The sequence below is a fragment of the Alosa alosa genome, chromosome 3, assembly GCF_017589495.1.
Source record: "Alosa alosa isolate M-15738 ecotype Scorff River chromosome 3, AALO_Geno_1.1, whole genome shotgun sequence".
Classification (NCBI taxonomy): Eukaryota; Metazoa; Chordata; class Actinopteri; order Clupeiformes; family Clupeidae; genus Alosa; species Alosa alosa.
Window position 1 is genome coordinate 12,870,139 of NC_063191.1, and position 67,500 is coordinate 12,937,638.

General features: G+C 41.6%; 3 protein-coding genes across 4 annotated transcripts; all 3 read right to left on the reverse strand.

The window, feature by feature from the left end:
* Positions 1 to 20,761: 20,761 nt before the first annotated feature.
* upf3a (UPF3A regulator of nonsense mediated mRNA decay) lies at positions 20,762 to 26,521 on the reverse strand. Of its 2 annotated transcripts, XM_048239146.1 has the most exons (11): positions 26,306 to 26,520; positions 25,606 to 25,712; positions 25,411 to 25,517; positions 25,161 to 25,259; positions 24,957 to 25,067; positions 24,781 to 24,836; positions 24,351 to 24,509; positions 24,114 to 24,247; positions 23,709 to 24,000; positions 22,884 to 22,961; positions 20,762 to 22,196 (listed from the first exon to the last, which is right to left on the reverse strand). In XM_048239146.1, exons 1-11 carry the CDS (start codon positions 26,444 to 26,446, stop codon positions 22,029 to 22,031), a joined length of 1,452 nt encoding a protein of 483 aa, XP_048095103.1. In that variant the 5' UTR covers positions 26,447 to 26,520; the 3' UTR covers positions 20,762 to 22,028. The 2 variants fall into 2 exon arrangements, with proteins under 2 accessions (XP_048095103.1, XP_048095104.1); XM_048239147.1 differs by lacking the exon at positions 22,884 to 22,961 and having other exon boundaries at positions 26,306 to 26,521.
* Positions 26,522 to 27,801: 1,280 nt separating this feature from the next.
* cdc16 (cell division cycle 16 homolog (S. cerevisiae)) lies at positions 27,802 to 42,642 on the reverse strand. Its single transcript, XM_048239148.1, has 18 exons — positions 42,409 to 42,642; positions 41,535 to 41,589; positions 41,246 to 41,343; positions 41,081 to 41,119; positions 40,754 to 40,894; positions 39,219 to 39,378; positions 38,664 to 38,758; positions 38,203 to 38,336; positions 37,993 to 38,072; positions 37,650 to 37,699; positions 37,430 to 37,503; positions 37,109 to 37,234; positions 35,814 to 35,966; positions 35,493 to 35,556; positions 35,330 to 35,391; positions 33,651 to 33,786; positions 30,616 to 30,706; positions 27,802 to 28,409 (listed from the first exon to the last, which is right to left on the reverse strand). The coding sequence occupies exons 1-18, from the start codon at positions 42,454 to 42,456 to the stop codon at positions 28,153 to 28,155; spliced, it is 1,863 nt and encodes a 620-aa protein (XP_048095105.1). The 5' UTR covers positions 42,457 to 42,642; the 3' UTR covers positions 27,802 to 28,152.
* A 1,058-nt stretch (positions 42,643 to 43,700) lies between these two features.
* cfap97d2 (CFAP97 domain containing 2) lies at positions 43,701 to 45,352 on the reverse strand. Its single transcript, XM_048239149.1, has 5 exons — positions 45,155 to 45,352; positions 44,652 to 44,732; positions 44,338 to 44,456; positions 44,082 to 44,262; positions 43,701 to 43,967 (listed from the first exon to the last, which is right to left on the reverse strand). The coding sequence occupies exons 1-5, from the start codon at positions 45,248 to 45,250 to the stop codon at positions 43,755 to 43,757; spliced, it is 690 nt and encodes a 229-aa protein (XP_048095106.1). The 5' UTR covers positions 45,251 to 45,352; the 3' UTR covers positions 43,701 to 43,754.
* Positions 45,353 to 67,500: the final 22,148 nt, after the last annotated feature.

The following is a 67,500-nucleotide window of genomic DNA, read 5'->3' on the forward strand; positions in this document are numbered from 1 at the left end:
CCACCAACGAGGAACAACAGATGAGAAAAGTTTGGATTGGCCTGAGCGTATCTGTTGCAATATCTGTGTGCATTCCTACATTAGGTCTATTTCTTTGATAGCCAACATCATTTGCTACCACATAACGAATACCAAATAACAATACAAAAGTTTCTTACAAACTTTCCTGCATACTTCTTAAAATGTGCTGCAGTCAGATGGGTGCCCTAAAGACATAACTAGATCTTTGAGCATCTATTACCAGTGTTGAATGAGCAGTTTTTGCAGTGATCACTACTGGACATTCCACATTGCTAGACAGCACTTGAGTGAGGATGACTTATTTCCACTTCACAAATAACCATAAGCTATCTGCAATAGCTACAGTACAGGGACATTAATCAGTTCATAGCTGAGGATTTGTCCTAGGTCCACTTCCCTTTCAGCATCATATGCAGTAATGATGCACTTGAGAATGTTTCTTTTTGTTGCATTATAAAGGATATCTTGTCTAAATTTGTTGCAAATAATGCAATATCCATAGCACTCTTCAGCAACCCTCAAACATGCACACTCTTCCATTTTTTTGCATGGCTGGGATTTGAATGATAGGAAAGAGCACCAGTGAGATGTTTTAACTAGGCAAGCACAGTCGCCTTTAAAGTAAAAAAAAATACAGTGTAAATCCTCTGTAAAGACTGACAACTGTTCATAATAGTTAGTGACAAAATACTTTCTACAAAAAATGAGCAGTCACCTACTATTCTATCAATTTATTATCAAGGAATCTATTTTGCTTCTAAACGTCATACTGAATTTTAGCTATTATTTTAATTTATATTTTAATTTTAGCTTATTTTTATTTGCTACTTGAGGGTCATTGGGGTAATTCCTGTCCTGTCCCACAACATATCTGATACATAAAGAGTATATTAATGCCTTATTTTTTGCAATTCCTATGATATCTGATGGCAAAACCAAAAAGTATGTGAATTATGCTAATTATGCTAATTAGCAAGCTTAAAACTCAAAATTGAGCTTGGTAAACAAAATATTTGAATTCAGCACCCTCAGATTGTGTGAAATAGCCCCTTTACCGACTTTTCCTCAAATTTGCCAATAGGACTTTTTCTGAACGTTTGTAAGCTATCTGCTCTCCCTCTATACAGTATGAACACACAAACACATACGCACACACACACAGAAACAGAGAAACGTGCGCATGCACGCACGCACACACGAACACACACACACACACGCACACACACACACACCTCCCCCAACCTTTCACTGTCATCTTCTGTTTGTGTGAGGCTATCAGGTGTGGTGTTACCAAAGAACCACAAGTTCATCCTCATGATGCCTCTTTGTATTGCGTGGTAGTTTCATTCAAGGACATTTCACTCATATTTGTATTCACTTTCGCCAAGTCATTACTGCTTTAGGAGGGGAGAGAACCACATGCAGAGGAGCTCCGAGTGGTATTTATATTAGGGCTTCTTGGTAAACACAAAACACATGATCTGAAGTTGTTTTGTTGAACTTGCCACATGCAAGTCACATCTGTGAGTTCCTGTTAACCTTTATGTGACCAGCAGTGCAATGCATCAAAACACTTCATGCACAATACAGTGTACATATGTCTAACAGTGTGCAGAAGAAGAAATTGACATATCAGGCACCTGTGACACCTCAAAAATCCCTGTCCAAATCATTCTTCATTTCAGGGTTTTCATTAAATTGTTTTTAAATTAATTATATACGAGGAACAACACAGGATTCTGGCACTGTGCTCACTCACTGAACTAACCATTTCAAGAAATAGTCATGGGAAATAGTCAAGGAGAAGTATTATGGACCTACACAAGTCATGTTTTTCTCTCTTAACTTGTGCTAAGCATGAGGTTCACGAGATCTGTGCAATGGTTTCCTGTTGATAGAAGAGGTTCTGCTTTTGGGTCGCACTACAGACAGCACTGGTATTTGGCAGAGAATTATAACAGAGATGTCACTGTCACTATGACTCTTGATGATAGTAGGAAGACTGATTCAGAAAAAAGTGCACATTGCCACTCTAAAAGATTACAGGCCCTAATATAACTATAGTGGGCAAAGTGCAACGTCTATCTGATCAACAACTGTGTGATATTTATAGCATTGAGCTGACTTATCAATGTTTGTGACTAAGGTGTGGCCCTTGGTGTTAAATTAGCAAATTGATTTGGCTTATAAAATTAGCTCTATAGTCACACATAAGACTTTGCCCATAATTCAAATAAAGGCCCGTTCAAATTATGTGAGAACTTCAACATCTCATCGCTTCAACATCACTTCAAAACAAGGGCGTAGGTTTGGTCTGAGCTTTGGTGGGGACACCACTATTACACCTGTGACGGATATTGGCAGGTCTTAGACCCCGCCCTGTTTGGTGTGCCTGTGCTCTCTAATTCCCTCTTTCTCTGTTCCTGTTGAGTAGGTGTTGGTGCTCAGGTGTGCCTGATTGGCAGGATTATAAATCGCCTGCATCCACAACAGCGAGCCTGGCTTTCGTTGTCTTTTGGCTGTTAAACCCCTAGACTGATTTTGCATGATACTTTGGTTTCCCTTCCATTATACTGACTTTGCACTACACCACGCTATCATTTAGTCCTGTTAAATTTACTTTATTTAATAAATTATCTTTAAAATACGAATCAGAAGGTGGTCTCCCCATTCATGTTTCATGCATTGAGCCGGCATGTCACATATGGGGATCCCCTCCGGATTTTTCCGAATTTGGTAAAGGTGATTTTCCTCCTCGTGAAGCACACTGTTTTGAATTGGCCTTTACTGGCTTTTTCGAAATTGCCCGTAGTTAATTGTAAATTGGGGAGACTCGCCACCGAAATTGTTTCTATATTTTTTTCAATTGATAAGTTAGCATTTGGTAATTTACCGAGATTTCGGTTACGCATCTAATTGATTGAGGTTTTGTTGTTTGGTTTGGCCGTAGGAGAGCCATTTTAGGGCTGCTTGCAGCTGCTATTTTCGCTGCAGGCAAGACGGCAGGCTGTGGTAATTTGGCACAGGTGTAGTTTAGTTGCTAATTGGGGGATGGTAGGTTAGAGCCTACCTGAGTGAAACCCCCGCCAAGAAGGTGAAGAGCTTTACCGCTGGGTGCGCTATTGTGTACGTGTTTGTTGTGTTTGGTGTGTCGAACGCTGGGGTTGCTTGGTAACCTAATTGCATGAGGGCACAATTGAAGACTAGGCAGTGGAAATATTCAGGGCTGTTTTCAGTTAGATGCGGGGCAGCTCTAGTCTTGTGGGTTATTGGGGTGGTAATCTGCACCTGTGTTCGTGTCGTACCACCTAACAATGCAGATTCGGAACCTCTCTGAGACACAACCACCACACTGAATAAATGTACAGTTATTTATTACAAGGGCAGCAGCAAGCATACATGCAGAGCCGGGCAGAAGATGTTAAGTAATACAGTGTCAGGCCCGAGCCCACCCCTCTGTTAAAGTCCAGGATATCACCCACACAGTGCCCGCGATACCAGTTTAAGCCACTAGAAGCCTAACTCTGAGCAACAAGAAGAACATCATAGGACCTCTTTAAGATAAAATAGCCCACACACTCAATCAATGCAAAGGGAATAGCATTACCAACACACACAGGCTAGCACTAGTAGAAATAATATATTCACAGCACTCCAGAATACCATTCAGAATTGCTTAGCAACACGCTTAACACCAATAAAGCCACATAGGAATAAGCACAAATAAAATCACTTCAGTCCAGTTTGTTTTTAATTGCCACACAGGTAGACAATTGTGCAATAGGCCCAAGTAGTTATATGAGGGAGGGCTCACCATGACACAGTCCACGCCCGGGCTGTCGCAAGCATTGCTGGCCCCCAATCAGAAATAACATTGGTCGGCGCACCCTCCTCAAATACACCAAGAAAAACAACAAATCCCACAATGCACTGGGTGGTGTAGCAGCTGTCTCCGCGGAGTCCGGGCCCTGCAGCCAGTGACGCAGGGGCGACGCTTCAGACTGCTGTCCAAAATGCGCAGAAGACTTCCCTTTGTCGGCAGGCTCGCTTCCACACAGCACCGGGCGCCTCGAGAGAACAATGTTTTAATACTGTGAACCTTGAGCTGGCCCATCCACACTCAAGACAGAATGATTGTTTTACTTTCCTTTAGCAGACGCACGATCGCGCATATCAGCTGAGCTGGCCATTTTATTTCGCATGTGAAACGAGGTTCGACTACTCCAACATTTTTACTGGCCACTCTATTGAGGCGCATGTTGCAGGCTTTATTAAAACCTGTCATATTTTGCCAAAAATAGCTGGTAAGGCAAACCAGTCTATTAATTCTTCGCCACTGCATCCAATAGCAGCAGTGGGTCAGCCTTTCAACATCTCCCTCATAGATTGTGTTGGTCCATTCCCCATCGAATCTGGCTCTAGTTACTTGTTAACAGTCATGTGTCAAACTACTAGATATCCCGCAGCATTCCCTTGGAGAAGCATCACTACAAAGTCTATAGTAAAAGCTCTGTTACAGTTTATTTCAGTCTTTGGCATTCCCAAAGTAATTCAGTCTGATCGAGGGAGTAATTTCACCAAGATGTTTATGACATTTTGAAACAACTTCGGGTAAAGCATTAACTTAAGTAGCTTTACCATCCGCGAGAGCCAAGGTGCTTTAGAGCCGATTCCATCTAACCTAAAGTCTTTGCTGGGCGGCTTATTGTTGTGAATTACAGCGATTGGGAGGAAGGCCTCCCGTGGTTACTGCTGGCAGCTCGGAAGTCTCGCAGGATAGTCTGGGTTTCAGTCCCAATGAATTAGTATTTGCACATAAGGTTCAGCGGTCCACTGTCCGCTTTAAAAGATGGTTTGCAGGAATCGACCCTCCAGTTAACCCCATTGATTACGCACGGTTTTTCGCCGCAGGTTGTTTTGTCTGGGCAGTGTGCAAAACTAACCCCTCATAAAATCCCCAGGCACGATGAAAAAGGTTTTCAATCGACATGCAGAGGTACAACTGTTCACTCGGGATCAGGTATTACGCTGTTGCCAATCCCTGGTTCACCGCTTCGCACGGCTTTTCGGCCCTTGCGCGCGTGGTTCGCCAAGTCACTGAGCAGGATTATTTAATTGCTACACCAAATCGAAAGAAATCGCCTCAGCTGTGTCATATCAATTTATTAAAACGGTATTACACTCCATTGTTCAAAATGATCGAGATGATGTTAAGACTGCTGCTCTGGCAGTCGGGTAATGGGCTTCTCCTCCCCTGAGGGTGGCAGCCGAGGGGGAGGAGGAGGGTGGCCCTGACGACTGGAGGGTGGCCCTGACGCCCTGAAGCCACGTCTGAAAAATTCAGAAATGTTGAAAAATCTTGATGGCCTGTTGGGTCATATGTCTGATGAACAGAGGGTGAATTGAATTCTGATTTTATCCTATTCATCATTATTTTCTCCGATGTAAAATCCCACATGCACTAATGCTATTGAGCACGAGCATATAGACGTTGGTGGGGCTGATCCAATTAGGGCAGCGGTTTTACCGCTGCTCCACCAGCCAAACAGAAAATTCTGGAGAGTGAGGTCCAGTATTTACTTGAGAATGGTCTGGCAAAACCGGCGTGATTCTAGTTGGGCTGCCACCATGCTTGCTGGTAGCAAAACCAGATAGTACTTTTTAGATTCTGTACAGATTATCGCAGTGAACATGGTAACGGCCCGACTCTCTTCCACTTCCTCGATAGAGGACTGCTTAGACCGTAGGTTCCGCAAAATTTGTTACAAGTGTGACCTTCAAAGGTTATTATCAAATCCCATTAATGCTGCTGGCTTAGGAGATCTCTGTTTGGCCAATTGCCGGGCCTGTACTCATACAACCTTATGAGTTTGGATTATTTAACGCCTCAAGTTTCCAGCTTTATGAACCGTAATATCGGGGGTGAGGGTTGCGCCGTTTATTTAGACGACGCTTGACAGTGAGATACCTGGCCTTCACATTTGTCTAGATTGGCGCATTTGAGAGATTCTTGGCGCGCCAACCTACCAGAATTTAGCGAATGTGAATTTGGCGAGGCTACGTGGTTTATCTGGGGAAGGTGGTGGGGCAGGGAGAGGTACGACCGGGTACGGGCCAAAGTGATTGCCATATTGACAGTTTCCCCACCCTCCTTCAACAAAAAAAAAGAGTTGATGCGATTTTTAGGCATGGTCGATATTATCGGAGTTTTTGTTCAAATTTTTCCACAGTGGTTGCACCCCTCACCAATTTGTTAAAGGGTAAGGTTCAATTTTTGTTGACTGATGAGTGCCAACGCCGCTTTTGATAATGCCAACCAGTTGCTCACCACCGGGCGCCTCGTCCTGGTTGCTCCCCGCTTGACTGTCCGCTTAAAATCCATGTGATGCCAGCCAGGTTGGGGCAGGTGCAGTGCTGTTACAATCAGATGCTAATGGTATAGACCGCCCAGTTTGTTACTTTTCAAAAAAGTTTAATGGCTACCAACTCAACTATTCGACACCGAGAAAAGAAGCTTGGCCTTGGTGTGGGCTCTTCAGCACTTTGATGTGTATGTGGGTGGGGGAGTTCATCCCAGTGGTCGTTTTCAGATCACAATCCACTGACCTTTCTACATTCACTACAGAATCCTAATCAACGCTTGGATGCATTGGGTGTTGCTTTGCAACCGTGAGGACTTACAGATTCACCATATTCGGGGATAACGTGATTGGCAGATCGTTGTCCCGCCCTGGGTGTGGTGGGATAGGTTGATTGTCTGTTTCACTCATTTCTCCCTCTCCTGCATCTCTGCTCCTGTCCCGCAGATTACTTTTCCAGGCTCGAATTGGGTGGGTCAGGAGGTTTGGTGGCTGGTGAGCGTGAGGAGTGGTGAGAGTATGCATGGTGGGGTTTACATCTGACCCTAGTAGTGAGTGTCGAGTGGATGTGACCACGGTGTTGGGTGAGTGGGTTGTGTATGTCCTGGTATTTGGGATGGTCTATGTGTTTTGTGAAAGGGATGTTTTATGTTATAGTATTTACAGAATCCCATTTAGGTGGGCTTCTGTCTTAAGGGGGGGGATATGTGACGGATTTTGGCAGGTCTTAGACCCCGCCCTGTTTGGTGTGCCTGTGCTCTCTACCCCTCTTTCTCTGTTCCTGTTGAGTAGGTGTTGGTGCTCAGGTGTGCCTGATTGGCAGGATTATAAATCGCCATCCACACAGCGAGCCCGCTTCCTCCTCCTGGCATTTGGCTTCGTTGTCTTTTTGGCTGTTAAACCCCTATAGACTGATTTTGCATGATACTTTTGGTTTCCTTCCATTATACTGACTTGCACTACACCAATGCTATCATTTAGTCTCTGTTAAATTTACCTTTCTTTAATAAATTATCTTTTAATATTACGGAATCAGCGTGGGTCTCCCCATTCATGTTTCATGCATTGAGGCACGTCACCCCCAAAAAGCCACTTAAAGGAGAATTCCGGTGTGATATTGACCTAAAGTGTATTGAAACATGATACCGAAAGTGTGAACGCATGTCTCATAGCCTATCTCGGCTTGTCCCCTGCACTCCAAAATCTGGCTTAGTTAGCCCGATGCTACCAACAGCTTTTTCAATAGTGGTGCTTCGCATCGGGCTAGCCATGCAAATAAATCACTGTTTTACACCCATTTACGAGGCTCAATGTATCTCCACACTTCATTGGTAGACTTCCGAGGACCCTGACATTTAAAACGAGACATTGAGAACTTTGAAAAGCACTGGTAGTTTACTTACAAGGCGATTTATACAGACGAGTATCTTCAATGGTTTAGCTGTTTACAGCCATCTTGAATTTAGTCACGATAAGTTGAGCAACGCAGTAAGAATGAACAGGTATGATAAGGGATCGAATTCCAAAAATAATTCAGTGGAATGCATGGATTCCAGTTGCTGCTACTGGAAGAAACTGGAATCCATGCATTTCCACTGAATTATTTTTTTGAATCTGATCCCTATCATATCTGTTTTAAGAAATGCTTAAAGCCCGGAAGACCATGTTGAATTTTGCTACAATTTATTTCAAAACAGGATTACTCTGGAACAGCTAACTATATCACTGCAAAATGAATTCTAACCAAGTGTTATTGATCTTATATTAAGATTAAAAAATCTATTTGGTATTGTTTTTAGTATGAAAAGACTTACCTAGTCCTCTCAAAGATCATTTTGACTTAATTTAAGAAGACTTTAACTTATTTTAAGGAGTCTTATCAAGACAAATTTGCTCAACGCACTGGCAGACAATTTGCCTGTTTTTAGGACAAATTTGTTTACTGCACTGGCAGACAAAATTTGCTTGTTTTCAAGATGAGATGTCTTAAAATAAGTCATTTTTTTTAAATTAAGTCAAATGATTTCCACAAAAAGCCGCTTAGGTAAGTCTCTTTATACTGAAAACAATACCAACTAGTTTTTTTTATCCTGATATAAGATTAATAACACTTGGTTAGGATTTTGTTGATAAGTAGTGTACACGGGAATGCATTACACCTTGTGTTCGTAAGGTCTGCTGTTTATTCTTATATGGTTTGTCATGTGTTTAGTGGAAGAGTGTGTAGGCCTACGATATTCCACCGAGAGGAATGGATGTGGAGATGTGCTTAGAGAATAATCATTAAATCTCTTGAAGTTATTTTTTCTCGTGAACTGTTTTATCACAGCAAATAGTGGCTAGCTAGCACCGTTAAAAAGCTGAGAAAAGGCTCTTTCATGTGACACATGTGTGATGAGTAGCCTACTTCTCGAGGAGTTCAACAGAGAAGAATGGGTAAATTTGGACGCACTTCATATGCCTTGTAGTGAAGTGAAGCTGAAGCGCTGCGCCATGCTGCGCAGGAGACTGCATGCTCACTGGTAGTTATAGGTAACTTCAAATCAGCGCATTTACCCTTATAGGCTACTGCACATTACAGATCTGTACGAGATGATCCGCAGCACTGGAAGTGAGAAATTATTTAACTCTTTGTGTAGCGCACGTGAGCGCTCTCCCCCCCATTCCGACCTGAATATTGGTGGGGACATTTAAGTCGTAATTTGACATTGGTGTGGACACGTCCTTCGGTCCCTACGCAAATCTACGCCCCTGCTTCAAAAGCATTTCAAGTGATCAATCACATGTTCTGTCTCCTTGTCATTCGTTTATCTCTTTATATATGCTGATACACGGACTCATTCAGACATTAAATGTAATACACACACTTTTCACTGCCATCTTCTTCTCATTGCTCATCCCACCATGGTTTTATCCATTTAACAGTGCTCCTCCCTCTGTGTAACTAGAGACACATTAGTAGCTGATACACTACAGTGGAACAAGCCATTCTGTCCAGACAGAAATGCAGATATAAGTTAGTTTAGCGCAGAAGTTTCAGTGGGCATAGAGTTTGATCTTGTTTTTGATCTGATAAGATGATCCCACACTATGTGTTATAATAAAGTTGGTTTGTTATTAGTCAGTTTTTGTTGCCTATAGGAACGGAAGACCTAGCATGGGAAATGCTGTCACATGTCATCCATTCTTCATGGTGCGTGAAAAGCTGTTAAGTTGCAGTGGGTTTGGACGACCTCTCACCTCAGGAAAGATGTCTCATAAAATTGTTTCTTTTGGTTTTGTTTCCCCACTTACCTGGAGAAGAATGGTGAAAACATTGTCTTGTTACTAAATGATGACTGTAACTTGCACTTGTTTGAGACAGAGGGAAATGTGGCTAGCTGGCTCAACAGCAAGCATTAACAATCATCTCTCCACAGCAGAGGGGTGAATTGCAGGGTCTGTGGGAGGTTATGGGAGGATGGGTGGTTGTGTGTATAGGGAGGGGTAGTGGGAGTGGGTCTTTGTATTCTGATTTTTGTACACCATTTGATAGTAACTGTTGTGCATTTTGTAGGTCACTGTGTGCACATCCACCTATAAGCAGGATGAGGTCACTGTGCACATCTCAGGTGCAAGACAACACGAGGCAGAAGTTATTCTTGAGAAAAGAGTCTACAGTTGTCATCTCTTTTCTTGAGTGTTTTTGTTTTTATTTATTCATATGGGAAAATACGGCCCTTGCGGTCCATACCGACATGCAGGATGAGCGGCTAGGACTCACTGAGGTGAAGTGATTTTGTGATGGAGAGTGCAGATTTATTTACAGTGTGAAAATAGTGCCGACAAATAGCACACAAAAGACGAAAAACAAACAAACAAAATCAACCAACAAGTTTTCAATAAAAGAGTTCTCAATAATTAGGTTCACACACCCTCACAGCAAGCTGTCACATTGAAATGCTCTCCAGTCCTCTCTTTCAAGACTTGGGGATCAAGAAAGAAAGAAAGAAAAAAGAAAGAAAGCAAGTAAGTAAGTAAGTATGTAAGTATGTATCTATCTATCTATCTAATGTATGTATGTATGTATGTATGTATCTATCTATCTTCTTCAACATGAAATGAGTGAGCCATAGGGCAGCCAATTACCCAATTAAGACCTTGGGGTTAAACCATTTTAGAGGGGTGACAGTCTGTACCAATTCTGTTAAAATCTTTCCTTGTACAGTCACATACACAGCAATAAAATGACACCCTTCAAACAAACAAGTAAAAGGTGAATGCATGTGAGTGTGGTTGTAAGGTCTGTGAAAAGGGGGAAAGGAGATGTCTCCCTCATACTTGGGTCATTACTTCTCAACTACTAGGAGTAGATAGGCTTCGGGTGTCCCTGAGAGGAAAGGCGCTGTGAGAAAGCCTGCGAAAATGGAGAGAAAGTAGTGATGCCGACCCCCCCCCCCTTTTCCCTGTATTCAGTGCATAAATGCAGAGAAAAACACACACACACACACACACACCTATATTTCAACACACAAATGACACAAATCACACATACTTACAACATTACCTGTGATACTGTATTATCTCGTTCTGTGCTTACTGCATTATCTCGTTCTGTTTTAGGGACACTGTCTCTTTAAGGACACGCTGCTGGTTTGTTGTTATCACCGGCAGCATGCCATGTTTAAACCATGTTGGTTCCATGTATCGACATGTACAGGCGCTAGGGGGTTTAAGAGAGAAAAAAAAGCATCAGGCTTGCCTGGTGTCCCATTTGAACTCTGATGCTGAGAGCTAGCCGGCTGTTTTTCTCTGCAAGGCTTGGGTGACAGCAAACCCTCTGAGCTTATGGATAGGACCTGCACCGGCGAACCTGCTGTTCATCAGGACTCCACCTCCAGGCCCGTTTCTTGTGTGACACCGGCGCATGAGGGAGCATTCTGCCTGCATCTAGACTGGACATCCTGTCTGACGGTCTTGGCCCCCCCCCCCCGTCCTGGAGGGTGGCAGCCGAGGGGAGGAGGAGGGTGGCCCTGACGACCGTTTACTGTTGCCACGTCTGAAAAATTCAGAAATGTTGAAAAATCTTGATGGCCTGTTGGGTCATATGTCTGATGAACAGAGGGGTGAATTGAATTCCCTGATTTTATCCTATTCATCATTATTTTCCGATGTACCGACATGCACTAATGCTATTGAGCACGATATAGACGTTGGTGGGGCTGATCCAATTAGGCAGCGGTTTTACCGGTTTTAATTATTATTCTGGAGAGTGAGGTCCAGTATTTACTTGAGAATGGTCTGGCAAAACCGTCGTATTCTAGTTGGGCGTAGCTGGTAGCAAAACCAGATAGTACTTTTAGATTCTGTACAGATTATCGCAAAGTGAACATGGTAACGAAACCCGACTCCTTTCCACTTCCTCGGATAGAGGACTGCTTAGACCGTGTAGGTTCCGCAAAATTTGTTACAAAGTGTGACCTTCTCAAAGGTTATTATCAAATCCCATTAGCGCCCGGCCCGGTATAAGGAGATCTGCTTCGTCACTCCGTCGGGCCTGTACTCATACAACCTTATGAGTTTTGGATTACGTAACGCGCCCTCAAGTTTCCAGCGCTTGATGAACCGTGTAATATCGGGGCTTGAGGGTTGCGCCGTTTATTTAGACGACGTTGTGACAGTGAGTGATACCTGGCCTTCACATTTGTCTAGATTGGCGGCGTTATTTGAGAGATTCTTGGCGGCCAACCTTACCGTAAATTTAGCGAAATGTGAATTTGCGCAGGCTACGGTGGTTTATCTGGGGAAGGTGGTGGGGCAGGGAGAGGTACGACCGGTACGGGCCAAAGTGATTGCCATTGACAGTTTCCCACCTCCTTCAACAAAAAAAGAGTTGATGCGATTTTTAGGCATGGTCGGATATTATCGGAGTTTTTGTTCAAATTTTTCCACAGTGGTTGCACCCCTCACCAATTTGTTAAAGGGTAAGGTTCAATTTTGTTGGACTGATGAGTGCCAACGCGCTTTTGATAATGCCAAACTGTTGCTCACCACTGCGCCTGTCCTGGCTGCTCCCCGGCTTGACTGTCCGTTTAAAATCCATGTGGATGCCAGCCAGGTTGGGGCAGGTGCAGTGCTGTTACAATCAGATGCTAATGGTATAGACCGTCCAGTTTGTTACTTTTCAAAAAAGTTTAATGGCTACCAACTCAACTATTCGACAATCGAGAAAGAAGCGCTGGCCTTGGTGTGGGCTCTTCAGCACTTTGATGTGTATGTGGGTGGGGGAGTTCATCCAGTGGTCGTGTTTTCAGATCACAATCCACTGACCTTTCTACATTCACTACAGAATCCGAATCAACGCCTGATGCGTTGGGTGTTGTTTTTGCAACCGTATGACTTACAGATTCACCATATTCGGGGCGGTGTGGTGGGATAGGTTGATTGTCTGTTTCACTCATTTCTCCCCTCTCCTGTATCTCTGCTCCTGTCCCGCTTAGATTACTTTTCCAGGCGCCGGAATTGGTGTGGGTCAGGAGGTTTGGTGGCTGGTGAGCGTGAGGAGTGGTGAGAGTATGCATGGTGGGGTTTACATCTGACCCTAGTAGTGAGTGTCGAGTGGATGTGACCACGGTGTTGGGTGAGTGGGTTGTGTATGTCCTGGTATTTGGGATGGTCTATGTGTTTTGTGAAAGGGATGTGACGGATATTGGCAGGTCTTAGACCCCGCCCTGTTTGGTGTGCCTGTGCTCTCTACCCCTCTTTCTCTGTTCCTGTTGAGTAGGTGTTGGTGCTCAGGTGTGCCTGATTGGCAGGATTATAAATCGCCTGCATCCACAACAGCGAGCCCGGCTTCCTCCTCCTGGCATTTGGCTTTCGTTGTCTTTTGGCTGTTAAACCCCTAGACTGATTTTGCATGATACTTTTGGTTTCCTTCCATTATACTGACTTGCACTACACCACGTTATCATTTAGTCTCTGTTAAATTTACCTTTCTTTAATAAATTATCTTTAATATTACGGAATCAGCGTGTGGTCTCCCCATTCATGTTTCATGCATTGAGGCATGTCACCCCCAAAAAAAAGCCACTTAAAGGAGAATTCCGGTGTGATATTGACCTAAAGTGTATTGAAACATGATACCGAGTGTGAACGTATGTCTCATAGCCTATCTCGGCTTGTCCCCTGCACTCCAAAATCTGGCGCTAGTTAGCCGATGCTACCAACAGCTTTTTTCAATAGTGGTGCTTGCATCGGACTAACCATGCAAATAAATCACTGTTTTACACCCATTTACGAGGCTCAATGTATCTCCACACTTCATTGGTAGACTTCCGAGGACCCTGACATTTAAAACGAGACATTGAGAACTTTGAAAAGCACTGGTAGTTTACTTACAAGGCGATTTATACAGACAGTATCTTCCACGAAGTTTAGCGTTTACAGCCATCTTGAATTTAGTCCGCGATAAGTTGAGCAACAGTAAGAATGAACAGGTATGATAAGGGATCAGATTCCAAAATAATTCAGTGGAAATGCATGGATTCCAGTTGCTGCTACTGGAAGAAACTGGAATCCATGCATTTCCACTGAATTATTTTTGGAATCTGATCCCTTATCATATCTGTTTTAAGAAATGCTTAAAGCCGAAAGACCATGTTGAATTTTGCTACAATTTATTTCAAAACAGGATTACTCTGGAACAGCTAACTATATCACTGCAAAAAATGAATTCTAACCAAGTGTTATTGATCTTATATTAAGATTAAAAAATCTATTTGGTATTGTTTTTAGTATGAAAAGACTTACCTAAGCCCCTCTCAAAAAAGATCATTTTGACTTAATTTAAGAAGACTTTAACTTATTTTAAGGAGTCTTATCAAGACAAATTTGCTCAACGCACTGGCAGACAAATTTGCCTGTTTTTAGGACAAATTTGCTTAACTGCACTGGCAGACAAATTTGCTTGTTTTCAAGATGAGATGTCTTAAAATAAGTCATTTTTTTTTTAAATTAAGTCAAATGATTTCACAAAAAAGCGCTAGGTAAGTCTCTTTATACTGAAAACAATACCAACTAGTTTTTTTTTATCTTGATATAAGATTAATAACACTTGGTTAGATTTTGTTAGATAAGCAGTGTACACGGGAATGCATTACACCTTTGTGTTCGGTAAGGTCTGCTGTTTATTCTTATATGGTTTGTCATGTGTTGCGTGAAGAGTGTGTAGGCCTACGATATTCCACCGAGAGGAATGGATGTGGAGATGTGCGCAGAGAATAATTATTAAATCTCTTGAAGTTATTTTTCTCGTGAACTGTTTATCACAGCAAATAGTGGCTAGCTAGCACCGTTAAAAGCTGAGAAAAGGCTCTTTCATGTGACACATGTGTGATGAGTAGCCTACTTCTCGAGGAGTTCAACAGAGAAGAATGGGTAAATTTGGACGCACTTCATATGCCTTGTAGTGAAGTGAAGCTGAAGCGCTGCGCCATGCTGCGCAGGAGACTGCGGCTCACTGGTAGTTATAGGTAACTTCAAATCAGCGCGATTTACCCTTATAGGCTACTGCACATTACAAGATCTGTACGAGATGATCCGCAGCACTGAAGTGAGAAATTATTTAACTCTTTGTGTAGCGCACGTGAGCGCTCTCCCCCCCATTCCGACCTGAATATTGGTGGGGACATTTAAGTCGTAATTTGACATTGGTGTGGACACGTCCTTCGGTCCCTACGCAAATCTACGCCCCTGCTTCAAAAGCATTTCAAGTGATCAATCACATGTTCTGTCTCCTTGTCATTCGTTTATCTCTTTATATATGCTGATACACGGACTCATTCAGACATTAAATGTAATACACACACTTTCACTGCCATCTTCTTCATTGCTCATCCCACCATGGTTTTATCCATTTAACAGTGCTCCTCCTCTGTGTAACTAGAGACACATTAGTAGCTGATACACTACAAGGGAACAAGCCATTCTGTCCAGACAGAAATGCAGATATAAGTGGGCGTAGAGTGGGCGTGCAGTTTCAGTGGGCATAGAGTTTGGATCTTGTTTTTGATCTGATAAGATGATCCCACACTATGTGTTATAATAAAGTTGGTTTGTTATTAGTCAGTTTTTGTTGCCTATAGGAACGGAAGACCTAGCATGGGAAATGCTGTCACATGTCATCCATTCTTCATGGTGCGTGAAAAGCTGTTAAGTTGCAGTGGGTTTGGACGACCTCTCACCTCAGGAAAGATGTCTCATAAAATTGTTTCTTTTTGTTTTGCTTCCCCACTTACCTGGAGAAGAATGGTGAAAACATTGTCTTGTTACTAAATGATGACTGTAACTTGCACTTGTTTGAGACAGAGGGAAATGTGGCTAGCTGGCTCAACAGCAAGCATTAACAATCATCTCTCCACAGCAGAGGGGTGAATTGCAGGGTCTGTGGGAGGTTATGGGAGGATGGGTGGTTGTGTGTATAGGGAGGGGTAGTGGGAGTGGGTCTTTGTATTCTGATTTTTGTACACCATTTGATAGTAACTGTTGTGCATTTTGTAGGTCACTGTGTGCACATCCACCTATAAGCAGGAAGAGGTCACTGTGCACATCTCAGGTGCAAGACAACACGAGGCAGAAGTTATTCTTGAGAAAAGAGTCTACAGTTGTCATCTCTTTTCTTGAGTGTTTTTGTTTTTATTTATTCATATGGGAAAATACGGCCCTTGCGGTCCATACCGACATGCAGGATGAGCGGCTAGGACTCACTGAGGTGAAGTGATTTTGTGATGGAGAGTGCAGATTTATTTACAGTGTGAAAATAGTGCCGACAAATAGCACACAAAAGACGAAAAACAAACAAACAAAATCAACCAACAAGTTTTCAATAAAAGAGTTCTCAATAATTAGGTTCACACACCCTCACAGCAAGCTGTCACATTGAAATGCTCTCCAGTCCTCTCTTTCAAGACTTGGGGATCAAGAAAGAAAGAAAGAAAAAAAAGAAAGAAAGTAAGTAAGTAAGTATGTAAGTATGTAAGTATGTATCTATCTATCTATCTAATGTATGTATGTATGTATGTATGTATCTATCTATCTTCTTCAACATGAAATGAGTGAGCCATAGGCCAGCCAATTACCCAATTAAGACCTTGGGGTTAAACCATTTTAGAGGGGTGACAGTCTGTACCAATTCTGTTAAAATCTTTCCTTGTACAGTCACATACACAGCAATAAAATGACACCCTTCAAACAAACAAGTAAAAGGTGAATGCATGTGAGTGTGGTTGTAAGGTCTGTGTTGCACAAGGCAGCTTAAAAAAGAAACATATTTAGGGGAAAAGGAGATGTCTCCCTCATACTTGGGTCATTACTTCTCAACTACTAGGAGTAGATAGGCTTCGGGTGTCCCTGAGAGGAAAGGCGCTGTGAGAAAGCCTGCGAAAATGGAGAGAAAGTAGTGATGCCGACCCCCCTTTTCCCTGTATTCAGTGCATAAATGCAGAGAAAAACACACACACACACACACACACACCTATATGTCAACACACAAATGACACAAATCACACATACTTACAACATTACCTGTGAATGTGACTCAATGTTACAAAACTATGACGATTGAAGAAGATAAACGGTGGAGCTGTGTCCGTTTATTACTCCAGAATATCTCATGACTTCAGGCGCCATGCTATGAAGTAAATTATATAAAACACTATTGTGATGAATGTTAAATTGTTGTAGCATTTAAATTATAACAATGATAAAGTAATTGGCCTGTGTAGTGGACACTATGGACATACTTCACCATACTGTATTATCTCGTTCTGTGCTTACTGCATTATCTCGTTCTGTTTTAGGGACACTGTCTCTTTAAGGACACGCTGCTGGTTTGTTGTTATCACCGGCAGCGCCATGTTGCGCCATGTTGGTTCCATGTATCGACATGTACAGACGCTAGGGGGAGTTTCGTAGAGAAAAAGCATCAGGCTTGCCTGGTGTCCCATTTGAACTCTGATGCTGAGAGAGCTAGCCGGCTGTTTTCTCTGCAAGGCTTGGGTGACAGCAAACCCTCTGAGCTTATGGATAGGACCTGCACCGGCAGGCTGCTGTTAATCCAGGACTCCACCTCCGGGCGCCGTTTCTTGTGTGACACCGGCGCGCAGAGGAGCATTCTGCCTGCATCTAGACTGGACATCCTGTCTGACGGTCTTGGCCCCCCCCGTCCTGGAAGCTGCTAATGGTAGCCCCATACGCACATATGGCATTCGTCATGTTGAACTGTGTTTCGGTGGCCAGCGGTTTAGCTGGAACTTTATCACAGCCAAAGTGGCCGGCCCCCTTCTGGGAGCTGATTTTCTATGTGCTCACGTGCTGCTGGTGGATGTCAAAAACCGTCGCTTAATTGACGCCACCACTTCTTGTTCATACACTCTTAGCGGTGTGGACCCCATTCGACTCTCTAGCGTGCGCTCACAGGCTGACGAGTTTCATCGCCTGCTCGCAGAGTTTCCTGTGCTCACGCGGCCCACCTTGTCACTGGCGCCTGGAACCAGCAAAGCTCGCCATTGCCAGGGCTGAATTTGATGGCATGGAATGCCTAGGCATCATCCGCCGCTCCAGCAGCCAATGGGCTTCACCCCTCCACACGGTTCCTAAGCCCGTCGGTGGGTGGCGACCCTGGGTTCCCAAAACGCGGTGATCGCTATCCAGTTTCACATCCAGGATTTTTCAGCACACCTGGCGGGTAAGGTTATCTTTTCTAAGGTAGGCCTCGTCCGTGGATACCACCAAGTTCCCGTCCACCTGCAGGGTGTTCCCAAAACGGCGGTGATCACCCCTTTTGGCCTGTTGGCGAGTTCCTGAGGATGCCATGCGGCCTTAAAACCGCCGCCCAGTCGTTCCAGCACCTCATGGACTCTGCGCTGCGTGACCTGCCTTTCCTGTTTGTGTACATGGACGACATCCTAGTGGCCAGTGCCTCCAAAGCCGAACACCTATCCCACCTGCGGATCCTTTTCTAGCGTCTTAGCCTGCATGGAATAATCATCAACCCAGCTAAGTGCCAGTTTGGATTGACCACCATCGGCTTTCTGGGACATCGACTCACCAAGGACGGGGCCGTGCCACTCCCGTCTAAGGTTGATGCAGTCTTGAATTTCCCTCGGCCGGTCACGGTAAGGAGTTCCTGGGAGGAGTTCCTGGAAATGGTGAACTTCTAGCACCGCTTCATTCGCACAGCTGCTGCTCTCATGCGCCCCCTGCATGTGGCCTTGAAGGGGAAAGTGTGCAAACACCTGGTGGATTGGTCCTCGGAGAGAGACACAGCATTCACAGACGCTAAGTCTGCTTTGGCCAACGCAACGACGCTGGCACACCCATCACCTGTGCGCCAGTTGCCATCACCGCAGATGCTTCGGACTATGCGGTTGGCGCTGTGCACTAACAGTGGGTGGATGGTGCCTGGCAACCGCTTGCTTTCTTTAGCCACCAGCTAGTGAACGTTAAGTACAGCACCTTTGACCGTGAGTTGCTTGCCGTTCGCTGCTGGAGGGCCGACAGTTTACAGCTTTCGTCGATCACAAGCCCCTAACGTTTGCCATGGCTAAGGTGTCTGAGCCATGGTCTGCCCGCCAACAGCGACATCTCTCTTGCATCTCAGAGGATACCACGGACATACATGTTGCAGGTGAAATCAACCTTGTCGCGGACTGCCTCTCGCACTCCATCGTGGGAGCCGCCCACCTGGGGCTTGACTACACCCACATGGCAGCCGATCAGTCCACCGACTCGGAGGTACAGTCACTCAGGACTGCTGGCACTGGACTGCACTTAGTGGAGATTGCTTTTGGTGACCGTGGCGCCATGCTGCTTTGCGATGTCTCCACCGGACAGCCACGGCCCATCGTTCCCACTGCATGGAAACAACAGGTTTTTGAGTGGTGGCAGCCAAGTTTGTCTGGACCACTCGATGGCCAGAGGCTGTCCCACTTTGGCACCCCATCTGACCTTTCATCTGACTGGGGCTCACGGTTCACCTCGGAGCTCTAATAAATGAATTAATAAAAATTAGGGCTGTCAAAATAACTGATTAATTTTGATTTAATTAATTTGAGAAAAAATAACTGATTAAAAAAAATAGTGCAGATTAATCGATTTTGTATGACCTTTGACCCCAAGCCGTTCTAGTCAGTAACCATTAGACTGTAAAATGAAGGAGAGAGAAGAAAATGTGCTGCCTAGATCATTGATTGGAACATTTACTTTTAAAAAACGGCCTGATGGTGTTGATAAAAATAAAGTGTCTGCAGCAAGAAATTTGCATTTCACTGGAGTTTGTCAACTCTAAAGTCGCAAATCAATGCAAAAAAATAGTGTTAACATTGAGGGGAGTGTTAATTTATTTTCATTGTGTCCCCTACATTATGTCTGTGGCCTGAAATGCCTTGTATGTGAAAAAAAAACTGAAGCACTTTTTGAAACACAATTTATTTCCTCAGCATACAGTATGTGGGTTCACATACTTTTGCGAGCTTGGTTGAATATATAATGAAAATATATCAATTATTTTGTTTCTGTCTATTACTTGGAAGGTCAGCTTTACAAATTAGGGTTTGGTTGTGCACTAATTGTAAAAAACAACTGACCATGTCTGAGGGATCACAAAATTTCAAGCAGCACTACTCTCTTTGTCTGGTTCATAGGTAAACTTCCTTTAAAAGGCGTTGGGTGGCCTACTCTTACTGCAGTGTGCCAATCCGGGAGTACAAATTTGCTACTCTTTTAGCCAGTATATGTATAAATTTTTACATTAAAATATAAGTCATAACATGCAGCATTTTAACAGTACATTCAACATTAACTTTCCTTTAGATTTGCATGCCACCAAGAGCAAAATGACATTATTTGTTATTTCTGGTCAAACTTTGCTTGGATGGGAGAGTGAAATAGTGTTTGTAATGCCATTCAACATTTACATATTTCTATTTAACACTGACAATAGAGGATATGGGGTTAAAAATATATATTATTTATTCTGTCTTTGCCCACTAGAGGGAACCATACAAAAAGGATAATTTCCCTACACCTGTCAAACCTCAAATTTACCAAGGAAAAGGCAGAACTGGCCCATATCTACTCGTGTTCTGCTTATTAAATCTCACATGCTCCCTATTGAGTCAACTGTTCTTATTTCAATGACCTTGATACTGACCTTGCACAGATCTGATCCAGCTGCACCTGTTTTCTGTATCATCCTGCCCGAAAATATCAGTGGTAACCCATAACGACCCTTGGGACTCTTTTTCTTCCTGATGTCATACACAAATCATCAATAAGAACTGATTATTTGTGTTGTGTTGTGTTAGTGAAATTTAGAAGAAAGTAATCAGTGAAACAATTCTGTATAGGGTGATAATTGTAATGCTATTTTATTTAATCTGTTTTCAAAAAGATATCTTGCTTTGTCAAGGTCCCCAGACACCAATCTGGAAAGAGATATACCAGATGCACAATATCAGACATTCTGTCTGTTAACCCTGTAATACGAATTTTGACAAAAATTCATTTCACAATACCATGTGCAAAAATCAAATCTAAGGCATGTTACACAAGGTACATGTTACATGTTCCGCTGCTTTGTAGAAATCCTAACAATTTAGAAAGTCTCTTTATCAATGTCTTCATATATTTAAATCCAGCATGTTTACCTTACAGTTAGTATTTCTGAATAAAAAAAAAAGTTCTGTTCTTCTTGGCTCACAGAGATTTTGTCAAATTTTGAACTGTAGACATACACCTGGAGCCAGTATATGTTTAGTCTGTTTGTTTTGTTGTTTCGTTTTTTACAGCAGGTCACTTTAGAGCACCTTAAAAATGAGGGCTACGATAAACATAGGGTCACATGCGTAATATTTTAACATTGACAGATACATAGTATACATAGTTAATTCAACACATTTTCTCTTGTCCACTCTCACATTCAGCCCCTCAATGCACACACAATATACAATGTATATGTGTGTCCAAAAAAAACAATATTCTTAGATACAGTGGTGCAGATACAGTATATCCATATGTTTGTCATTTTTAAATATCTTTTTTTTTTTAAATATCTATACTTTCTCTGTGATAAAGTCTAAAGACATTCTTTACAAAGTCTACAATCTAAGGGAATCCATTGCAGCTCACTACAAAAGGCCTGTAATAAATTCATCTGTTACACGGACAATGAGGTATCCAATCTCAGCTCAGAGTGTCAATGGACAGTTTTAAACATGTGCTACCTCAACAAATTCCTCCATAAGCTTTGCCAATGTTGTGGCACTTCATGGAATCTAAATCTACTGTAACTCTAAGTCAGATAAATCAGACATCAACACCAACTCCTAGTACTACAGCACCAACAACAAACTATGCATCCGTCCGCAGGATGATCTGCACGCGTTTGGGTACGTCGGGCCAGTTGAAATAGCTACAGTGAGGGAGTTTCATTATTGTGCTATATCCAGAGTCAGTAGCAAAGCAAGCAAAATAAACAAAACAAACACAAACAAAAGCAACAACATCAGAAATCAGGCGATGATGGGACGATGAGGGTCTCTCGCCGAGGAGGCTAAGGGTATCGACAGCCTTCACTACTCGCGTCCAGCTCTTTGCTCCCGGTCTGGTCTGCTACTCGTCGCCGCTCTTCTCCGATCCTGTCCCCAGGATGGCGTCGTAGCAGCGGTCACCGCAGTGCGACTCGGGCGACTGGGCGGCGCAGTCGAAAGTCTTGCCGGAGGAGCCCAGGCGCTTGCGGTTGCGCGCGCCGGGCTGGTAGAGCTGCATGGCTGGCCGGTCCTGCGCAGCGACAAGGGGAGAGAAGACCACAGGAGAGAAGAGCAACACATTCTGTCATAACAACACAGCCTCACTGACCACACACACTGGCCACTTCTTCTGTAACCACTTCTAAACATTACGCTCAGGGGGCTCAGTGACCTTGGAAGAGAAGATAGATCATTATGCATACAGGTAAAATTTTTACACATTTAATCATTTACCATCATTTTCTTTTTATAAATAAAGTGGAATATTTTTACAACACTAATGCCCCCATTACATCTTGCTACAGGAAATGTTTTATACTGTAACATTTTTAATTTCTTAACTGTCTTGAATTTATGCATTGGAAAGTTTCTATAACCTATTTATTCAACAACTCAAACTATGAGAACAAGATGCATTATTTACTTACTAAATACACAAAAGATACACTCTGTTCAGCAGTAAGCTACCTGCTGTGCGCATTACTGATTTTGACTCCAAGGCACTGACTATCAGAAAGAAACCCTCCCCCAAACACGCACCCTGTAACATTAACAATCTTTCTTTTATTTTTGTTTTGTTTTAAAGCCACCCACAGTTAGGCCTTGCATCCTGTGGAGCCTCCCAGCATACAGTAGGCTAGAATAAAGTAAAGTGGCACCACCCCCCACCCTCTCCCCTTCTTCCCTGGATTAGGAAAGGCTCAAAGGCTAGCTGTACCTTCTCTGGGAGAGCCCCTCTTATCTGGTCCAGCCCCTCAGACTGGGAGGTCCTTTTCTCCTGAAGCGCTAACACAGACTGAGAGACACGTGACTTGCGTCAATATAGGCAGCCCATCATCCACCACACGCCCGCCACAACAGCCAGAGAGCAAACACAGCTAAACTGCCTCTACACACATCCACTACATCAGTGTGTGTGTGTGTGTGTGTGTGTGTGTGTGTGTGTGTGTGTGTCTGTGTGTTGGTTGGGGCGCAGCACGACTCATCACAACACAAAAAGCAACGGGATTGCAATACAAGCACCCCACCTCACACCACCCAAACCAACTGACCACCCGCCACCACCCCCATTCAGGGAAGCGGCCTGGAGTGGGGTGGAGGGGAATTTGTATTGCAAACCGTGACGGGAATGATGATGCAATGAGTGTGTGTGTGTGTGTGTGTGTGTGTGTGTGTGTGTGTGTATGTGTGAGTGTAATGATGATGACCCGACAACACAGTCTGGAGATAATGGGTAAGAATTGTTAGTTTTAACCTTCTGAGGGGAAGGCTCAACACTACATTTACAACCAGGAACTCCTATCAAAACAAACGATCATTCATGAGGTATCATAGACTTGTTGTTGTGGCATGTTAAAGTCTAGAATACAGGATTTTGTGCAATTGAGGTGAGTTAGTGTGATGGTGATCACTTGACGGGTGAATGAATTGACCATAAACCCCTGTGCTCTGTAAAGAGGTGGTCATGGCAACCCGTGATTTTTTTTATGGGATGGATGAGAAGCGGGAGAGACCCCACTGAAACCGTCGGCGTTTCGCTCACCTTGTTCCGGATCCGCTCCTTCCGGCTGGCCATGTCGTCCCTGTCTTGGTTGCCCAGCTTGTCCGCGGCGTCGGGGCCAGAGTAGCCGTACGCGTGGTGCCCGTGGCCGTCTTTCTTGGCCCGCTCCTGGCAGTAGCCCTTGCCCCACTTGGTCTCGTCCTTGCGGCGCGTGAACTTGTCGAAGTCGTGGTGGCGCTGGCGCTTGCGCTCCTCGTCACGGGCCCGGTGCTCTCGGTCCCTCTGGCGCCGGCCGTGACCCTCGCGCTGCTCCTTGTCGCTCTCAGCCTGACCTCTGCACAAGAGAAGAGACCACACATGGTAGCATCTATTGTAGCATCTATTGTCATCCTAAGGTTTTTGCACTGTGGCTAATACCACATGGTGGCTATGCCCATGTGATCTTACTTCTCCTTCTGCTCTTTGGATTTCACATGAGCAGCTGGCTTGTCCCATTTACTCCTGTCTGTCTCACCGCTGTCTCCCTTCTCTTTGAGTCTGTCCGAGTCCACATCTTCATCCCGGTCACACTTCTTCAGAAGCTATGAAGGAATGTAAGTTACATTTAAACGATATACAACTACTCATAATGTGTGTGCGTGCACTGACATTTCAAGTCACACATTTTGAAATGTTTCTGTTCACCTTAATCTTGATTTCCTTCTCGGAGAGTTTCTTCTGCTTCTCGGCCTCTTTGCGTTTTCGCCTCTCCTCTTCCCTGCGTTTCCTCTTCTCCTCCTCCCTCTGTCGCTTCTTCTCCAGCTCTCTGCGCCTCCTTTCCTCTCGCTTCTCCTCCCTGATTCTCTGTGCAGTCAGACCGTCATACAGCTGGTTAACTCTGGTGCTGTGCTGTTACAGTGCTCTCCAAGTTCAATTAACCCTTAAAGGTGTAGGTTTTTGAACGTTCTAAGTTCCGCAACAATTGAAGGTTCTAAAATTCTATGTTGAATTCAATGAACCCAGATTCTTTAGAATGTTCATTTCTCAACATTCCCTTAAGGGTTAAGGCACTTGTGCTTTGAAACATAATGCATATGTTATGGTGCTATAGAAATCATTTGAATTGAACTCATACCTGTTTTTCTAGTTTCTTATTTTTGATGTACTCCAACAGTGGTGTCGTTCTTTTAGCTACACACACACACACACACACAAAAGGAACCTTTAAGAGCTACACAGCCAACTACATCTGACAAAAAACACAGTCAGGTAGGTGTTGATCAAATGTGTAAAGGCCATAGCCTCCAATACCTATGAGTTCCCTGGTCTTTGCCTCGATTTCTCCCAGTAATGTTTCTGGATTGGCCATTGATTTCTCCTCATCGCAAGAGTAGGTCTCCAAAAAACGCTTGTACTCTGGGTCTGGGTAGTAGACAAAAGAGGTTTTTTTTTTTTTCCATCCACAGATAAGCAGGCTGATTACATAAAACCAGAGCTCTAAAACATTGAATAAACCTTCTTCAATGCTCCCTGCTTTGGCATCTTTCTTCTTCAACTTCTTTTTGGATATTTTTTGAAAAGGTGCAAATTCTACCACTGCCGGATATTCCTGGCCTGAATGATATAATATGAGAAATGTTTAATAAACAAAAATATGCAAAGAGCTTTTTCTAATAATTTATCTCTTTTTGAGTGGCAGAGGAATGTGAAAAAGTGAGGAGTAAACATGTAGAATACACAGATGGAAAATAATACGTTGTGTTACCTTTGTTGTCTATGAAAACATAACCGTCAAAACGGTCCCTGAAGAGAACTATGTCCTCTGGGTTTTTGAAATTTATATACGCTCTTGAGAAAAGATGCGGATAAAGGCTGCAGGGGAAAACGCAAGAGAACACAGTCTGTAGATCCGTAATAATAGGTTCGGTCATATTTTAATTAAATAATCCACCCATCTTACCTATGATCAGCTGGAAAGAATTCAAAATAGTCATATGACGGCAACGGACTAAGTTGTTCCTCCAACTGGTCTTTGGATAGACTCGGTGGCAGTCGGCGTATGACGACCTGTTAAGGAGAAACACTAGAACTATACATTTTCGAGCACCATTAAAATTAATTTGGAGGATAAGCTAGGCTAATATGGACCCATTTTCGGTATTAACTCATAACAGACTGTAAAGGTCGTGCATTGGGCAAACTAAAACCAAGCAAGGCATCCAGTATACATTATCTGTCATAGTTTTGTAAAACGTTACATAATGCCTTCTCTGCAGACATTAAATATTCCCTGTTCTGCATTGGTGATTTAGCCACTGAACGCTGATAGCACTCACACACTAGCGCACTAGCCTAACGTTTGGGTTGTAACATTTTAGCTTGAACAGGGCTAGCATGATATAGGGTGATATATTATGGCATTACAGGAAAACAAAACGTAGAGAAGGTGTTTGCATTTATTCTCTCCGAAGAAAACAATAGCTGGGTTTGATGAAACCCCAAAACGTTTCCACATAATGCTAACAGCCTTATGGAGCCTTTAAAATATCTCGCCCACAATTTCGCTGTCTATGGTGCTGATCAGCGCCACCATAACGATATCCGTCAACACTGGGTTCGATGCATTCAAAAGATGCAGAATGGCGTTATATACTCCATACCTTCGTAAATACTTCTTTTTTCTCTTCTTTGACCTTTGGGCCTGGAGTAACGTTCTCCTGGTCCCGTTGGATATCTCTGAACTGTATCTCTACGATGCTTCTCTCCCTGCTCTCTGTCATTTGCTCCTTTTCAGACTTCATCTCTCCATTTCTCCCCTTCAATGTCGGGGTCTTTCGGTCTCGCGAGAAGTCCTAACCAAAACACCACGAGTTTCGATCATAATGACATTAGGCATCTACTGTAGGCTATCGTTTGATTGTTTTTTTGTGCAAACATATATTTTAGTATTTAGTATTTTCAAACGTTTATTGTCAAGAAATGCAAAGATAATTCCATTTACACAGGCCTAGCCAGGACTAATTGTAGGATATGCCTGGCTAAAATAGAGAACTAGTAGAACTACAGAATAACATGGGGAATCCTTACCAAAGGCAAAATGACAATTCTATATTATGATAACCAATAGTTATTTGGACCAGCAACTCTGAACCGCGTAGATACATTTAAGACCACAAAAAATAACATTTAAGGCCACAAAAAATAACATTTGAGTAAAGACGCGTGAAGACGCATTTTCCTCGAATGAGAACAAAAAATCATCGTCTGAAAGATGGGATCTCCGTCTCTTCGGTGTCACTTTCACTTGCAGAGGGATGAACTCTTCCTCTGGACTGGTGTAGGGGAGTAGCCGTACTGGCGGTGCTGAAAGTGCTCCATGCATCTGGACTGCTAGGTTGGCTTGGCGACCGTCCGAAGCCATCACGTCCAGGGACTAAGCAGAAAAGAGATAGGTAAACAGCTAAAACATGAAGAGGTGCGTTTTCGTGGTTTCTGTACCAAACAATTGCTTTCACGATGAAGCACTTACCACTGAGAAAAGTTTGCTTTCCACTACTAGTCTCTACACAAAGTCTGGGCGATGGCCATTCGGGAGTGGACACAGAACTCTTCAAACTGGGAACAAAAGTGGAGCATGTATCCAAATCCTTACACACCCGTTCGTGTGTGTACGTAATTGTAGACTTGGATGGCGTGCAGCCCATGGCTCTCCATAAGTGGTTGAAATATCAGAGTGGACGCTGAGTAAAGGGCTCGAGTCACCATCCCTGATCCCCGATACCCATGCCACATCTGGCTCACCTCGCGAGTTGGTAAACCTTCAGACCGTGACGTCGGTGAGGCTTTTAAGAGGCAGCGTCAGACCACCTGAAGCGTGCTCGCTGTCTGACCACAGGCTGGCTCTAATTAGAACCAAGCGCGCCTAGAGTACCTAGGGCCCGGTGAAAACAAACATCTTAACTAAGAGAGCGTGAAGAGGAAATGCCACGACCAAATAAGAGCAAATTACCTCCTCATTGCCGCAGAGGGGATTGAACTGATTACATGTCTGAGGTCTTTTTGTTGACACACTTCATTTGACGGTAATAAAAACTACACATATACTCCGTGGCTGGTTATGTACACGAAGAATACAGCAAAGAGAAGAGATACAATGTAAAAATATGGATGCAGGGTTTATTGTATGAATTCTTTTCATTAAACCCCTCTTGCATTCAGCCTCACATTTATTCAATGTAAAAATCCACAGGTGAGCAACACACAAGTGCCTGTTAGGGGGCAAGAGTTAGAGAGGGAGGGGTGTGTGTGTGTAAGGGAAGGGTAAAAAGGGATGGTTGGTTGCTCAGAGTAATTCGCAGCATTACTTTCTTTTTTTTCAGTCAAGTCACTTATTTCACTAGGACGTGCTTTCTTTTCGCCTTTACCATGTCCCTCTCCTCATCCGCACACAGCCCTCAGCAAAGAGAGAGTGTCCCATCAGTTCTCCAAGCTCCATCCGCCCGCCCGGTCACGTGCTTGTGTCCGACATGGACGTCTCCAACATCATGTCGCTCTCGTACAGGTCGCACTCGAGCGGGAGTGAGCGCAGGAACGCAGCGTCTCCCGACTTGTCTGCGTTCGGCGGCGGCGGCGTCTCCAGGGCCATGATGCCACTCTCCTCCAGCGGCTGCATGCGGCTGTCGCTGGCGTCCGCTGACGTGTTCAACATCTTCATCAGTGCCGGCGTGCTGAGTGTGGTTCGCACCTTGTCCTTGATATCCGTCCCTGCGGGGTGGGGGGGACAAGTGTCAGGTCTCACATTATTTTTTATTTATTTTATATTTTATTTACAATATTATATATTATTTTTTATTACAGGTATCACATTCTTGTAAGAGTGTTACGTGCATAAATCCCACAACAGCATAGCTTCTGATTGAGTAAAGCCTCCCCTAAAAAAAATAAAAATAAAAAAAAGGCACCCATATCGGCAATCCCAGGCAATATCACATAGAAGAAAACACTGGCATCATTGAAGTCACAGGCTTTATGTAAAAGGTTAACCACACATCCCAATAATCAAGAAAAGGGTAGAGAGGACCACTAATCAAAGTATGTCTAGACCAGTGTTTTCCAAACTTTTGTTCTGGGATATTCTTGCATGCTACGCAGTCATCACTCTTCAGCATAGTAAGCTGTTCCTGTATTTTTAAAAGAGAGGTGTTGTAGGCTGCGTTGCGTTGCAGACAAATGGATCCATAACACAGTCAATTCCAAAGTACTTAAACACAGTAAATAACTCAAGTTGTTATATTGTAGACTATTTGTGGACGTTTCTTTATTTGGAAAGGTGAATCCACATTTTCCTCTGGAGTTAAACGTTTGCTTGTTTGTAGGCTTATACTAAGGCTGTGTATTGATGTTGTGACAAGCTATGTTATAAGAACGTGAAATTAATAAATATCAGAACAAGAGGCTTTTTGCAATAGCCAAAAGATAATGCACCTTTACTGTAGCCTAGTAGAGTTTGCGAGGTGAAAAACGAGAGGAAATAATAACGTTTAAAATGTCAATTTAAATTGTAGCCTAATATAATGCACTGTTGTGCATTTTAAATCCGAAATAATAAGGAATGTGAGGAGGTTGCGATTAACTTTAAAGAGTGCATCAACAATCGAAAATATCTACAGCCTATGACGCAAATTGAATAGCCGGTATATGGATGTCTGCTTTAGCTGACAGCAAGGTAACTAGATTTTAATCGGTCAAGTTGAAGAGCTGGTGTCCGTGCAAATAGGCTGATTCATGTGTCTTGCATTTTGCAACTGCGAGGTCCATGGCAGGCGCCCCACAGAAATGTTTCATTTTGTGAGTGAAATGTCCATGCTGTCCCCTATGTGACGCGTTCGCCCCTCAGTTTCAGAGCTATTCTAAGTGCAAAATTGCACAGATGGCCGTGACTGTGGTAAACAAACTATATCCTAATAGAAAACTGATAGCTTTCCTGGCTAAATGGTATAAGTTACGCGAGCTGCCACTAGGGGGTACGCGAGATGAAAAGGGCAATGTCGGAAAGGTGTTTAAAATAAATAATTTCAAATCGGGTTATAATGATATGGAAACGTGAAATTAAAGGAAATCATTTGTAAACTCTATGGCCTAGTAGGCTATGTTTTCAATAATAAAAAAAAATAAGCTACCCACAATGCACGTGATTTCCTGCGGGCAGTCAGAATATCTTGCGCGTTAGTTTCGTGGAAGTATATAGGTAGAATGCTACGCAAACATGGAACACATGGACACTGTCCAAAAGGACTAATTAAAGCGATCGAAGAAGAGAAGCGAGAGAAACAGAGCAGGAGACAGGTAATGATGGGATGGGGGGCAGAATGATGAAGGTGCAGGTGGAGCGCAGGGGGATAAAAGAAAGGACGAGACAGAAAAGACTGTGTGAAGATAACAAAAGTATGATGAGGCATATAGGTCCAGGCTTCACATGGATTGGAAAACTGCCACAGTGCTTGGTTTGCAGTGAGGTGCTATCTAACCAGTCTAATGTTATCCTCCACTTTTTAGCGTGAAAGCTCATAGACCAGTTTGATTGTTATTTGTTATACTGTAGGGCGGCTAATTAAACATGATGCCTGGAATGAGTCAATAAATGTGTTACTTTTTTATGTGTCGGATGGATGGTGGGGGTACGCGAGCCGAGTCAGGATGTAGAAGGTGGTCCGCGGGTAAAAAGCTTGGGAACCGCTGGTCTAGACTATGCTATATTCTTTCTTCATTCAAACTACCAGGCTCATAGGTACACTCTGTTCACACTGTGAAAGGCCGATTTGTTCTACTTAATTCATGAAATAACAGTTAGCGGAAATGGAAAACTTAACTAATCAGCATGTGAGACATTTTAACAAAGAACCATGTAAGCTATATACACAATATACCTTGAACAAAAAGGAAGAAAATGAAGGAGTGCACTGTATAGTACCTATATATGCGTCTGTATCACCAATGTACATCTCTATGCAGTGGCCGAGCATGGTGACTGAAAATGTGTCATCTCTCTTCAGACCAAGCGCCTGTAAGAGGGGAACAAAGGCAGTTTAGATGACAATATGGCATAGTAAAGACACAGAATAAGTCACAGAATAACCATCTTTTATCAAACTCAAACATGAGGTACTTTGAATACTTAGGTTTTCAAAATGAAAAGACTCACTTATAAGCCTTTTTTTACATGTTAGCTAGGTGTTCAGACACAACTGAAATTGAAGAACAAATCAGCTTAGTTTTAGTTTTACAGGTTTTGTAAAGGTTTTTTAAAGGTTAGGGTGCAGATTTGTGAGAGGTGAGTTAGGGTCAGGCCTTGCTCAGCATTAATTGTCCAGAAATAATAATAATAATAATAATAATTTAATAATCTTTATTTGTATAGCACCTTTCATACACTACACAGAATCCAGCTCAAATGTAGAACATGTAACACAATAATAGAGAAAATAAAATACAATAAATAAAAAAAATCACAAATTTAGAATTAAGTAAAAATGAGAATTCACAAGACAGTAAGGAGATACAGTAGATACAACACATACAATACAACTAGTGCAGTGAAAATAGGAAGAGCCTGTAAATAACAGCATTAGAATGTAAAATAATGTGAAGAAATAGGGTACAAGATAAAAGTGAGTTAACTAAATACTCTCATATACACATATAACATTCAGGTCATTTTAAAAGATATGTACAGAATTTGATATACGGAGGCAGGGTGTTCCATAGCGTCGGTGCATAATGGATAAAACCAGCTTCTAATTACTAATGTCTTTAGTAGTGGTGGAATGTAACGAAGTACAAATACTTTGTTACTGTACTTAAGTAAATTTTCCACGTATTTGTACTTTACTTAAGTAGAATCTATAGTGCATAGTTTTGACTTTTACTTTAGTTACATTTTGCAGCAATTATCTGAACTTTTACTCCACTACATTCCTACCACACCATTGTTCCTTTTTACGTTACATTTTATGATCAGTTTTTTTTTTCTCTAACATGTACAAGGGGGCTGAGTTGCTACCAAAGATTCTAGAGCGTTACATGCCCCACTTCTAAATCTTTGAAACATAGGCTTCTAGTCTAGACCAGGCAAAGCGTGAGCTTGTAGCCATCTGCATTCGGTAGGCTATATTCACAAGACCCATGGCTAGACTGGACAAGTAACTGTGTTCTGTGCCCTGAGCATATGCTTGCCTTTCTCTGTCTATTATCTGCAGCGTTAGGGCCTCCTCTCCGATGAGATTGCTAGTCCGCAGGGCAGTGAAGTTACAGGCTATGCCCATGCTTGCGGCACAAATGAATGGTAGACTATTATAGAACTGCTGGCCGAAAAAAACTAAACATTTTCCATATTAGGAAATATTTCTTAATTGTGTGTGATCAAATAAAGAGGCATAGCCTACAATTGGGGAGTATGTGAGCGCTCATTCAATGTCTATGCGCGTCTGCGCAAGTGAAACTGAACTTTATCATAAAGACACATTTCTCAACAGCTTTTCTGTTCAATCTGGACCAGCAGAATTGGCATTATGATCCACCGGACGTTTCCCTTGTCTACCCCGATAAACTTTAGGCTCTCGTGTTTTGCTGAATGATACTCAACTCAGCAGATCACCCTAGATAAACAAAATTACAGTCTCCAGAATTGTAAGTCAGAATGTAAACTGGGCCACGGATGGTAAGCACAATTACATTAGCTCAAAACTATCTAGCCTATTATAACCTAAAACTAGGTAACAATTAAAATGCCACAGCCCATACGGATTTTTCTTTACTTTTAATACTCAAAGTACATTTAAAAGCAGGTACTTTTTACTTTTACTGAAGTAGGGTTGTCATTGTGGTACTTTTACTAGAGTAAATATTTCTCTGCTTATTTGTACTTTTACTTAAGTACTGAGTTTCAGTACTTCCTCCACCACTGGTCTTTAGTAATGTCTGTTTCTGTCTTTACAAATCCGAAAGGTGATCTAGACTGAGATTAACAAGGAGTTAACACATTAAAGTTGTTTTTGAGGCAAACAGAAAACGGCAAACGATGCGTCTGTTGATCTGTGGTCTCAACTTACCGGTAACATAAAAGCTGGCTAGAGATGCAATCTTTTCCACTGATGTGAGTTACTACCACATGTGATACCAATGAGCAAGATCATGAGCCTTTTTTGCCTATATGCATGTTTCTTTATCATAGACTACTGAAATATCCTGTTATTAGTGTCAGCAAACGCTACGAAAATTGCAAAAGATATTTATCTTACAGCAGACAAAGGGTACAGGTTTGACAGCGCACTGTGGACAGAACGAAGGCAGATGCACAAAGTGGATAGTCAGGACGAAATAGTAAGTAGATAGATACATCAGAATTGGACACTGGTTGAATGTGATTGTTTTATTCAATTTCACTTCACCAGAGAGGTCTCGCCTTGATGTAGCTTCTCGCTACCTATATCACCGCTGAACTCGGGCCCAAACTGTTTCCCTATCCCCCAGAGTGAAATATGATACAAAGACCAAATTTTGTAGACCTTTTTTCATTTTTTTTATGCGTTTTTTATGTTCCTGACAACTTTGCAATCACTTTCCTGATCCAGAAAAAAGAAGTAGAGATTTCCTACTAGAAAAAGTACAGTGCAACACCTGTACTTGGGGCAAACCGAATTAGCGCACAGAATCTTTGAGGTTTGAACTTGAAAATGCAATTACAAAAATTGGACATCCTTGTTTGGAATGCAGCCTAATTTTTTCGTGCCAAAACACATCAATGTGCGCATGCGTTACCGTTTTGGAAGACAGATGTGTTCACGTTAGAGATAAAAACAAGTCACTTATAATTTCAATTCAAAGACAGGCCAATCTGACCTGAACAAAGAGAAAAAAATCTGAATCGAAACATGAGGCTTGTAATGTGAACATAGCCTAAGTGGACTCAATGGACTTCACTGATCGATTGCATTTCAGTGGACTTACCGTGTGAAAATAGTCAATGGCACTTTCAAAATCTCCCATAAGACTGTGCACATAACCAATGGCTGAGTAGGTAGATGCATTCTGGGGGATGAGCACCAAAGCCTGTCGATGGTACTCTAACGCCTGGTCATACTTCCTGTTAAAGAGAAACCACATCACACAGTCAATGATTAAGGGTGTCACGATTTCGATATAATATAATCTCAATCTCGAACTTCGAACTCAAAAGTAGAATCGACGATGCAGCCACACCCCCAATGTCACGTCCAGCATGTTTGCCAAGACGCACAAACACACGCACGTGCTGAACCGCAGCGTCAACACTCCTCTAATTTTAGGCTGCAGCCAGTTAAAATATACACATCAACCTACCGAAATCAAAGCCCCTCTTGCTACTTTGAAATCACCGGTGTGGAAGTATTCATTCATTCACGTCAATTAAAACTAACTTAGCCTACTCAACTTAGCAAGTGAAAAGGTTATCTAGTTACAGTCCAAGGTTACTTTAAGGCTTAAAATGCACATTGATAAGTACATATTCCATGAACACTAACCTTGGGTCTCTTCGGAGTGTGCTGAAACAATCAAATTATCATTCTGTGTTGTTTCATTTCACTATGTTCACGTCTCTGTTTTAGCCTGATGTTAGTTCTGTTTACATTACAACCTCGTGGTTGGAACGGTTTCAAAATAAAAGTCGCCCGAAACAGAAAAGGAAAAGGTCAAAAAGAGTAAAGAACATATAAGGAATGCATTAAAAGTAATATTAAAAAAAAATCGAATCGCGACTTTAAAATCGAAAATTACATCGAATCGAGGATTTGGAGAATCTTGACACCCCTATCAATGATGCAAACGTTATTGATTCAGCAAGACATCCTGTACGTTTTTGATTCTAATCTAATATTTGAACAAGACATGGAAATGCCAAATGCAATACTAGTTCTTATTTAAGCCACCTACATGTAGCACATCAGATCACCTTCCATACTTCCATATAACACACACACACGCACGCACACACAATAGAAAGAAAAACAACCACTCAAAGGGGTGAATAAAGCCTAATAGCTTCTTGAAATGTGAGTATGTGTTCCTCTTTGATATCTGTTGCATATGTATGAATAATTCATGGTGGGACATGTCTGCCCTAAACACAAAGGTGATTGTACCTGTACCTGTAACGCGCGCACACACACACACACACACACACACACACACACACACACACAAAGGTCATCGTCCCTGAGCAGAGCTCGGCCAGGCAAGCCGAGCAGCACCCAGCCTTCTCAAAATAGCCGGCAGAGCTACTACCATGCTCCATAAACGCTCACACAGACTCTTAATGTAAGAGGCACACAGTAGGGTGGATTTAGAAGTGTGTGTGGGTGCACGTTTCCAGCAGCTGGGTGGACTTAATGAGTATGGCAATGGGTATCATAAACAAAGGCCGAAATTAATTGCAAATCAATGCATAAGCAAAGGTCAACAAAAAAAGGGAATTATTTGGAAAGCTTTTAAAATGTGTTTTAACAATTTTCAACTAACTGCTGGTTGAGGTCAGCCATTCTCAAAACAGTTATGCAAACTTCCTGTAATGCCAATATTATTATATACTGGATTAAAGTTGTATGTAAAGTTTTAAACAGAACAAGAACCAATGCATAGACATCCCTTACTTTAGTTTTCGACAGACATGACCCAAGTTGTTCAGTAAAGGTTCCCACTTATCCACTGTTACCTGAAATGCCAAACACATGAATATATAAGAAAAACACAGACTGGCCTGAGCTTGACTCCATTTACAAACATTATCCACATCAACGCGAGGAAAACACAAACCTCATTCCCAATGGCTTTGATCTTATCCATAGCATCCAGAAACAATTTCTCTGCAGTCTTAAAACTGAAACAGCACAGGAACATTTAATCAATTAAAACACACCCCCACACACAGTAATAGACATAGAGAACAGTCTTAATCTCTGCCTACACAGTTTTGGATTTAAAGTCTCAAAGATAAACAAGGAAATGCATGAACGTCATATCCTTGATACATAGTCTTTATAAGCTACACCTTACTAGGGAGTTTATTTATCAATTAGGAAAATAATGATGTACACATTTTATTAGTTCAAAGGCATCAAGAAACACAGAACTCACTCTCCGTTCTGAAAGGCCACCACAGCCACCTCATGGATGACAAACGGATCCTCCGGTGCTATGCTGAGAGCCTGGCTGAAGAAGCGCTCGGCCAGCTTGGAGTTGTTGGTGAGGCCGTACTCCAGCCCGATGTAGAGCATGGGGAGATGGCACCTGAGGGCGAGAGACGGGCAACACCAGCGTGAACTCGGCGGGCTGCAGAGGACCTACCGGTCACTCATATTACTTTGTCGAGTGTTTCAAGAGTGCGGTTCCAAACATTTGGAGCTGGTTTCTTATACAAGGATCAAGAACATTTGTGGACTAAAAAGAAAACTTCAATGAAAATTCGAATTGATCCAAAAATACTTTTAAGTATAGGGCTAATTTTAATCCATGTTTGGAAAAACAGCTCTCAGGGTCCACTTTCCCTGAAGGGAGTCTGTGGCATGGAGCATGTCTGCAGTATGAATAACATTTATTATACGGCTCTTCACAATACTAGTAGAATGCTCCATTGACTTGAATGGGATTTCCCAGCGTTCTACGGTAAAATAAATTCATGTAGTTACTGCCGCAAACATATAATTACCGCCAATTACTGCCATTACTGTCAATGGCAACAGGTTTTGTGCATCTGATTTATGTCCTTCATATCACTCTGCAAGTATTCCAGTCACCTCTTGCAATGGAACTTCATTCAAAAGTGAAAGCAGACAGTTGATCAACTGTGTTCTAAAGAATGTTTGATTCAAGTTCAGCATGTATTTTTTTTTCTCCGCAAAAGCCACAATGAAACACTAACAAATAAATGTAAAGAGAGGACAATTTTTTTTGTTTTGAATGTAGCCGTATAATAAGCGGGATAATGAATGGAACGCCGGTCATTATCGGTAAAATAAGTCCCTTCAGGGCGAAGTAAGACCCCTCCGCTGGAGTGTCAGGCTCCGGTTCGCCCTGTCGGGACTTATTTTCCCGATAATGACCGGCTTTCTATACATTATCCCTTACTTAATGTAATGCTCTTGGTCCTCCATTCTTTCGGACAGGCTACGAATCATGTGACAGACATGACCCCTTTGTGAGCGCTTCCAAATGATGAAATTAACAATTCTGATTGTTTTGAACAGAGCCTCATTAATTTCTTGTTTTTCCCTGAACCACTTGGCAAAATAAATAAAGCTCACTAAGAACTAAATGCTCCAAATATGTTCTCACACACGACTTTTCAGCACACAGTCAATTTCATGTGTGCAGCACAGGGAAGAATTTGAATAGTATTTTTGGCTGACACGGAAGTATAGCAGAACACACACCCCTTCATCAGCTGTGCAGCAGTGAAGTAGGCCGCCATGGCCTGGTCATGCTCACTCTCCACAGCAAACGAGTGTCCGTACGCGATCCACGCCGGCCCATACGTCCTCTCCAACGTTGTAGCTTTACTGAGGAGAGAAAGAAAGAAATAGTAGTATTAGATAAAAAAATAGAGATGATGGAAAACATATGTGAAGAAAAGACTATAAAACAACCCCACTATTCCCATTGAACATAAAGGATTAGTATACGGGGTCCCTGACTCTAATGTGTGTGTGCGTGTTTGGGACGTGACATGGTCTTACACGTTGAGTAGGTCTTACCTTAGATATCTACGAGCATGTTCATTTTTATGGCCAACCATTAGATAGTAACAACCCACAGCAAACCAGGACACCTGTTGTTTTAAAAGACAATTCCCTGTCATTTCATGACTGATAAAAGAACATTACTAGAGGAAATTCACTCTATTCATTGTCCACCCAGACCTATTTATACATTTCAACTTGATAGAACTCGGAAAAGAACACTACATTTATTTACCGGGTTATTGGGATACAAGTCCACCAGCTTGTGTGAGAGATAAAACAGCTCTGAAATGACAAGGGGTAAGCATCCAATTAGCCACAGAGGATCGATAAACAAAAGGCAACTGCCTTTTATGCAACACTGGAAGATCCATCAGTTTTTCTGGGATAAGTATCCATATAACTATAAGACGTACATGTGTACATCATGCAATAGATCATGATTAAATGGCTATACAAACAAACTGACATACTACATTAGAATAAAAGTGGCCCTCTCCCTTGTGGTATGATGGCTCATATTTGACCTACACCAAATGACTAATTATTAGATAAAGGAGTCCAAGTCCTTCTCTTACCGTTTGCTTTGCTGAGTTCTACTAAAGTTCCTATGTGCACAGGTAAACAGTTGGCATGGAATGGGTCTTTCACCATTACCCTGTAAATACAAACCATCAGAGGAATCAATCAAAACTCACCAAAAAAAAAAAATATTTAAAAAAAAATCTGAAATCTTCAACACTGCTTTACAATGCAATTCAGAAACTGTAACAACTCATCAAACGCACATGGAAGTGAGCTTGTAGCACATTTTGAAGTCACAGTTGTAGTAATGTCGCTCTGCTAGAGAGACGACTACATCCAAGTTGTCCTGGAGACCGTTGGCCAAATCAGGAATAACCATTTCACTGGGTTTGTTGTACTGCAAATAGAACAGATGAGATGGAGAGCTTCCGGTGAGTATGTGGGTCAACCAGCAATGTCATTAGCATCTCAACTGGCCTCAAATGCAAATGATTTACGTCAAACATGACAAGGCACAAGTCCTTGAACACATAGTAATGTCAACAGATTTAATGCTGTGTTTAAAAAGTAGGTAAACCCCACCCACCTACACAAAAGCACACACACACAGACAACCAAACATCCTGAGACAAACAGGCAAACAAACACAAAAGATTCCTGAAGAGACGTCAGCAACATTCTTAAGTAAAACACATGTGGTTTTCTGCCGTTGCGTTCCACGTACCTTTTTCAGCTTATTCTCAAACAAAAACCGGAGTAGTTCCTCCTCTTCCTCCGTGCACTGTTGACTTAGAGGAAGGGAATCCAAAAATTCTTTCTCTACAATACACCAAGAGAGAGACTATTAGAATCAGAGGGACACCATACTAGTGTAAATGTTCTCTAGAACACCCATGGGTTCATTTCCACACAAGCATCAGAGCAAGGGCCATGCACAATATACTGTAAATGTAAATCAGGTCTCTAGGCCAAGTATACTTGCGTATACAAGGAATTTGGTCTCTGCATTTATCCCATCCGTGAATTAGTGAACACAGCACACAGTGAACACACAGTGAGGTGAAGTACACACTAACCCGGAGCAGTGAGCTGCCTTGCTACAGCGGTGCTCGGCGAGTCACTGTCAACTTACACTAACAATGTTACGGAGTAACATCATAAAATTATATTATTGTAAATCCAATATTAAGTTTGTTTGAATCAAACTGGTGTATATGCTTTTCCAACAATCAATACTGAATAGTCATGGTTTCCATGGAGTGAGCGTCCACTGCCTAACCTTCTTGGGCGGTCAGCATGTGATGGGACGTTAAAAGGTCAAAGGCTTCAAAGCAGTAGACGTCAAGTTTCAAGGCCTCTTTGTAGCTGGACGTGGCCAGTGGCCGGTTGTCCATGGCATCATAGATCTTCCCCCGCAGGAGACAGATGGAGCTGCTGATCTGAGGAAGAGCACCAAAGTGTATTCAACAAACAAACAAACACACACCCACCTTCACAAAAAAAAAAAAAAAAAAGCTACAGCGAAAAGTCAAGAGCGCACATCAAAGACAAATCAAACAGACGTCCAGACCAGCTTGCTGTAGGTCTTAATGTTAGTCACATGGTACCTCAATAACCTCTGGACAGTGGCTCTGTTCAGTTTTTTGGTTGTTTATCTCCAAAGTTTTGATATAACCTACAATTTATTTGGTTATTTAGAACATTGTTTCTTAACTGGTGGGTCGGGACCCAAAAGTGGATCGTGGAACCGTTCTGGGTGGGTCGCGGAGCTTGTGTCAAAAAAAAAAAAAAAAAGAAATCGCTCATTTAAAATGCTCTCTTATCAGATCTAATATTGGACCTTTATTCTGATAGACTTTATTCATATGTCAGTCATTGCCATGGGTATAGATAGACAAGGTTTATGTGACAGGTCATGTTAGACATAATTCTAGCGGTAAACAAGTAGACTACGACCCTGAATATTTGAAGTAGGATATGGATTCACTTAAATTGAGGACAAAATAGGACAGAAATCCCAGTGTGTGGTGTGCAGTGAACTGCTGGCACATGAATGAAACCATCAAAATGAAAATGTCACATGGAAACCAAGCACCCCTGTCAAAGACGAACCTGTCGATTAGCCTACTTTGAAAGGGGACATCAGGAGTTGAAGACTTCACACATGTAATGCCAAACATCAGCATGTTCCAAACAAGTGGGCCTACAGGCACTTTTTGCATCTTAGCATGTAGCTCACCATATCTGTTGTTTTAAAAGCTAAAAAAAAATATATGGGCCACGACTTGATGAACATGGGAAATTGTGGGTCCCAAAGCAAGACCAGTTAAGAACCACTGATTTGGAATACTTTTGTAAGGGTATACATAATTGCAGTTGTCCTGATTCCCAACAGGGTTCCAAATCATTCTCACTGATAAAACATTTTCTATTTCATTTTCAAGGACTTCAAAGTCATTTCAATGGCCGATTCAGAGGTTGAGCCCAATTGACTGAAACCTGAACAACAACCTTTTCCATCTACTTTCTGCAATGACATAATTTCATTAGACTTAAATGACAAAACCAAATGTCACAATTTCATCCAATTTTTCCAGGCCTAGCAAATTCAATTTTAAAATCTCACAAGCGTTCCAGGATTCCCACGAGATTGTGGGAACCCCAATGCTCGGAGTGATTAAGTGATTTCTTGGCCTCTCTGAATGTTCCATGACAATGTTCCATTTACAAACTCTTACAGTCAGTCTCCTGGCTGGACACATGCAAACAAACAACACACAAAAGTGTTTGCAAAGAAAACTGGGTGTGACTTACAGAGGCTGGGGACATCTCCCATTCCTTTGCATTATCCTTTATTCCATTGTCCTCCTTTATAGGCTTATCAAGCAATTTCTTACTGGCTGGTTCTTCCATATCCAGAATGTCCAGGGCCTGTTGGTACTCTTTGGCAGCATACTGGGGAAAAGCAGAGAAATGTATAAGCACATTCCTGGCAGGAATTCAGTGGTGATTCAGTGGTTCTGATACATAGCCTACTGGTCAATAATACATTACGCATAATAATACACATACGTTTAGAGCATCAGATATTTAATCATAACAAATGTCTAACAAACAAGTCAAATCATGTTTAATACTCACATGGCATCTAGCAGCGAGGTATTGACAAGCTCCATACAACTACAATGAAAGATAAACAGGCTATTACCGGTACACAGAATAATCAGGTTGCTTAAAGAATAAGCCAGAAAAACATGACATTTGAAGCCTGATACATTATCCATCACAGGTGGGTCTGTACTGTACCTTATCAAGTTTCCGTGATCTGAGGGCATGTGAGGCTCGATGATATTGATTTGTAAGATAAAGGCACTGTGCTAACCAGTAAATGTCTTGAGGGTCCTCTGTAAATAGAAATGCTCATGACGGTAAACAACAACATTGAACACAGTGATATTCAAAACAAAATAATTTGGGCCTAATCTTATGCGAGGTGGTGTTTAATACATTAATGTAATGCCTGATCATTAACATAATGGTCATTCCCATGTATATTTTAAAATGTGAAAGCTGAAAATATAGGAGGGGCTCTTACCATGTGAAAGAGATGCTATTTTGTCGGCCCAAAAAAGGGCACTTTGATACTGTTGCTGCAAGGAGACAGGAAAATCAGAGATATGTACATAAAGCAATAAGCACTTAGACGTGCTTGTCGATGTGATGTGTCAGAAGTACAGCAGGGACACAAGGGAAGGGGGCTTTGCATGCAACTAACAGCTGCCTACATATCACTACCACCTCATTCCATTAGACACATTGTATTAATCTGCCCAGGGGAACTAGTCAATATCCTTCGCTATGCACAAGCTGCAACAGCTGACGTTGTCATTAGAACATTTCCAAGAACAAGACGTTCACATTCAATTAATATGAATTCAAACCATTAGAGTGCATCGCCTTGCTTCATAACAGCGGAATTCTAAATTAATCAGAAAAGTGTTCTACACCACCACTTGACAATCAACTTCATAACCTAACTGTGATCCATCAGAGTTTAATGTTTGCAAAGTTTCGTGCAGTTGGTCATCACTGCCATGATTTGGGCTAGCTACCGTTAGCTAGTTATTGGCTAACTGTAGTTTCCACATAAGTTAGCTTGTCAGGATGACGACATACTGTAGGACCTGAAACAAGGCCTGCAAATCTGTGATATACCAAATTTGCTGGTTTATCAAAACAAGTCTCGTGAAACTTACGAGATATTAAGCTAACTATCCAGATGACGTGGTGCCAAGTTAGCTAGGATAGCTAACTGGCAAGCTAGCGTTAACGTTAGCTATAATGTAATAGCAGGACTCAAGACTGATCAGCTAGCAGCTAACTTGCATTGCAGAAACCCCATAGCACTAGATCTAGCTGCTAGCTAGATTGGCTAACTGCAGCAATTAGAGAGCAAACGGATTTCGTACCTGATCTATGTAGTGTCGAACACGCTTTCGAAGTCTGTCAAGGTTCATCGTGATTGTCCTAAATTATTCTACAACATTGACAAGAAGACCATACTAAGACAATGGAAAGGAAATTGTGTCCATACGATCAAAGTTGGCTCGGCAAATGCAAAGCGCAATTCAATTCCGCGGTTACTTCTGCACCGGTAGTGTAACAGTGAATATGGACCGTATAGGAAACTGGCCGGGACTAAGCTTGAGGGGAGCAAGAGACAGTTCCAAAATGACTGGATGATATGTATTTAGTTTTAGTGTTAGCAGCCTAATTTAGTAGGCTATTTATTCAGTGGTTAGACCTAGACTATCAAAACATTCTCAAAACTTCTTAACACTTAAGATTAGGAGTAGGCTAGGCTCTGTCAATCAATTACTGTAGGCTAATAAGTCTTTAGTGTTTTCATAGCAAATTTGAACCATGAGTCTCAGTGCCACCTGGTGTCTCATAATCACATGACAGATCAGTCTCGCCAGAGTTGTGCAATACCCTTGGGTGAAACATGGCATCAGGGCCTGGGTGAAACTGGAGTAGGTGGAGGCCAAACGGTTATAATGTGTGATCCTATCCAGCACCTTGTGTGCGCTCCCTGGCCAAGTGGTAGGCTTTGTCCATGCAGCTTTGCTGTTCTACCACATACTCAGCTCTCAGCTCTCCCAAAAATGAGATTAGCTAGGCTGTCACAGTGCCTTGTGCAGCTTAAGGGCTGCGGATATGAAACCTGAACAGCTGTGGGGTATAGGAAAAGAGGACCTGACATTCACACACATGCTATTATTAAGTAGCCTACATAACAACTCATCTAACAACACATACAGAGAGAGAGAGGGAAAACTATGATAAAACAGACTCATCACTCATGACATCTGTAATCTTCTCAACAGTTAAAATGAACTTAGAATTCAGGATTATAAATCACAGCATTCCATCAGTCAATCACAACTGTTAGTCAGTCAGATCACTGTCTCCCTCAATCCAATGAATGCAGAATTCCCTCAGCCAATTGGAGAGCAGGGTTTGTCCTTTAGCCAAAGTCCCTTGCTTGGGCCAATCCAAATGCAAGGAGGATTCTGCTAGAATGAAAGCAACAGCCAATCTAAAAGTATGATTCCCAGAGCCAAAAGTCATCAGAACGTGAGTAGGTCATTTCATGAGAGTGAATGTATTCCTAATGTTTACACAACCACTATCCCACATGACAGGCAATTTGTTAAATTTAAGTTAGCTCACAAGTAAGACAACTGAACAACTTGCCAACGGAAAGTCTTTAATGAAGTGTTTTTGTTGTTATTGTTCAGGTCTGGTTTCTCAATCAGCAATCAGCATTCTCCTGATGATTCTCCTGGCCCTGCTGATTGTTGGTCTCCTTTTCCTCTTGTGAACTGCTGTCATCCTTTACAGCACAGGGCTCCGTACACTCATGCCTCTTCACTACAGCACTGTCACTGTTTTGTTCTGGTCCAGGTTGAGTGGTTTTGTGACATCTGACGCCTCTTTTGACAGACCTTGCATCACCCTTCAGGGACTGGAATAAAAAAAAAAACACCCAATTGAAAACATAGTAAATAGTAAAGTACAAAATCAGGTGTAGCTTTAGGTCTCTTGGATGAAGAAAATAGGCCTGTACCACACTATGCACCTGTACAGAGTTCATACGAGGATATCTTCCAATGCTGTCCATTAGTGTGCAAGTCCTGACCCAGTCATCTTGCCACAGTTGAATACTATAGTTCGGTCCACACTGGGTCAAGCGTTGAAGTATTCTCAGGTTTTCCTCTGTGATCTGCAGGAGATCCTGTTGCCTTTTTGCACTGCTAAGTCTGACAAATTATGGCAAGATGTCATTAATGGAATTGCCAATGTGTCTTTGTCTGGGTACATTAATACTACCTTACCTTTTACTTATGTAGTCATTTTTATTGTCAATTCCTCCAGTTGTCCTCATGATGTGAGAAATCTTCTCCATAAGCATGTGGTTATCTCTTTCGATTATGGACATGCGGTCTTCCTCAAGCTTGAACAAAACAAGGACAATTACTGGTGGTTAGGCGTTGTTGTACTGTACGTTATTGTATATGCAATTTTTTTTATTATTTGTTGGGTTGTCTGATGAAGCAGATGTGATTGAACTGTAATCTTTGACGAATGAGTGGATACTGCCATCTAGTGGTAAAACAAGAGAATATAACACCCTGTGATTTCTACATACCTTCTTCTTTTTCGTTTTGTTGAATAGGTGGTCATATGTTTTAGGTGGAGTTCTACTGATGGTTGCTTTTGCAGATGACACCTGAAAAGGAAAATAAAAACTGCAGTCACACCAACTTTGAATTGTCATGGATATACATACAACTTGGCTAGATCTGTTTTTAGTACAGTAACACAATGTAGTTTATTTAAACACTTATGGTCTTAATTTATAAAGTCTAACGTCTAACTGAAGCTTGCTTAATAGCTATGCAAAATCTTTTCTCAAATTTAATACCACTAGAAAGATCACAAGCACAAACATCGGTGGGTCAGCTAAAAGCTGCCTCACCACATGATGCTGTTAGTTCATGCATGAGAACTTTACTCATAGACTGACTTGGCACTTTTCCCAGGATTTAAATTAGGGTCCTTAGTCTTAATGACAAGTGCATCTTTGCTGCTGCTATATCATACTGCACAAGTTGCATATCCACTCTTGCCATCAGGGATATTCAGCCATACCTTTTTCTGGTGCATGTCATAGGTACTCTGGTCCCATTTGAACTGCAGGTACTTGCTTACACAAGGACGCACAGGTTGGTACGCTTGGTGTGCCATGGCATAGGCTCAAAGAAAAGGTAAACAAACAGACAAAAATGTCTTGTAAAATCCCTCAGAGAGTTCTGCACAACGTCTCCCAGAGAGACTGACGAGGGGAAAGAACAGTAGCTGCGTCTTTGAGTCCTGTCATGGGACAGTTGCCATGGTGCGCAGTGTCACAAGGAATGAATGAATGTGTCTGGTTGGTTTGTTTGTTTGTTTAGGATACGATGCTCTGCTATAGTTTTACAGTGTTAGAGAGACCACTCTACAACTGATCCACCCTTTTCATTTAAAACACACTTTTCCAAAACATAGTTTGTAAGTTATGGCAGCAGAATATGTATTATACTTTATAATAGGCTGTGGTAGATGGTTTTGTTGATTTGGTGTGTATAGGCTATGGGAGGTTGTTTATTGTTTTAGTGATTTATCTTAGAATAAGATATGTGCTGACAGGAACAAGTTGCACCTTAGGCCACTTTTTAAAAAGAGTCCTCCCTCAGCCACAGGCAAGTTGTCCTATTTGGACTTTCTTGGCCAATTACAGGTTTGATTTTTTTGTGTCCTGCAAGGACATTGGAGAAATTGCCAGAGCTTGGGATGGCATGAGTGGGCCGAAAGTAAAAGCTGGTTTCCTTCTGTGACCTGGTTATATCAGTACGAAAGCTACGTCATCTAGGAGCCAGACCACTTCTTCTCTGTTACTATGCAGGCACAATTTCAAAGCCTATCTGCATGCACACCTTTTAGTCATTTAGCTAACATCTTTTTTAAAATGGCACCAAAAATCACCCTTATTTTTTGTTTTGTTTTCAAGGACAGGAGACTTGGAGACTAAACAAGAATCCACCAGCCCAATGCACATCACTGTCTTTGATTTGTTAATCTGGATGGCACATGAGGAAAAGAATGTAGCTCATGGTAAGCATTTTGTTATTCTCCCCAATTCTATTCATTCACTTTAGGGTATGGTAAAGAATAGCTATGGACATAAATAATAGGCCATGTAAAATATGTTCAAATGAGATTCATGGATGAATATGTTTATTCATGTTACTATTTCATGATTACTCTCAGTACATTCAGAATGTTGGTAAGATATGGCTATTGCATGAAACTATAACCAGGGGACTTTATCACCTTATATCTTATATCTGTTATCAGTAGACAATATCTTTGATTGAATTTGATTGGACAGTTCAGAAGTTATTGCTTGAAGGCTTAATTTATTTGACCTTGCACTCCTTATTGTGCTCCTGTCAAAAAGAGCTCGGAGTTTTGTGCCGGCTGCGCTGCTGTCAGCACCCATAGAAACTGTTACCTGGAAACGAGAGTGTGGCTCCAACATGCTGATCAGGAACAGAGCCTTTGAATAAACAAAAGAGTGGTGACCTTGGTCATAGATAATGTGGATTTCATAAACAGGTGTCTAAGATTTCACTAGAAGGTAAGGGTGATGATGACACAATGCTGGCCCAGAGTTACGGTGGCGGATATTGTAATTTAGCCTGTTATGTAAAAATAGTGTCTTGCTTATGTAACATTTTTATTTATTTATTTACTTTAAGAGTAATTAATGAGTGATTCCATATTTGACAGTAGATAAAAGCTTGGAAAAGGAAAACAATGTTAAAGCAGAAGTAACTTTTAGGTGTGAGGCTGCCATCTTGAGGCTGGAACTGCATTTAACATGTCATAATAAACAGGCATACACTGCAACTTCAGTTGCTTCAGTTCAACATTCTGGTTTTAGCCTATCACCATTTTTCTCATCATTTTGCACTGAGCTTAGACCAATCGCCCAACATATTCTATCCTTTTCTGTGTTGTTTAAGACTGCAAGAGTATTTACTGAGTCATTCGTAGGCCTACTTGTTGGATAATGTATGGCACTTGGGTATGTGTTTGAATGAGCGTGCTCATGTGTGTGTGTGTGTGTGTGTGTGTGTGTGTGTGAGAGAGAGAGAGAGAGAGAGAGAGTATGTGTGTGTGTGTGTGAGTGTGTGTGTGTGTGTGTGTGTGTGTGTGTGTGTGTGTGTGTGTGCACATGTGTGCATTCATGTGCTAATGAGTCAGTTCTCCAACAACAATCTGCAAGAGCGGCAGCCCTCTCAGGGCGTCTTCCTGCTTGACTCCTCCCCACGGACCCCCCCAGCGCCAATTAAATATTCTCCTTCACTGTCAGGTTTTATAGCACGGCTTGAAAAAAGGAGACTTGGTGAATGAATTATAGGCCGTAAAATGTTTCCAGTCTTAATTTGTTGCCTGGTTGTAAGGGGAAAGGCATTCACAGATGGCTGTTACCGTGGTGATGACGAGACAGCACCATGGTTGTTACACTCTTGTCTCTTATTTCTTTTTCTTTTCTTTTGTTTTAAAGTCTGCGTCTTTCAAAGCCTTGCAGATTCACTAGAGAAAATTGTCTTCAGGACTCGACTACAGTCGAGAGTTCCTCTGTGTTTTTCCTCTGCAGTTTGTCTATTCTGGAGCTCATGATTAATTTTGAGCAACCTTCAAACACTTCCTCGATCTAATCCTTCAAACTACGCTGGGGAGAATTATGAGGGGGGAAAGAAAAACAGGAGCAGAGTTATTTTTGGTTTTCTCTTGCAAAGGTGTTGAGACATGTTTAGAATGAGAAACAATTTGTTGGGTACGTTTTAACAATACATCAGACACCTTGGTCTTAGTTTGAGATTTAGTTTTTCCATTTTCATAAAGGTTTCTCAAAACAAAAGTGATTTAACTCTCTCACTTTCCCACAGGGTTATTGTCTGTTCCTTATCATTTCACTTTGACTGGTATGTTTATTTGCCACACGCTAGACCTGTGCTTATTTAGTCTGTATAGGTCCAGTATGTACCTATAACGGGATGATTCACCTTTTATAATTCTAATCCACTCAATGGAAATAGGGTTGCAATTAATCAATTAATCAATTAGTTGTCAACTATTAAGGGAAATACTCAATACAGATTGAAGGTGCATTGTGGAGTTCTTTTTTGTTTAAAACATTTAAAAATGAGTTAGAAATAAAACAGAATTTGAAGAATCAACTGTTTATAATATCAAAAATGCCTTTGCTTTGTGTTGCCTGACTCTCTCATAATATCACTTACTACAACATGTGGCTCTGCATGAATTATGAGCCATGTGGCTGCAGTCAAGGCAACTTGTCAAGACCACAAGTCTACAGAACTTCTCATAGCACCACCATAGAAGCCTACCTCTCTGTCTGATAGCATTGACTGATAACCTGTTTGACCTTTTAAGATTATGGTCACAACCAAAATAATGGGAAATACCACCTCAGATTTAATCTAATCAGCTGTCAGATCCATTAAGCAATATCAGATTGTCCCTTTAGCACATGTTAGTAATACAGCCAAAGGTTTTATTGAAATGTAAATGATTTCCTGACAGTGTTGGACTTGTTTAAGATATATGATGGCTTTGAAGGGCACTGACCAATCTTCAGAGCAAATCATGAGGCTAATGTTCATTTTCTTGGCCACGCTAGACACGATTGGCTGTGCCAAATGACTTAACGATGTGACCATTAAGACTACAAACAAGGAACAGTGTGTTGGATGCTTGAGTTATGGCCCACAACGAAATGGCTGAGCGAGGTTATGGTTTATTTATGCTGTACGACCCATTTGCTACTGTACCCGACAGATTGACGGCCCTCCTGAGTTACTTTACCCACATAGCTTCCAGAGGAGAAACAGAGTTTATGTTTGTTTGTCTGGGAGAAATCCAGCTCTCTTTTCTTGCCCCATGATGGAGATGGCAGCTGCAACAAGTGGCTATGCTCTGGTGTTTTGTCCATGAGTCATATCATATGACTCCATCTTTGGTTTGTATTCACAAGAGGACCAAAATAGAGGGAAAGGTTAGGAGTGATTTTATTCTGCAGCAAGTAATTCAGTAATGTCATCCACCCCCTTGATAGTTGCTATTTTCTATTGCAGCAGCAATTAATGCCTGCCCTTATCTTCATAATGTGGCATTATCAGGTTTCCTGACTTCAGTTAAAGTTAGCACTTTATGTGGTATTATCCTGTTCCCTGACTTAACTTTAACTTAAGCACTGCATCATGAGATGTTGTTGACATTTTGTGTTTGGGGAAGTGTTTTCGATAAACCTCGAAATTCTCAGTGGGTTAGTTGGGGTGGTGTGTGTGTGGGGGCATGTATTCCAGGAGAATCGTCTGGGGAGCGAATCTCTGAGTCATCGGTAGTGGAAGCTGTTTTTCTCTCTCTGTCTCCTCTATGGTGCCTGCCTGTGCTCTGGAAGCCTCGCTTGTGCAATTTTTGACCTGTTGAAGTTCAATTATCCAGCTGCAATATTCAGGCCCCGAGTGTATCAGCCCATGCCAAATGAGCAACCGCAACATGGCCAGTCACCACTAATGATGTCCGATTTAGACTCTGGTACGGTACAAATAGTTCATAGTGTGTTCCAGCCTCCAGATCTAGCCTGTGTGAATGGAACTGTTTGCGATGCATGCTTTAGAGGTGCCATACATGCTTGAGGAAATTGTGTGATGAAATATCAAAGTAACATTTATGGTTACACTAAGATCTCCTTTTGCATTGTAGCTTGAAGTCGCTTTGGATAAACACACCAGTTAAATGAATTAAAGTAAAAGTTACATTTTAGAGCCAATTCCCTTCTGTGAAAGTTCAGAGACAAACTAGTCTCCAGCAAGGCAGGCCTGCCACCGTTATTCACTAGTGCATGAGTAGGTGTTTTGTTTCCCACTGGTAACACTGCTCATCGCCTTCATCACCGGCGAGACTAATACCCAGCGTTCCCCCTTGTTTTGCTGCAGGGCATTGGTCTCTTTGAGCAGGAAAACTAGGGATGTTCCCACCAGGCCAGCATCTGTGTTTTTCAGCGCTGTGATGGAAAATGACCAAGGTAACAGCCCTCGGGGACAGACGCTGAACTGTCTGGAGATCTGTAGAAGGTTTTTTTTTTTCTTTCTTTTTTCTGGAGCTTAGCAGATGATTTAGTCGGAAAGTGTCTCTCCTCCAGGCTCATTTTTAACTGTTTGCCTGGTCATGATATCATGGCAGGTTCCACCATCTTTTTTGTTTTTGTAACACCCACTGATTTGTTGTTTAGTTTCTGACTGTTGCTGTTTCAAGTCCTTCCATGCATGGTCAGAACCTCTTTTCAAAATACCACACATCTGTTATGTGTTGACAAGTGTAATGGGCAGTGAATCAGAGCACATAGCGTTGGAAAGTTCTGAAAGGGGAGGGTAGCCAAAGATACCTTCCAGAAGATTCTTCTGCTGTTGTCCCATCTGTTTTCCTCCACACATTGTATGCTCAAACAACAAATGAATATGTTGACTTACAGAAGTAATTTTGTAAAAGAGACATTAACATGTCAGAATTCTTTACCTTTATAATTTTATGCAAGTATTAACATTCTCAGATGCGTAGTGTAGCCTATCCGTAATACCTTATTCAGAAACACCCTATAGTGTTATGGCTGATGTCCTTCTTCAGACAACCTTTAAAAAATAAATGTGTTTATTGTCCATCCTTGAATAACATTAAACAGACATATGGTGTCTTTATTATTGAATAAATATTTATAAAATGCTAATTTATTCACTTGTGTAGATCAGAATTCAGTGCCCTGCCAACAAACTGACACACAGGTCAATTTTGTCATTGAGAATTGAACACGAGTATGGGACACTGCCAGATGACTTTGTATGTCGAACAGCATTAATGGATAGTTGTAATAACACTGTTCTTGAGTAATGCTTTGTTCAGTGTTACTGTACGGGTAATGGCACACTGTGTGGTAAACTGACAGTAAATGATCAAGGCCAGAGGTAAGTTTGGCCTCTCTAACAGTATGGTAGAGGTTCATATCTCTTCATATTTCGCTTCTGTCTCTGCATAAGGCTTATCTCCCTGGGAGATCTCTGCTGAGAGATCTCTGGTCTCTCTCTCTCTCTCTCTCTCTCTCTCTCTCTCACACACACACACACACACACACACACACACACACACACACACACACACACACACACACACACACACACACACACACACACACCAGGCCACACCTAACCTCTTATGTGTGTGTTCTCGAAATGGTGAACAAATGTTTATGAGCCGCATGTGAAGAATGAATCACCACTGCTTGGCCACAGTCTTCTCCACACTCGTACCTGACTCCACATCCCCTATAGGCTTGACATGCAGCAGCTGCCCGCAGCGTCCTTGAAAGAGATGAGTGCGACCGATACATTTTAACCCTTTAAGCAACTGTACTCAGGGCCATGCTCTATCTGAGGCACTGCTGCATGCTACAGAGCATCTTCCCTTCAGTTGAGTTGAATCATAGATCAGAGGAGTGTCTGTGTTTAAGTTGTGGCACCATAGGTTTCCAATCGTTTGTTTTGTTTTTAATTCCATCTATTATGTAAGAAAACAGAAATACTGCATTGTTCTCCAGTTTGTGAATTGTTTGGTGGGAAATATAGCTCTGTGATTAACATGTCATAATGGTTAGTTGTTGTGGCCTGGAAGTGCTGTGGTTGTACGTCTGCCACATGGGGATGGGGATGTCACCTCCCAGGTGTGGTCTGTCCCGAGGAAATCTTATTGCAGCATCCTCTTGCATCATAGCAGAACCGGACTTCAGATGGAACCACCCGTGTCTCTTGGCAACGGCCATTAGTCACTCACTTCCTGTTTGTCTCAGCCTCGCCTTTAACAAAAATGGATTTGGATCACATTAATGACATTACAGTGATGATTTGATTTGGAATAACACAAAAGGATGCTGGTCTGGCAATGTCTTTGTCAGTCAACATGAGGGTTTAAAGGTCATATTAACTGAGTAAAAGGATTTTTGTTGCCCTTATTTGACTGCAACAGTGGCACTGATCTGTCTTCATAGTGCACAATGACAGAATTTGTCAAATCTGGATGTAAGCTTGCAATATAAACAAATGTAAACAGGCATGTTTATATGACAAAATAAAACCCAATGTTGCTATGTGTGATGAATGATGAATATTTATTCTTTTTTTTCATTCACAGCTTTGCTCCCAGTGTGCTCACTGCACAGGTGCTGAGCTTCAGGTTGCCGTAGAGACAGACCGTATGTACTGTACTTTCTCTGTCACTCTCTCTCTCTCACACACACACACACACACACTGTCTCACTCTCTCTCTCTCTCTCTCTCTCTCTCTTGCTCTCTGCCTCTATCCTTTACCTCTCCCCCAAATTTTCTTTTTTTTTAGTTATTTTAACTCCTTGTCATTTTCTTTCATCTTCGTTCTTATGTTCATTAATATTACAGTTTTTCTCGATTGCTTTTACCTGCTTAAGTAAACTGGAACCCACTTGATCTTCATGACTACATTCTTTGCACAGCAGAAGTCATCTCTTGCGAATGTGTTCACACATTTTCATTGGGTTCATTTCATTGGGTTCATTTCATTGGGCACATTTCTCACACCCTTTTGCAAAACACTTAACACAGGTGTCATTCAAAAGCCCCAAACTCTGTTGGTTTTCCCATGCTAAACAAAAGGAAAACATCTTTTCACAGGTGGTATAGATTCCTTGCATAAGTCTGAATCTCTGATACACCTGTGTGAAACTCCTTTGCACAATTCTTCAATCAGCAATCATTCATTATACATAAGAGATGTCTGTTCTGTGTTGCTATTTGCAAGTATGGATCTAATGCACATTTAGACAAAGTACTGTATTGCCTATTTGGTGGAGAAAACAGTACAAAAGGTGTTTACTGTAGGTCTATTTCGATGAAAAATGACAAGTTGTAGTTCATTTACTGAACTTTACTGTATCTTGCTAGGTATTTACTGTATGTCTTACATGTCAATGGCAGTTACATCTTGGGAGGAATGAATAAATTATTTTTTTATTCAGTACATTTAGTCTTTTCACAGTTTTTTTCTGATACCAGAAAAATGAGAAAGTAATGGAACAGACATAGCAAAAATGCTCATTTTGAGAACTAGATTTTGCATTTTGTTGTCCAGTGTGTAATGATTAATTAAATAGTGTTTTTTAATTGGCAACAAGTTGTAGTGTTTGAAGGCAAGATTTGCTTTTGCTGCATGTTTTAAGTGTTTTGAGAGAGTAACAGTCTTTTGCAAGCAAAATGTGTAATTTTGTCCAGAGTGCTTTTGTTCAGACACGGGTGTTAACTGTTTTGAGAGTGTGATTTCAGAGTTGACACAGGTATCAAAACGATCAAGAAAAACTGTAATTCAAGGGCCATCTGTTGTTATCTTTGAGATTTTACGTCTGTTATTTTCTTTATTTAGCCTATTAATATTTTCTTATTTTTTATGGTTAGGATTAGGGTTAGGGTTTTTTGGTGCAATATTTAAATCTGCTATAAAAAATAAATTGACTTGACTAAACTGTATCTTCAATAAACACTAGCCTCATCCTTACATATTATAATTCTCAAATGATAAACTTCATTCTGAATTAGGAAAGCTCACCAATCCAACATCTTAAATACATCACAAGCACCTATAATCTAAACAAAATAGCCAGTTGTAGTAGCCTATGCTCAGGTTTGTTAGTATGCATCACTGTTTGGGGGAAATATAATGGTATCAAAGTCACTCTTTCTGCAGAGAGTTGTGGGATGGCTGGACAGACTACTGACATACTGTTGGTACTGTTGCCTACTGGGGCTGCAGTATTGGTTACATTCTGGCATGTCGCAGAACCAATCAGTTTAATTACTCCGCGTTCACTGGGCCCTGCGCCGTGATGAGAGCGCTAGCACTAGAACAGTGACAAACATAAGAGTGTGTGTGGGTCCCGAGAAAGGCTGGCTAAACCTCGTTACCATATCTGCCCTGCTTCAGTCATGCAGGTGGAGTGGGTGGGTGGGTTACTATTTTAATCCTTTTTAGTAACTTTCTGAATAAGAAGAATAACCTGCTAGCGCTAGCCTTTATAGAACGCATTTCCGTATCATCACGAGGAGAAACGGTGACACCACGGAGAGTGAACAGTTATTGTTCCACTTTGTGTCCACTTTGTGTCTTTAAGTTTACACATCATGTTAATGTTAATTGGGACTGTTCTGGACATCATGCATTTGAGTGTGATTGACATCTGAAGGCTTTACCAAAGCAAAACATGACCTTTATTATGGGGGTTTTGATGGTTTGATCATGACTTAATTCAGGGCTTAAATCATGAATATTTCAAGGTACTATTTCTCTGTAGTCAGTTATTTTTATACACTGGGCTGTCTTTTTGGCAGAGAGAGAACAATCAACTGTCAAATCCAGTGGTCTTTGCCACATTCTAATGCTGAATGGCCAAAACAGCGGTCCAGTGATCTTTGTGAGGGGGGAGGTGTTTTGCAAGATGGGTTTATCTTTGTTAAATTAGAGATCAAGAGATTAATTAAAACATGAAATCAATGCAAAGTTTGCTATGTCTCAGACTGCTCCTAATTTAGTTTGGTTCGATGGAATTTATTGACCGGTCACATAATTGATTCTGAAAGTTGGCAAGGAGGCAGACCCTGGGCACTGCACTTTGGACTGGGCTGATTCTGATGATGTAGGGATGTCTGGAGCGGTTTCAGGACCATCCATTTCTCTCTCCTGCTGAGTCTCTTTCAGACACTGAACACTATTGAATGCAACATTACATAATATTATGACATCAGACATTCAACACAGCCGGTTATGTTATTTTGGTCAAAAAAAAAGAAAAAGAAAGTAAATTCACACTCCTTCATAATCATAACATCCTATTGGGAAGGACATTATGTTCTTAAAGCATAATGAAGTGACAGTACTATTGCTACCTGACGGTTGACCCAAGTTCGAATCCCGAACCCGAGTCCCTGTTGCTTTGAATTTGAACTGTATGCAACCCTCATCACACACACAGAGACACAGACACACAGACATACATTCACAAGGACTGCATACAGTAGCTTATTGATTCATTCCCATGTCCATTGTTGACGCTCCAATGAAGCATGCACGCGTTGCTTGCCATGTGCAACATGTGTTTGTGTCTGGCCCATTGATGGAGGATCCCCTGTGGCGTGGTTTAACATGCACATTACTCTCTCTCACGCACACACACACACACACACACACACACACACACACACACACACACACACACACACACTCATGGACCACTTGTCCCTTAGAATAGGACCCCCTGAACACTTGCTGAGCAGATGCCTGTGGCCTTTGCCTGTGGAATAATGACGCTTATTAATTAGTTATTCATTAATTATTTCAAGAACAGAAGCTGGATGTGTGTGGGGAGTTTATGCATTGCCTTTTATATCGCTCACTTGGCATATTACTCAGTGAGAGTGAAAGAGTTTTTTTTTTTTTGAGGGTTTCGAATAACACTGATACTTGATGTTTGTTTATAACCGACTCAGAGCTTAGCAAATACTGCCAGCGATGACAGTTTGTTTTAAAAGTTGACTAAAGTTAACTAATCTACTTCTACTACTACTGTAAAATACATATAAATCATAAGTAATCACATATTACTAACCGTCACACTAGACCTAAACCTAACCACAAAACCACAAAACCACAAATGTCTTGTAGCATACAGTAAGTACATTTTAGGTAGATGATACATAGTTGTAGATATGGATAATTAATAAAAAGTGTTAATTTTTAAAACATCCATGCATTTTCCTAAACGAGCATTGAAAAGTAAAATGTCACATTATTACAAAATTCTTGGGGATTCTTACCAAGGTCGTTCATGTCTGGTGATATTAGTCTCACAGACTGGCCAACGCTCTGTTTGTCCGTTCAGGCAGCCCTTAGCAGATGTGGTCAGGACAACCTGCAGGGTTGGTGCGGCATTGGCGCGCTGCCTCAGGAAAGCAGGGTGGGTGGAGATTGGCCGTGGGGACTCGGGGCTCCATCACACATGAGTGACCCGCATTAGCATTTCCACTGGGCCACACTTAGGGCAAAGCCAGCTCCATCGCCTTCTCCTCCCATTTGACAACCGCACTTCCTGAGATTCGTCTCATTGGTGCATTGCATTGGCTGGGAGGGGAGGGGGGGGGGGGGGGGGGGGGGGGGGGGGCGGGATGTCTCTCGTGTGGGGATGTGGTCTCAAGTGGGCTGATCCCTGGTCTGCTATGTGAGGGCAGTGCCATGGGAACAGGAAAGAGTATGCTTCAGTTAGGCTCCTAGCCCAGTCAGACTTTAAATATACTGTAACATGGAAATCAACACAGGGAGTTCAGACTTCAGTCCTAATTAGAGACAATTTTATTTGCTGTGGGACATGCTGAAACTTTTCAGAAAGATAGCTTGTCATTGCTGTCATTGACTTAAGATAATCACAAGCTTAGTCTTGTCTATGTCTAAAATGAGACATGAAACAGACCACACTCTTATTGCATTCATTAGCAGAAACAAAAATTTTAACTCAACCAGCTCAAACATGACTAGTGAAATTTTGCAGCTCTAATTTATATTTTAAATCCAACACAAAATACAACCAGCCTTCTGTTGGCAGCTATTCACCTGCACTTTTAAAAAGAGGTATTTTAACAAGGTCTGACAAAATCGTCAGGTGATACCCTCAAGGGTGCAATGATACTTTACATTACATGAAACAGATCAATACTGACTGCAGCTGCAGAAGACCTCACTGCTTCATCTTGCTCTGCTTCAAACTACAATGTCTTCCACAGAGTAAAAGAGTAAAATCTGCAAAATATAACAGGAGAACAAATATATTCAGTTAATAGTTAAAGGCGGCTTATATAGAAGACTGAAAATGGACACATCTTTCAGGCCTGATGCAGATCATTCAGAAGTGAGGGCTTCTGGATAGCTTCTGAATTAGATAGATAGATAGATAGATAGATAGATAGATAGATAGATAGATAGATACTGTAGATAGATAGATAGATAGATAGATAGATTGATTGATAGATCGATAGATAGATACTTTATTGAACACAAATTCAAGGTCTCAGTAGCATACAGACATCACACACACATTCACTAACAGCAGAAAAAAGTAATTAAAAGTATATAATATAAAAAACACAACTAAGTAATAAGGACAATAGAAGATAAAGAATATACTAAAATACAAATTATACTTAATAACACTTAATCTAAATCAATTCTAAAAACAGTATCCACATAATGGGTGATTAATCAAGAGGCACTTGCAATGACTGAGGCAGGGACTGAGCCTGTGATTCTCTATGCATAGTAAGGTAAGGTGAATTATTCTTATTAATATTATATTAATATTATATTATATTAATTATATTAAGTAATTGAAAGACCTACAAAACACAGAAGGTTTCCATAAAGAAAATGGTCACAAAGAGTTCTTAGTCAAATTAAGTTGAATGTGCCAGTCTGTTCTAATATGATTGATGGATGAATGAAGTTCAGCTTCATTGTGGCATTATTACAAGAAAGACAATGATAAAAATAGAAAGGCTACAAAAATTACATTCAGAAATATCAGAACGATGCGGGATAATTTCACAGCCGTAGAAACCATTCTGATTTTGAAAAAGCTTTGGTCTTTCATTAAAGTTGGGGAGATGGCCTCTGAATGGTCATGAGGCATTACATTTCTCATTTCTTTCTTTCATTTTGTCTCATTACTTGAAACTGATTCTGAATGCTGGTACCCATGCAGAGAGACTCAGGTGCCAAGACAATATGACAATTCTTCGGCAAAATATGTTTTTTTTTCCCTACACCTTCACAAGACAGATCTCACATTTTCTAAGACTACAATAGTGATTCAATAGTAAGTCAAATCAGAGTATTACACAGTATCTATCATGCAGTTCCAAGGTTATTGTACATACACACAAGTTTTAGAAAGCCCTAATTTTTCAATGGGGTTTAAGTCTGGAGACTGTGCTGGCCACTTCATGTTTCCAAGCCTACCATCTTGTTCTTTTCTCCTAAGGTAGTTCTGGCATAGCTTGGGCTTATGTTTTGGGTCATCTTGCTGTAGGATGAACTGACCAACTAAGCGTATATCAGAGGGCACTGCATGGCGCTGCAGAATGCTGTGGTAGCCGTTTTGGTTCAGGGTGCCTATCACTCTGTACAAGTCACTGACCGATCCTCCTCCATGTTTGACAGTTGATGTCACACACTGAGGAACCATCCTTTCGCCTACTCTACGGCATACAATAATCCTGCATGATGAACCGAAATTTTGATTCATATCACCTTCTTCCAGTCCTCAGTAGTCCATTGTCTGTGTTTCATGGCCCAGGCAAGCCTCTTTTTCTTATTCTGACATCTTAGCAATGGCTTTCTTGCTGCAATTTGACCTGTTAAACCTGCAACTCGAAGCCTTCTCTTCACAGTTGAAACAGATTTGCTTACTACGGCCACTATTAGGCTGTGCTTGAGGCTGTTGTCCTGTGAGCCACCTATCACGCAAGCTGCTCTCAGAAACACAAACTTCTGATTTTGTTGTGGCTTTGGGTCTGCCAGACCTTCCTGTCAGAGTTTCCCCCGGTGTCTGAATGCCTTTTGATGGTGAAGGAAACTATACTCATACTTCTGAAATCTTATCTTTTTTGCACCTCTGGCAGTTCAGCACTTACCTTTGTACCATTTTCAAGCTTTAAACTCAAGCAGGACTTTAACTGCTTGAATTTCAATAATAATAAAAAAAAAAACTGGAAAAAATGGGGTGTTCTAAAACTTTTGACCGGTAGTGTTTTTTTAGTTTATTATTCTGTTGCATTGCTTGTGGAAGACTTAACTGTTAAAAGTGTTAATCGGGAAACATTTTGTATAAAACTGGCCCACCTCCCCATAGACTCTGATATCACAGACAACTGACAAGACCTGGGCCTGACAAAAAGTAGGTCATTAAAGTGGATTAATGCTGTAATTCTAAGAGCAAAGCACAAGCCTTTAATTAAATCCCATGGCCCCTTCGCCTCCACTGTTGTGTAGATCTCTGTTATTTTGGACTTTTTTGGGGGGGTTGACCCAGAGTGAACCAAGCGATTCCAAGAACATTTTATTCCCAGGCTGCATGAAGCGAGGGAAATGAGAGAGCAAGGAGGGGAGATCGACTAAATTGTTTTCTGTTTGTTCCTGAAAATCTGATCTGAACATTATGGCAAATAAGGTGAATTGGATTACATATCTGTGTGCTGTACAGTCATCGTCAGATACTGAGGAAGCGACATCTTTGTATTGTTCAGTTTACTATGGCCTTTAAAAGGTAAATAACAGACTTGTTTTTAATTCTTATAAGGCTCATTCACTATTTTATGAATATGTACATTCTATCTCTCTCTCTCTCTCTCTCTCTCTGTCTCTCTCTCGCTCTCTGTGTGTGTGAAAACAAAGCTGCTGTCAGAGACGGTTGATAAAGTTAACTAAAGAATCTTTGCTGCTGTTCTTCTTTCTTCCTGTATGTATCTTCAATTCTAGGGAGTTTTTCCTCGCCCCTGTTACCCATGGGCCTTCTTTTCTTTTCTCTGATTGTCTAACACTCTGTAAAGCGCCATGAGACATGTGTAATGTTTTGGCTGCGCCCTATAAGTAAAACTAAATCGAAAAATTGAAATTGAAAAACTGTTAACCAGTTAAGTATCCCATATCAACACAATATAGAGACCAAAATGTTCTACATGATTCATTTTTGGCACACTAATATTTGACACACTAATATTGTGACACACTAATATTGGTATCAGTGTTATGTTTTATTCCACACTCTTAAAGCAGCACAACGTCATTATTTCCACCTTAATATTTGGATGGTTTGATGTATTGTGTCTCTGTTATTGCCACTGCACACCTGGAAAACCTGATATTGCACTTTGTAACTTTGGTGCCTGAAGCAGATATGTGGGCCTTTTTATCACTTTTCAAAGCACTGGATACAACTTTTACAGACACTTTTCCTTTCCCAACATACAGGGCAGTCCCGTGGACTTTTAATGAAACTCTGCACATTGGCAAAAATGATGTTAAAGGGGTACCCACATTAAAAAGTGACAAGAAGGGGTAAATACCAATTATGTCTTTACTGCTTTAATACAACTCATTTTACTTGTTTACAAAGTCACAGCTACTAGGTACTATATAGGGCCTTTAGACCTTGCACAATGTATTATTTTCTAATGGCCGGTTCACACATCCTACCAAACTCTACATGCTGCCACAAAACCAATCTTAGTTATACTGATTGATCATTGTACATTGAATCAGCTTGAAGGTGACTATGGGGTTGGAGTGTCCGCCATTTGATTTGAATGATGCATGAGATGAAGTCATTGAATTAGGACCTTAATCTCTCACTGAGGACCGACTATGACAAACATTCATTGTCCGCTGGCCCAGGTTCAAGTTAACAGAATGATTCACCTAATACATCTGAATAGCCATGCAGCCGGTAGACTGCTGAATGACCTGTACTCTATTGTAGAGACTGCTGGTAGTTAAGTTACACTTGAAGTGAAATAGAGGTAGCCTATTAATGCTTAAATGACCCTCGAGGAGTGGTCAGAATAAAGTGTGTTGTTCACATATGCTGCACTGCCCTAAAACAATAACCATGGCGTTATGTGACATGTTTAGCATAGGCTATTGTTACATGTATCTTTACATCACATTTAGTGTATTGATGATGATTGAAAGCTACAGTTTACAGGCAATATCATGACTAGGCTTGTGGTTCTGTCAGTTTGCTGTTACAATATCATGACTAGGCTTGTGGTTCTGTCAGTTTGCTGTTACAATATCATGACTAGGCTTGTGGTTCTGTCAATGTGCTGTTACACACTGGTAATAAATCCTCTGCATGGCACACACCTGTATTGTTACAGGGTGATAATGTTCCTTTGTTAAAATGTTACGGTTAAGAGAATCTCTGTTTTTAAAAATCTGTGTGATAATTTGTAACTTTTTAAACCTATTCAGTTATATAAGAAATAGAATGATAGAGGTATGAGAATGAACACTAAACTTTGACACAAAGTTTTGTCGAGTCTGCATCAACATGCTGCAAGCAATAAGGAGAGGAAAATCAATTACATAGCAATTTAGCGAAAGGTCCAGAATGCTTACAAAAAATGCTTACAAAGTTTACATAATTCTCAAAAAATTAGAACTATTTCTATTATCATATGACTACAATTTGGAGATTCACTTATTGAAACTACAGTAAAAGTTTCACCCACATTGTCTCTCTGACAAGCAACATATGAGCATTACAACTTAAAAGGATGTATAGGCCCACATTTGTTTAATGCATGCGACTGCCATTCAGTGTAAAAACTGAAAACTAAATATAAATTGGAACAAATAAAATAAGATAAAAAAATAGAATATAGAATAAAAGAAATAGGACTATGTTGTAAACAACCACTATCATGTCAGGTCATTTGAACTGTTGGACTGTATAGAGACGTCGCCTGCTGTTAATTGTAAATAATGGACACGTCCTACAGTTCTGCCCTTGAGCAAGTACTTTTCACAACCCCAAAACTTCATCACTGAAATATTAACTGGCAAGGATGAACGTTGTATCATCAGAGAAGGGAGAAACCTGTTCACATCATTAACTTGTTGAATATTTATTGTGTGAAATAATACAGTAGTGGCTGTCGACATTAATAGAATACAAGTATCACTTCCTTCTGCTGGCTTGGTGTCGTTGGTGCTGACAGGAACGCAATATGTGCTACGTTTAACACGTTCACACACATGTTCAGCAGCATAGGCAAAGAGAGGTTTTTGAATGAACCCAGGGCTTCTCCTCTGGTCTATCCTGTCACTACACACGCGTTAGACCATCTCCCTGTTCCTCCACCGAAATGCCACGAGCCTCCGTGATATGACGGTGCTCAAACCACGTGTTTACGTAATGGAAAGCCAATCTTTCAATTCAACCCCTCCTCCTCGTACATTTACAGCACTGAGATCTAAGGCGAGGTGGAATACGTGCAATTATTTTGCGGACACACCAGACTTTTTTGGAGGAGCGGAATGTCAGTGATGCATTCGTAAAGCTCTTAAAGAGAACAAATCTGACAAAAGAGGACACCAAATAAATCTGGTTTGTCGAACGGGGCTTTGTAAAAAAAATTAAAACTGTGTTGATCGGAAATTGACCTCGGCAAACAGCTGGTTTCAAGAAGACCACCAAGTGAACTCAGTACATTTGGCAATGTGTTTTGTTTGGGCTATCATTGCAGTCTTTGCATAGGATGCATCCTCTCCTGTCTTTGGATGCTGTTCAGATCCACCCTTCCTCTGAGTGCTGAACTAATAGGCAATGGTTTTGGGCTTGGAGATCCTCCGTGTTTTACTGCTTTCACGTTAGTACTGTTTGTTTACGGACTGCAAGTCTTGCCCTGTTCTACACATGCAATTTATAGTCTATTTTTTATTACTGACTACTTGAGAAGGCATTCTTTATACAAATTGTAACATTTATTGCGAAGAAGAAGAACTATTTTACCACGTTAATGAAAACGTAGAAGACTTGGATAACACATATTTTTCTATGATACAATTGGTCGCCCTGTCCTGGAAAACCGATCCATTTGTGTCATTATGCAACCGCAAGGATCTCTTCTATATCAGGGTGTATAAGCTGCTGGATTGCTCTTCGCCCAAATCAATGTGGTTTCTTTGGAACATTTTCAGCAAAGGAACGCATATGCTGCAGTGTCTTTGTGGCAAGAGTCTTAAGAAAAACAAGAACCCAAGTGGTAAGCCCAATGTGTACTTGAGTGTTTCTCGGTGACTGCGCTGTTTTGCATTGTTTACTGTGATAGTGATAGATCTGCAATCATATTTGTGCAGCAAGTATATATGTCGGAGTGCGGGGGAATAACTTATCCTATACTAGGCTACCGCGACCAGCAAGCCAGCCGCCAGGGCAAAGCCTTGAACGCCGAAGCTGATGCATTCGGGCTCATAGCCTACCGTAGGATCTCCAACTTTCTCATTTGTTGACCCTTGTGTTTGAGTTTATATTCACTGTTAATTCTAGCAACAGTGAGGTGCTGTTGCTTTTCAGTTCGCCGCACGCTTTCCCATGTCTCTTAGTGCTCCTCGTTGAACTGTTTTTATGCCAGGGATGCTGCAGCAGCATTTCCCCCCTGCAACACTTGTCGATTTACCAGGCTGGTCGGTATATGTTTCTGTGAGGTTTTTCTTGAATCAGTTCCCTCTCATACCCGGCGAGGTAAAAAAAAAATATATTCACAGTGAAGCACACCGGCGTTTCGACGCACTATTTATTGCCTAATGTGTTTATGATTTTGGGGGGAAAGGGACCGGCGATGCTGAGACAAAACGCCGTATTGTTGATTTGAAGCCCACTTTCCAAATATCTGCAGAGTATCAAATATGGAGCAATTGTGCACCATTGTCTCCCCTGCTCTACAGTAACAGACTCGTTTCTTTTCACTATCTCAGCTGGTAAAGAAGTGTCTGCGTAGTGAAGAGGATATAGGTTATTATTTGTAAAGATCCCAATACGAGCCCAATTGACACTGCCTCGCGATTTTTTCAACAGGCTGTCTGTTGATAATTAAAGGAAGCATTGGGCCCATATTTTGAAAAATGTAACTCGGTGTGGACGAGCGCTTAGAGTGTCAAGTTGATGTGGTCCTCGGTGGTGCTTCTGTCTTCATTGCCACTGCGGTGTAGTAGATCATAGCGAATTTGCGTTGCTGACACGGCACGAAACACCATGAAACATAATTTCGTTTTGGCTCCCCCTCATAACTCGCGTTCCACACGGTATCATCACCAAATTAAGACAGCTTGGTTAAGCTCGGCCTCGTCCTTGTTGGTATGGTGTCTCGCCACAGCATATTTGTGATGTAGCTATCAGCACGGATGTAGACAGGACCTTATGGAAAATATAACAAGCTGCAGCAGGAAAAGGAACTTCAAGAAGTATAGCACTCCGTGGGGCAATACAGTGAAATCCCCATTGCAAAAATAACTGCAGTTTTTCAAGTGTCAAAACTACAGTTTTTTGAGGAATTATTTGCAGTTTATATACATGAATGCAGTTTTTTGGGCATGAAACTGCATTGTACTGCATTAGGCTACTTTTGTCCCATAACTGCTATTCTTTTTTGTGGGCCTGACTGCACACGCATCAGTCCAGATCCACCTTTCCCTATTGCTACACATTGTCTGCATTCTTATGTTATCAACTACTGTTGGAAAGTTTTAAAGGACTGATGCTGATAGATCTTACCTGCTAAGCATTGACATTGAACCAAATATCCATGGAGGTCACAGTTGGAGTTAGACGTGTTATAAAGAAAACACCATGTTTTTGAGTCTATACTGTTGATTAAAAGTCTCTCTCTCTCTCTCTCTCTCTCTCTCTCTCACACACACACACACACACACACACACACACACACACACACACACACACACAGAGAGAGAGAGAGAGAGAGAGAGAGAAATCCACATTTAGGATCCACAAGAAAACATCCACATTGAAGCCAAATATTTGATTTAAATGCAGATTGGCTTTTAGTTGTTTTGGTCACCAAAATGGCATCAACAACCTCTGTCCTGATGGTCTATGACTTGGCTGAAGGGATGGTGACTGCCATGTCAAAAGGAGCACATTCTCCCTCACTTTAATGAAACCATCATCTCCCCCATTCTTCGTGTGATTAGAGGTAGCAAAGCATGAGGTTCCTGATTACTTTCCCACTGCAATTACGGCCTTAGCTGCATGGCACTAATGAAGTCACAGGACTGTTACCTCCGCAGCTGGGCCTTCTGGATGAAAGTCTTACCATATCCTTCCCAGGACTTGTATTTTTAGAAGCATAACAGAGAGGCAGAGGGAGTGTGTGTAGGATACTGTAGTGCATAGGGAATGGTGTCAGTGTCTACCATTAGTGTTCCTTCATATTAAGAGACATCTGCATTTATTTCATGATTATATTCCACAACGTTGTTTTAAAAAATATAGATAAACTTCATGCAGTTTCAGAAGCAAAGTAAGAAATGCTGATTCTCAGTTTTCCATTTTGAGTTAGTCTGAACTCTCAATGACTATTGTGTTGGAGTTTGGAGTTTTCTTTAGGAAAGTATTTGGAAGTTTTTGGCATATTTGAAAATGCAGTTGAATTTGTCGCAATCAATGTTCAAATCAATGCATATTGGAGCCATTCACACAACAAATGCACTTAATAACTTGATGTGGAGGCAACATATTGACAAAATCTGCTAGGTGGCTTAGTATTGGTACACAGTGTGACCCGACCCTTTCAGAGTTCAGACAAACACGGCCACAGGAACTTTATTCTATTACTATGAGCGGTTTGTATTGATTAGTCTGCTGCTTATGTTTCAACCAAAGGCTCCCCACCCAGATGTTGTGTACAGGAGAGTACAACAAGGCATTGGCCTTTGCCAAACAATCTAATAACTGATGCAATAAGGTCATATTAAGTCATATTACAGTATTGAGATATGGGCTAGTCTGGAAATGGTCTGCCCGGCCCGCTTGCAAGAGGTAACTTAACTAGTTTTATATGATTTGTTTTTGTTCTATTTTCGAATTAGTTGTGAACAAGGTACAGAGTCTCACGCAGTCAGCTGACAAGCCATCTGTTTCTTCTGTCTCTTGTCAGACACTGTCTCTTCACAGGTCGTTAATTACCGATGCTTTGTTAAAGACAGATATTTACTTTTGCTCCCAATAGTATATAATAATATAATATAATGGAATGAACTGCAACTTTAGAGCTAAGAAGCCCAGCGTGATTACCTCACTGCCTTTTCTCATGAACTTCTCTCTGTCTGATAAACCTCCACACTTGTCAGTGTCTTAAAGGGTTTTTTCCATCTTGATTGATTAATGTCTTCCTCTGTGTTAAGTTTGCCACCTTCTCTATGAGATAGTCACTTAGTTGTAAAACTAGTCTCTGTTGTGTTAGTTTCTTCTCCTACAACACTTTGCTACAACACAGTCCCATCTACTGGGTGCCATCAGGGTTTCGTGTGTGGCCCAGTGCTCAGCCTGGGTCAGTGTGCTTATTCGTTTCTTCGGATAAACCCCTGAACTCAGGCAGAGTAAGTGAGTCGGAGTCTGAGCGAGCACATAATTAATTCAATTAGATAATGAAGTAGCTGGTTGGAATGAAACCAGGCAACCCCTGACAGCTGCGCTGAGGGGCTAACTTGATTGGGCATGACGACGGCTCAGCACACAAACACCACCCCATGGCCTTACTGAACACATGCACACACACACACACACACCTGAGACACACACACACACACACACACACACACACACACACACCTGCACACACCACCACACACACACACCACCTGCCACACACACCACATTGCTCTGGAGTGGTAGGGTAGAGGCGGACAGCAAGCAGTTTGTTTAGAGTCCTTAAAACACAAGCACACACGCGCACACAGACACATACACACACACACACACACACACAGACACACACACACACACACACACACACACACACACACACACACACACACACACACACACACACACACATTGCTCTCTGTCATATATGAATGCACAAATAAATATGCAATATACACATCCATACACACACATATGCACATTTACAGACACATGCATACAAAGCAATATATGAACACTCCCCACTGAGGGACATCACCAAACAATGAGGACTATGTGATCACAAATCAACACCTGGATGTCTCAAAATTTTCTTCACAAAAGAAAAAAAAACACACCACTCTCCCTTGACACAAAAGGGTTGAAGGCAAGGATACTGTTAAAAACCTGGTTGTACACTAAAATTTCACACCACATGAAAGCACAAATCACACCACCTCAAAAATATTGTGTCAAACTCAGAGGGGCTGATGTCACATGACTTAGAAAAAAACTCATTCATGCATTTTATCTCCAGCAGGGGTTGATTACTGCAATGGACTGTTCTGGGCCTTCCTAAAAGAGACTTAAATGGAACGGGACCTATTTCAAGTGTCATCCACTTGCAGGGCACACACACACACACACACACACACACACACACACACACACACACACACACACACACACACACACCCACACACACACCCTCACCCACAAAAGGATATACTGGATAATATAGATAGAAAGAACACAAACACAAATATGTACAGCAATGTTACTTACAGTACATGTATGTTCTGTGCCTTTTTAGAGTGTAAGCATC

What these genes read in the sequence shown, in the direction of transcription:
- upf3a (XM_048239146.1), bottom strand. Translation starts at nt 26,446, where the DNA reads ATGAAGTCTGAAAAGGAGCAAATGACAGAGAGCAGGGAGAGAAGCATC. An exon ending in AGAAGGAAATCAAGATTAAG is followed by an intron (nt 24,248 to 24,350) that starts GTGAACAGAAAC and finishes ATTCCTTCATAG; the next exon opens with CTTCTGAAGAAGTGTGACCG. An exon ending in AGGAGCGGATCCGGAACAAG is followed by an intron (nt 22,962 to 23,708) that starts GTGAGCGAAACG and finishes CGTGTCTCTCAG; the next exon opens with TCTGTGTTAGCGCTTCAGGA.
- cdc16 (XM_048239148.1), bottom strand. Translation starts at nt 42,456, where the DNA reads ATGAACCTTGACAGACTTCGAAAGCGTGTTCGACACTACATAGATCAG. An exon ending in TGCTACAAGCTCACTTCCAT is followed by an intron (nt 38,073 to 38,202) that starts GTGCGTTTGATG and finishes TTGTATTTACAG; the next exon opens with GGTAATGGTGAAAGACCCAT. An exon ending in TGATACAGACGCATATATAG is followed by an intron (nt 28,410 to 30,615) that starts GTACTATACAGT and finishes CCCACCCCGCAG; the next exon opens with GGACGGATATCAAGGACAAG.
- cfap97d2 (XM_048239149.1), bottom strand. Translation starts at nt 45,250, where the DNA reads ATGGCACACCAAGCGTACCAACCTGTGCGTCCTTGTGTAAGCAAGTAC. An exon ending in ATGACATGCACCAGAAAAAG is followed by an intron (nt 44,733 to 45,154) that starts GTATGGCTGAAT and finishes TTTCCTTTTCAG; the next exon opens with GTGTCATCTGCAAAAGCAAC. An exon ending in CTCGTATGAACTCTGTACAG is followed by an intron (nt 43,968 to 44,081) that starts GTGCATAGTGTG and finishes TTTTTATTCCAG; the next exon opens with TCCCTGAAGGGTGATGCAAG.